The sequence below is a fragment of the Gymnoscopelus braueri genome (genome assembly GCF_963280865.1).
Source record: "Gymnoscopelus braueri genome assembly, chromosome: 11".
In the NCBI taxonomy this organism is placed as follows: domain Eukaryota; kingdom Metazoa; phylum Chordata; class Actinopteri; order Myctophiformes; family Myctophidae; genus Gymnoscopelus; species Gymnoscopelus braueri.
In genome coordinates, this window is record NC_137613.1 from 15,735,868 (window position 1) to 15,807,956 (window position 72,089).

Below are 72,089 nucleotides of genomic sequence, written 5' to 3' on the forward strand. Positions count from 1 at the left end.
CCAGAGGGGGGGACTATATGATAAAATCAGCTGGTGTAGCGTTTGATTAGAGTGAATACACTGCATACTCTTGTCTTTTAGAGTTAGGTTACAGTATGTCACAAATCCTTGCATTTGTTTTTAAAGCACTAAATGGACAAGCACCACCCTACATCGCTGAACTACTACGCCCCCCCAAACACCACCAGGCCACTGAGATCCTCTGACCAGAGGCTTCTCAAAGTGCAACACACGCAAAAGCAAAAGCCAAGGGTGACCAAGCTTTTTACGTGGTGGGTCCAAAACTGTGGAACAGCCTTCCTTCCACTGTTAGGTTTACCCCCTCCCTGGACACCTTCAAATCACACCCCTTCTCCCTAGCATTTGAATCACCCTAGACTCTTTCCATCTAGCCTTCACCCCCCCATGCTCTTAGCTTATGGTCTGTCATAGTATAATTTTGCTGTTTTAAATGTTGTTTATTGTTTGTTTACACTTGAGGTTGTTTTATCATGTTATACAGCGCTTTGGTCAAGCTGGATGTTTTTAAACGTGCGTGCTTTACAAATACAATTGACTTGACTTGACAAGATTCATTGTATAATGCTGTCACATAACCCTCAATGAGGTGTAATGACAACTTACAACCACAGGAGGGCAGTGGTGATACATAATGTAATCAAAGTCACTCCAGTTCTAGGAAACAGTGGTTCACAGAGTCAGATTACTGCCAACTGATGTCTACAAATGTTCTTAGATTTTATGCTAAATTATACCAAATGCTCATTTCAATCAATATAAGGACCACTTCACATTTAAAACCACACTCTAATCCACCTTTTCAGACTCGCATTGCCTACCTAATTCTAATCCCCCTTTTCTGCCTTTTATTTCTATATATTTTTTCTTTTGTGTTCTTAGTTTTTAAACCTAGAACCTAGTTTTAAACCTAGTTTCTCCTAAGAACGTTTTTATTTTGTTTCTGTAAAGCGATTTTGAGTATTTAGAAAAGCGCTAGCCTATATAAATTGTATGTTATTATTATTATATTATTAATTGGTCCTCACTAATGCTCATTTAAAGATGGTGTCTCAGAGGAGGGCTGTGGGCATTTCAGAAACCTGCCAACCAGTGACATCATCGGTAGGCATGTTTGGTCATTTCAAACAAGATTATTGTTCATATTTTTTATCGATGCAAGAACATTGGCTTCTATTTCAGCATGCTAACTTTCCAGGAGGAGAAAGGCTGTAGTTTCTAGCTTGGAATCCCCTTCGATGATGTCACTGGTAGGCAGGTTGCTGAACTGTCCAGAGCCCACCAATGAGACGCAGAGCAAGTAGACAGAAATTGTGCCTTCTTATGATGAACATTAGTGAGGATCAATTATATGAAGACCAGGTTGAAAATGGGTGAAGTGCTCCTATGACTTTCATGTCGGATTCAAACCCCAGTCCCCTGGGCGAGTGCGGAATTTCAACTGCTGAGCTAATACCAGTGGTGTAAAGTAACTAAGTACTGTACATTGCCTCTGAGATGTAGTGGAGTAGAAGTAAAAGTACAGTACTTGAGTAAAATATTGTACTTGTACTCCACTACAATTATTTGAAAACTTTAGTTACTAGTTACTTTGTAGATTTAGATTATTACTACAAAACAAACATACAGTAACCATTCAGCCCTATATACACATTTTGGCAATTTGAAATTAGCCGATCTACAATGCGTCTCGATGCGACGCATTGTGAGCTTGTAGATCTGCCAATTTTCTAAAGATTTATTTGAAAACTGCAATGATTTGCAGGGGGCTGCAAATCCTTGAACTGGTGGTTCTTGGGAGCCTTAGGTTTCCCCTAGGCTGGGCTGTACATACAGACACTAGAACAGCTAGAGAGAGTCAGACAGCACTGGGTTTCAAATCTGGCTTATATGTCACATGTCAAATGGACCCCTAAGTATGGACACTTAGGGGTCCATTTGACATGTGACATGACCCCTGGTCCGTCCCACACCACGGGTCGATGAAAAACAGTGATTTACTGTACATACTGTAACCCTTGTTTCTGCATATAATTTTAGTACCCAACAACGTAAAACAGCACTGGAAGACAAGATGTCAGCCTTATCAGAACAATGAGGATTTAACGTGTGTGTGTGTGTGTGTGTGTGTTTATCTATTGCATGTGCCTGTGTTTGTGTCTGTGTGTGTACACTGTGTGTAAGTGTGTGGGTACTTCATAGTACTAAGAGTACCAACGCTTAGAGTAGTACCAGAGTTGTGAGTACACAGCAAAATCCTGAGTGTGCATTTAATATCTGGTCTTATTACACGGCTGACGGTTGAATGTTTGGTCAATCACTGAATTCAGCCGTGTTATTTTTGAATAATTACCGCTAATAATTACCGCTAAGCTCAATAACAGACTGCTGTCTAATCAAAGACTCAGAGCACCTGCTGCGCTGCTTGATTTTTGCAGTATCCAACATGGCGGCCATGTAACACAAATTACAAACGTAATTTACAGCTAAACATTGCTCTCAAGAATGTTTTTCAAAACATTTCAAGCGAGAAATAGACAATGCAGTGACCGACAATTTATTCTATTTTATCAACACTTCCCGTTATTTTCCGAGGTGACACGTTGCACTGGACGCACCTGGCATAAATTAATGGACTGCTTTCATTACCGTAAACAATGAAATCCTTCGTTTTGTTCAATTTATTCATTTCTTTATTAAGTAGCCGTGTAATAAGCGGGATAATTGACGGCGAGCCGGTCATTGTTGAGAAATAAACCCCTTCGGGGTGATAAAGACCTACTAATCACCCCGGTCAGGGTTTATTTCTCAATAATAACCGGCTCGTCAATTATCCCACTATTTTAGTCTCTTTTGCAGTTTTTGAATACAGTATGTTTGAAAAAATAGGGACGCCAGCTTGAAAATTGTTAAGTTAATACTCAGGATTCTGCTGTATGTACTGTATATGCATTTGATATCAGAGGTGTGCCTACGCCTGCATGTCAACAAGGTATTGGTGGTGTGTGTGTGTGTGTGTGTGTGTGTGTTAAGGTTTCCTCCAGGGTAATGAAGGGATGTTGTTGTCACAGTAGGTATCAGAGCCCTCGCAGTCTGCAGGCAGGGCTGGCTTCATCCTCTCTCTGTCCTCACCGTCACTGTCCTCCACTGTCAGAGTGATCAGAGAACTGGACTTGCTGTTAGATACACAGACAGACAGACAGACAGACAGACAGACAGACAGACAGAATAAGCGAGTGAAGGGAGAGAGAGAGAGAGAGAGAGAGCAATAGACAGATTATTGTGTCCAATGTGTGCGCATGCATACCTGTCTCCGCTCTGTGTGATGAGTCTCCTGCAGGTCTCCATCTGAACGTCCAGTCCTCTCTTCATAGAACACATCTCCATGTACTCATGCAGGTGACGGTTCATATCACTCTTAGCTGTAGCCAGCTCCAACTGGAAGGATAATTACAATCATCATAATCAAAGAAACGTAATCTTAATTGCGTTCCTTGACCGTTGCCACATTCTGGTTTATTAATCCCTTTCAACCTGGTGTCTCTATTTTGGGGATGTAATTATAGGTGAGACAAAGTCATAGTCAAAAACAGCGAAAATCTACAGGCTCACAACGCCTCACATCACGGCGCGTTGTAGACTGTCGTAGGTTGGCTATTAAAAGAATTGCAGATATACAAGCTCACAGCGTGTCACTTCGTGCCATGCTGCGAGCTTGTAGATCTTAAATCTTAAAAGTGTGAGAACTACGGATATAGAAGGCATTTATAGAATTGGCCTCAGGTCTTAATGGGTTAAACTTATCAGTCACCACGACTGATTTCAGTATTATACTATGTCAAACTAGCAATCTTATTATACAATTGGGAATAAGGCGCATGCGCGAGGTGTGCCTCGGTAGGTTACAGTTAGGTCAAAGTTGCATCGGCAGAACTGCCCATGCGCCTGCCTGGATGCGCGCGCACGAGCAACCGCCGCTATTGAAATCTCCCCACAACAACAACACACGCGACCACTTCGCTTCAACCCGCGCCGTTGCTTTCACTTTAGTCATGTCTCTATCACACCACACTCACGGTAATATGTCCGTCATTCACGTGCTATGTACATCCCAAAGACAACCAACACCACGCAGCCGCTTTTGTAATCTCCCCACAACAACAACACACGACTCTGCATCTGGGTTGCTACGTTGGGAAAAGACAAGCAGACAGGTCAGTGTTGCCAGATGTGCGCCAGAAACAAGCAACCACCTTCATGAAAAAAAAAAAACAGCCGAAGGGGTCCGCGATGTTTCACGGGGGTCCGCGGGGGTCCCAACGGATCTTTTATTTTTTATTAAAAACTTTTTTTTTACTTTTCTGGGGAAATTTTTATCCCACGATTTTGGTACCCCAAAATAAGCACGCCCTCGCTAGAGCCCTGTGCGCAGCTAGTGGGCCGGGCGCCCTCTAGTACAATACATTGCTTAAGTTGTAAATTTAAGCATCTTCCATTATTAGACATATTCATTTGATTCAAGTTCACAAAATTAATTTAAAAAAAATTGGTAACATGACCATTGGCCTTGAAAGATAAAACACAAGGTCACTGGCTTTTGCAAAGCAGATCAACGGCCCAAAGAAATCCCACCGATGAAACTCCTCACTGTCAGGTGAAAAGAAGTACCAGGTAACGGAGGAGACATGACCGACTGTAGCATCAACAGTGACAGTATACACATAGCGGGAATTATCGATGTTCCCTCCCTCATGCACCCCTCCGGAATGACTCACGCACAACAAATCGCTGCAGCGCAGTAGGTAGATTTCTCCCGTAAAAGGCTCTATTATGTTAAATTGATAACTCAGGCTGCCACCCGCTGGTGCCTGGCAGCTTGTTTGACTCTTTTGTATTACTCTGTCGCTCCCTTGCTTTGAAGACAATAGGACCTATATTGTGTGATGATGATGATTTGACGCAGGTAAAGACCTATAGTATAGAACCTGCGTCATCACACACAGTCTAAACACAGAGCTCTTAGCACACATACTGTAGCTATCCAATGATTCATCATCACGAGTCAGCCGTCTAAAAAAACAAAGACAACAAGATATGGACAGAGACGCCTCAAGCAAAAGCAAAAAAACAAATGCAGTTCTTTCAAGCTTTGTCCTTCTTTCTTCTTCTTTCTTGAGTGAGAAAGGACTAATCTGCAAAACATGTTGCAAAGCCAGGTGTCCTTTTGGAGGGGCAATTGTGGAGCGCACGGAAACTGGACTAAATCAAGCAACTTAACCTTAGCTATAAAAGTCTTCCTTAGGCATGAAAATGTCCCTTTCCCTCAAGGGGACTTGAAGAACATCCCCACAAGTTCAGGTTTGACTGATATCACTATCCTTGTGGGGATTGTGGGTAGCCACAAGGATATACCACCCACACCCACAAACAGTGGTTGTGTCTCACCTCTATCTGGCCGATGGTGTCCTGGTAATCCCTCTCTCTGGATTTAAACAGACACTCCGTGTCATTGATCACCTTCTCTATAGACTCCTCCTGCTGTTGGTGTGTGTGTGTGTGTGTGTGTGTGTGTGTGTGTGTGTGTGTGTGTGTGTGTGTGTGTGTGTGTGTGTGTGTGTGTGTGTGTGTGTGTGTGTGTGTGTGTGTGTGTGTGTGTGTGTGTGTGTGTGTGTGTGTGTGTGTGTGTGATGTAGGAGAGAGAGAAGCAGAATATGTACAGTATTATCACATTAAGTCATTGTTATGAATTAAGTTATGAATTAGAACATGTTTAGACACCAAGACTCTGTCTATATTGTAAAATCCTTATAACTCAGATACTGTGCAAATGTAACCAAACAGGCAGCACCGTTTGGGTCCGATCGGCGAGGCGATTCTCAAGATACGCAGAGATTTGTGTAATTTATAGAAGGATTGATATCCATATTTTGAGCCCAGTTATGTACTTTGGGATATCCATATACGATTTGCAGATAAATGTTTGGAGAACTGTTGATCTGATCAACTTCACACCAGACACCGCACTCCCTCAGAAAGCATAAAATGTAAAGAAAAAAAAAGCAAACTAAATGCATTAAGTCTGAAGAGATTGCTGGCTTTCCCTTCGTCTAAAAATCTGGTTTTTATTGTGCAGGGTTTCGGTTGACCTCACGTTGTCCCAAAAGCCCAGATGAGCTTTGCCAAAAGAAAGTGATATATATTTTTTTCTTTTCTGCATTTCCCCCAAAATGAAGAGAGTTGCAAGAAATGGACTGCATTCCAACATTCATCATCAGTCAAGGTAAACAATGGAACAGCTTCGCATTGCATTGTTTTATATACATAATGTGTTTAGGAGCTTAGCAACTATGTGTGTTTGTATTACTTGTGAGGACCAAATGTAAATAGATGTTGTGAGGACCATGTTCCTGGTCTTCACAAGAAGAGGGTTAGGCTGGGGTTGGGTTTAGGATTTAGACATTTAAAAGTTGGGTTTAGGGATTAGAGTTAAGAGTTATGCCTGAATTACGCTTTACACCAAAACATACTATACTAATGTATATTATACTATACAAAAAACGTCTTTCTTAAAATGACGATGTCCTCACAAGTATAGTAATACAAACTTACGCTGTGTGTGACGTGTGTGTGTGTGTGTGTGCGTGCGCGCGCGTGTGCGTCTGTGCGTGTGTACCTCTCCCTGTGTGTCCATGCTGCTCAGTGTGTATCCAGGGAAATCCTCCCACAACAGCAATGTCTCCTCTGTCTCCTCCCACGCCAGACTGTCACAATCATCCTCAAACTCACACTCACGACTACACACACACACCCACACCCACACAAATGAGTGCACAGAAGTGGAGACATTTTAACATAGATAACAAACAAGGTACCTACAGCTTTCGTAGGAGGAAAAGTGAGGACTCAGCTCGTGATTGGCTGAGACAGAGAGAAGGGAGCGCTCGTTTTGCTTCACGAGATATGTTTAGTTTATTAGCACGTTGTACTATAAAATAGAAACAATACATATCAAAAGGAAACAAGCTATTGTGCAAGAAAAGGAAGAAACCAACAGGCTTATTTGGAATCCTTTCCTTAATGGAAGAGGTCATTAGATAGCATACATTCAAAGTTCAATAGGAACAATATACCAGCAGTGCAATAAAAAAAAAAAAAAACACATACAATTCCGTCCACCTCCATTCCATCCCCTACCGCCCCCTAGCGCTCCTATTCACTTTTCCTTCTAGAAAAAAGTGAAAAATAGCTTACAGCTGGTTTAGCATCCTCTGCATCTCCTCGTTGATCTGATTGGCTGACGTGCTGCACGAGTCCTCGTCCTTAGCTCCGCCCCCCTCGCTCTCGGACATGCTGCCCGGATCGTCGCCGTCGGCGCCCTTCACCAGCGGGCCGCTGTGCTTCCTGGGTCGACGGGTCAGAGTGGACGGGGGCGTGGCCACCTGCTGAAATAAAGAGCGAGAGTGAGAGAGAGAGACGTTCTCAAACCCCCAGCGGTCCTTGAGGGGTTCTAGGGGGTCCCCGGCAAAATTTGTTAATATAGCATCAAAATCTGTTTAACCACTTGAAAATAGGCAATGAGGACTTGGCTTTGTGATTAGCTGAGACGGGGGGAAGGGAGCGCTCGTTGTTTTGCATCAACGCCACACGTTGTGAGCCTGTAGATATGATATGCTATTTTAAAAAATCCTATATATTTTTTTTATGTTTTTAAATCATTTTAACAGCACAAATCTTGTATGTGGGGTCCCTGGCACAAAATATTTCTAAATAGGAGTCAGCGGCCAAATACATATTAATTAGAAGGTATGAGAACCACTAGACAACAAATCAGCCACAAGATTTGTCCTTTGAGTACTTAGAAAAGCACTATATACATTCCAGATATTATTATTAAATAAGGTTTGTCATTTCCCCTGGCACCTCAGGCAGAAAAAGCCTGTAATCATGAAGTCTGCAAAAAATTGAATATATTTAGGGAAAAAGGTACCTTGCCCAAATAAAATTGCATAATGACAGCTGTCCAAGAGAGGTAAACAAGCTAATCATTTATTTTGAAGTCTCAACAAAAATATAAAAATGATTATTTCACAAGTGTGGATGTCTTCTTTTCTTTTTCATTTTTATATATTTTGTATCTATATACGCATCACCCTTAAATGGCAAGGTTGATGCTTATGTCTCTGCACAGCCCTACAGACTGTGAATTTAGCATTTTGTCTGTCGAAATACTTTCACGTCTTATCGTGCAACGGGGGAAAAAAGGGTCAATTTGAGATTATCCACCTTGTCAGATGGTGCGATAGCTTGAAGGAGGAGGCTGAACTACGTCAGCTGAATGTTTTGCCTCGAGAAAACAAAAGGAGGAAGATTAGGACCTTCGCTTTGCAGGAGTGGACCACATGGGTTGTCAATTCTCCAAAGGGAGCATGAAGTAAATTATCCGCAGCCATTTTGTATTAAATTATCTGAACAAAAAAGGCAAAAAATAGCCAATCTACAAGCTTTTAGATCTGCTATTCGTCATTCCAGAGGGAGGGGGCAGCAACAGAAAAAGCCCTATCCCCCCCAGAGGGGACATAATGCGTGACACAGACAGACAGACGGTGGTGGTGGTGGTGGTGAGGACATGTGTACCTGGAAGATGTGGATCATGTCCTCACAGTTCCTCTGCTGGGCCACGTCACAGAGCCTGGCGGTGATGTCAATACGACGGCAGATGTCCATGTCCACTTTCATGGCCTTCTCTTGAATCTTACTGTCCAACTCAGACAGGTTCTGGTGGGCCACAGAGACACAATATTAGAGAGACGGACACAATCCATATTTATTGTGATTTGATATGCAGCCACACACATGCACGCCCACACACACATGCACACGCCCACACCCAGCTAAACATGCAGGCTTTATTGGTTTATTACATTACTAGTCAATAAATATGCAGGGATGCGCACACCCCAACTATGTGCAGACTTGACAAAAATGCTAATAAACAGCTTAAATTTGGGGAAACAAAACAAATCTGCTTTGTCAGTCACTGCATAGGCCAATGCCCATGTGCAATTTCAGATCGATTGGCCAAACCATTGAGGAGGAAAATGATGCAGACAGACAGAAAGACAAGAGTTTATTTAATTCAAAATGGATGGACACAGATAGACAAGCAGACAGACAGCCAGAGTTTATTTAATTCAAAATGGATGGACACAGACAGACAAGCAGACAGACAGCCAGAGTTTATTTAATTCAAAATGGATGGACACACACACGGACAGACAAACAGAGTTCTCAATTCTATAGTATGAGATAAGACAGTAGGATAGACCCTGGAACTTATGCAGCCTACACACAAACACGTTTTCCAGTACAAGTTCACAAGCTTGTGAGCTTGTAGATCTGACAGGGAAAAAGGAGGGTGCCATGCAAGGGCGCAGAGAACAATTTTGAACTGGGGAGGAAACGAGTAGCAAGAGTAGCAAGGTAAGCCTATAGTATAGCATAATGCTACACAGCATAATGCCACTGAGCCACAGAGCGTTAACTACCGTTGCTCCTTTGCGTTACTCGTTATACATTCTCATAGCAAACGGCACGAATGACTGACTAAGCCCCTCAGGCCTCATCACGGGGTAAAGCAGCGTTTTTCAGGCCAAGGACCCCCTAGCTGAGAGAGAGATGAAGCAGGGACCCCACCACTACATATTGTATAAAATTGTGTTGCAGATTAAACTTTTTCATAGATTTCATAGATAGCTGGATTCATGTTAATGTGTATTTTCAGATAGTTGTACTTGGTCTGCTCTTTTTCCCTCTACACAGACTCTCCGAAAACAGCCGATCTACAAGCTCACAACGCCTTGCAGCGCGAGGCGTTGTGTTATTTTCAGCTAATGTTCCCCAGCACACAAAGATTCGGCGGACCCCCTGTAGTAACTTTGAGGACCCCTTGGGGTCCCGGACCCCCTGTTGAAGACCCACGGGGTAAAGGAATAAGTCCTTCCTATCGGTCACTCGATTTTCAATCTCCATGTGGAGGGGGTGAGCGTGGTTGGCCCCGAAGGCCTCCGGCTTTTTCGGTACACCCCCCCCCCCCGAATAGAGTGTAAACCCATGAGAACTGTGTCCATCCATAACTGAACATGCTGTACATCGATGTAACTCAGGGGTCTCTGTATACTCACATTACTCATGAGACCCTTGAAGAGGACCAGCTCTGCCTTCAGCTGTTTGACTCTCAGAGCCAGCTCATCCTGGCACACCTCACTCTCCTGGAGGTCCTGCACATGCACACACACACACACACACACACAAATCATGAAGATATGAATTATTCATAGATGAATAGGTGTTAAATATTAAAGTGTGTCTGCATTTTATAGTATGTCTGCAGCAGTGATGCATTAGTCAGGTTATTTCCGACCTGTGACCGTCCGACCTGGGCTGGCTGGCACGAGCCCCGCCCGTTGGCGTGCACATATTTATTCGATTTTATTTCACTTTTATTTAGCCAGGTAGGTCACAGCACAAAGTTACACCATTATACGTCGAGTCAGTATACTGTAGATTGTAAGCTTCTAACAATTAAAGATTCAAAAATAAATGCCACATGAAGTTACACACAAGTCAGGGAAAGATTATTTCTCACAATATTACCACTTATTATTATTATTATTATAGTATTAGTATCAAAATGTACTTAAAGTACCAAAAGTATAAAGTACTCATTATGCAGAAGGTGCCATTTCACAAGTTTTAAAATGTATAAAAATATTTAGGAAATGGCAGATCTACAAGCTCACAATGCGTCACATTGTGAACTTGTAGATCTGCCATTTTCAAATGGCCGAAATGTATATACTGTAGGGCTGAACTAGGTAATGTATGTTTTGTAATAATAATCAAATTCTACAAAGTAACTAAAGTTTTCAAATAATTGTAGTGGAGTAAAAGTACAAATATTTGCCTCTGGAATGTAGTGGAGTAGAAGTAAATGTGTTGAAAATTTGAATTACTCAAGTAAAGTAAAAATGCCTCAAAATGTTCCTTAGTACTTGAGTAAATGTACTTAGTTACTTTACACCACTGACTGCAGGGTAATGAATGTGTTACTGTACTGCAGGGTAATGGATGTGCATGAATATGATGGCAGCTGTGTCCGTATGACCTTATAAATGAATAGATACCAGTGACTCAGCCTGTGCAAAGTTAAGGAGGGCCAGCCTGCTCCCATATAGAGGGTACAATGATGATTGAGATTCATAGTTGGTGACAAATCTGAGCACCCCGCGGTACACCGTGTCCAGCATTACGTAGTGCTGACACATGAGTGTGCGTGTATAGAAAATCGCCGTATAATACTGGCAAGAAGGGAGCAGAGACAACATATTTCTATACACGTCTTATTGAGTTTTTTCACATCAGTGTCTATGTGAGACTTAAAAGAGAGACCGTCATGATCGTCCCTTAAAAACCTAAGTACTTGTGTTGATACTCTTTCAATATTATTTTTATTTTCTTTATGTTAGTTGGTTTATCATGTATTGTGGGTGTGTTTTCAATTTAAGATTTGTTTTTATGTGTTTATATGGACCCCAGGAAGATTAGCTGGTTGCTACTGTATGGCACCAGCTAATGCGGATCCTTAATTAAATCAAAATCAAAGCGCTACAAATTTGCATTCTTGCTAAATCCGGTATATTTACATTACATAATCATGTATGTAATATTGTATTGTTCATTGTCCCGTCCAAATCAATAAAGTAAGTAAAATACCAGGTAAACATCAAACCTTAACATTTGTGGACAAGCAAACAGCATAGATGTGGTGACTAGTGACTCGGGGACGGACTAGTCCATACCCGAGCCCGGTAGTCCATACCCGGTGATGGGTGACTGAGGGCCAACTACATGCAGACTTCTAGGGATGCACGAATTGTGCACATTTGGCACAACTCTGTGCAGACTTGGCAAAAATGCTAATAAACAGTGTAAATGTATAGGAGACAATTGACAAATCAGCTTTTTTCAGTCCCTGCATGTGTGCCAATGGTCAATACCCATGTACAATGTCATGTGCAATTTCAGATCGATTGGTCAACCCACTGTGGAGAATGACGGATGAGGACGGATGAGGACGGACAGTGTTTTAATTGAGTGACAGAGTTCAACATTTTTAATCATCTTCATCAGTCTTCATCTGAGAAAATAGGCTTTGTCAGTCACTGCAGATGCCGCCGCTCAATTTTATTGCACAACGATGTGCAATACCAAATCAATTGTTCAACCCAAGGAGGAGATAGATGGACTGCGGATGGTGCGAGCTTGTAAATCATCTATTTTTGGCGAGTGACACCGGCGTATGACAGAGTATAAATTATGCATTACTAACATCTATGTCGTTACCACAGTAACCAATGGAGGTCGACGATGTCTGAATACAGTACACACACACATTCGCTCTGATCACTTGCAAATAACAGTGTGGACGCTCAGTCCTAAAGACCATATTTCAGATATAAATCAGATATGCCTGCAGTAAAAAAAAAAACGGGAAAGCATCCGTGTCATTTTAGATTTTCACGTTGGCAATTCAAAAATAGCAGATGTACAAGCTCACAGCGCTCAACTTCGTGCCGCGCTGCGAGCTTGTACATCTGCTATTTTTGAAAAATCTTGAAAGTCTAAGAAGAACTACTGATTTAGAAGGCATTCTAAATCAATTAGAGGTCTTAATGGGTTAACAAAGTCTAGGACGCTTGGAGTGACGGCCAGGGTGTTGTAGGGACGGAATGGACAGACAGACATTCTATCTGTGTTTGCTGATCGCAGTGAGTGGGAGGGGGTGTAGGCCTGGATCATTTTCTGCAGTTAACTCATTCAATGCCACATGACGTCTAAGACGTCACGAGGCCTGACGCACTGAGCGCCAAGACGTCATAAAAACAATAATAATATTATTTTTTTTGGAAAAACATGTTCAGAACCCAAGATATGATGATTTGAAGATTTGCTGCTCCATTCACTGTTTGTTTAACTTCTGACTGAAAAAGGCTGTATCTCGGCTCCTAAGCACTTTTTTTTTACAATTAATTTTGGTTGTGGCACTCAGAGCCAAAATTCCATAAATAAGCATGGCACTGGAAGAGTTAAGGGGGGGGGGGCACTTTTCATTTATTTAAGTTCTGTTGCATAAATTACTCTTTAGTTAATTCTTCAGAATTATGAACCATGTTGAACTGACTGTCCAGCACACCAAGCATTAAAATGTACATTCAATCACAACACAAGAGCAGCTTATAGACCAACAACCTGAAAAGCACAAACTAAAGATGAAACCTAGTTTAATGCAGGTGACTATGCTTTCTTCATTGTCTGCATTCTAACTTGGAGATATCATACATGCTACTAACATGTACTAGGCTATGTTTAACTGGAAATGTGCTTTTTCAGCACCATGGAGAGAACAGAAACACAATCAGTGTCAATGTGCTCTCACGAGGGCAGGGCTGTCACCATTATGACAATTTTACATGATGATTAATTGTCGCTTAATTAACGATTTAATTGCCGTTTCTGTCGTTGAACATCTGGACATTGTGAATATAAATGACATTTCTGTTGAGGCTTTTAGGCTTCTTAAATAAAAGTTGCACAGGGCCGATATGACAAATGACTTGCATAATTTAATAACTTTATCCTAAAATAAAACATGAATAGTGGAAATAGTAGATCTACAAGCTCACGCCGTTTTGAGCTTGAAGATCTGCTATTTCCAATATCTTTGAAAATGTTTGAAAATATATGAAACATTTTCAACATGAAAATGGTTATGACGAATAATTGCGATTATCTCAAATAATTGCGATTAGGCGATTATGTAATAACTGTGACAGGCCTAGGGTAGCCTGGTACCAGACGAATCTGCCATTGCAAAATTGCATTGCACTTTAGCCCTCCACGCAGTGTGTCGTGTGATATTGTCTGGCCACACGAGGCTGGGCCTAGGGTGCAATGAAAAGCACAGTTCCTATAAATTTGATAACCGAAGAGATTCTAAAGACCATTCTTGCTATATGAACTTGCAATAAAGGAACAGCTCTCTCTCTGCCGAATGGAGACAAATATAATATGCAACGTGCAGTGGAATAAGCCTGGAGAAGTTTAAATGATAATGTTAATTTATTAAACGCTGTTGTGTATAGCCCATGTGACCCCCACCCACTGGACGTGATCTCAGTGCTCTGTTCAGTTGACCTTTTAACCTGCCTTGTCCTGTGAGTATATTTGCAGAACCATCAGTACAGTACACACAAACAACCGTGTGACAGCCGTTGCACTATTGGGGTCTAGTAATATTAATTCCATTCATTTTGTAGAAAATGAATGCAATTCATTATAACTAAATGGTCAGATATATATTACTGTACAGTCCTTCTACATTACTGTCGTACAGACAAACAGGTACATTATAACACCTATTCTTTCATAATAATGAAACGTATATGTGTAGTGAAATTACTTCACAGTTCATCTTCTGTTCTGTGTTGCTGGTATGTATGTGGACAATATCGTCTCCAGTGGCGGAGCGTCCGCATAGGCCAGGTAGGCGGCCGCCTACGGGCCGTCGGATCACATGGACCTTTATTATATTAGAAATAGACGCACTTTGCGTGCTCCGCCTCTCCGCGGCCGCCTCTCAGCAACTTTACCAGAGATTCACCAGCTTACATGGAACTGCAAATATATTCGAGGCACCCCAATACACTGTTGGAAGCTCACCCTAACACCGAAATAAAGTAACACAAAAACTAACACAATCCGCCCGAAACCTGCAAATTTTCAGCGTGCATGCGTGTGTGCGCTGGGGGGGCCTGATCAGTGTGCCATGCCTACCGGCCCGGCTTTCAGTTGTTCCGCCTGTCGGGTGGAAACCTCATGTCCCAAACTGTTACTTTCTCAGGATTCAAATTCGAAAGTAGCAAAAGTAGCAGATCCGCAAGCTCAAAACGCGTTGCTTCGCGCCACATTTCGAGCTTGTGGATCTGCTACTTTTGATGCTTTTGTGTGACACTGTAGTATGATAAAGTAGGGGCGTTAATTTACAAAAAAAAACACAAAAAGGTTAGAATATGGATTGACACTCTTCTATGGGTCTGTGTCTCTGGCTGTTCTGAAATCCAGTGAGGTTCTAAAGATCTACTGTACCTCCTCCAGTTCGGCCACTTTGTCCTGTAGGTCCACTCTGGCTGTGTACTCCTCCTCCCATCTGAAACACACACACACACACACACACACACACACACACACACACACACACACACACACACACACACACACACACACACACACACACACACACACACACACACACACACACACACACACACACACACACACACACACACACACACACACACACACACACACACACACACACACACACACACACACAGTTATTATTCAAGCCCATACTCAACACGGTGGGGCGGGCAATGAATGGTCAAAACCCAAACTTTTGGAGAAAAGGTGATTCTCTGGAGATACAGTGATTCACTGGATCTGCCTGGTGCAACGTTGCAGAATATCTATCTATTTGTAGGCTTAAAGAAAATGGAAGAGAAATGTATTCAAACATTGCCTGAGGTGCAATGCACAAAGCTGACAGCTTTTGTTGACTTAACGTTCTGCATTCATCATTGTTTCACTGAGAAGTAGTTTCATGCACTGTTGCCAGATTTTGAGAGAGAAATAAGCAGCAAGCACAAAAGAAGCGACTAGGCTACATCAGCACTTTAAACCTATATACATTGGCTATTTGAAAATGGCCGCTCACCATGTTGTGAGCTTGTAGATCTGGTATTTTCAAAAAGAAGAAAAAAATGAAATATTTGTAATATATTTGAAGTATGTTCTTCAGATGGGGATCTGCAGAGAAATACATTCATTTGGGCGTTCTTGAGATACCAAATAACAAGCCCAAAACACCGCATCCCGGAACTACGAATATTTAGAGGCAACTTTACAGAAAAACAATATATGCTTCTCACTTCAACTTTCTCCAGGCTTTCTTTCTGGGAAAGAAAACCTTAGATTGCCATTTGAAGGTGACAGCTGTGTGTAAACAACAGCAGTATGGAAAACATATTGAACACAATTCACTGGACATCATGTTGGACTGCACATTGCTGCAGTTTTGGTTAGCTTAGCCTGGCTCCAACCCCTGAATCGCTAGCCACACTCAGGCGTCTGGTGACGCTGTCGAAGGCAGGGTTTTCTCGGTTGAACATCTAACCGGCCCAATGGGGATGATCCGGTATGAACCAATCGCCAAAGAGTCCCACTTTGATCACGCCCCCATCTCAGAAAGCGGCTGCACTGAGAGGGCTTTCAGACTGAATAATGGAGTTAATCTAAATGAAAATTCAGGCTGAGTGTCAGGCTAATGCAAGCTTGCACCAATAAAACACAGTGCTGCCTTGAAATCACACACACACACACACACACACACACACACACACACACACACACACACACACACACACACACACACACACACACACACACACACACACACACACACACACACACACACACACACACACACACACACACACACACACACACACACACACACACACACAGTCGTGGAAACGACGTATTGGATGGTTACCAGAGCAACCTACTTGACCTGCTGAATGCAGTGTGCAGGATAGCAGAGCTACTACTCAGCAGGAGTTATGTAAGAGAGCAGACCATGAAGTATGCATTACGTAGACATAGAGCACTACGGAGGAGAGGCCAAGTCCTGAGTCACACCCAGCGAGGTACAGTAGATATGCACCCATAGTCCTCTGGAGCAGTGGTTCTCATTCTCTTTTCGGGCCACAAGGACCCCCAAATTGATTTATTTTTGGCGGCGGACACCCATCTGAAAAGATATGCGTTCAAATAATAAATAAATAAAAACAGCAGATGTACAAGCTCGCAGCACGGCACAAAGTGACACGCTGGGAGCTTGTATATCTGCTACTTTTGAATAGCCAACGCATAAAATATGGATAAAGGGGTTAAAATGATTGTGATGCTGTTTAAACACATTTTGCTTGGGACCACCTGGAACCCCCTCAAGCGGGCCCCACTTTGAGAACTGAAAGTGTTTTGTTTTTGGTGGTTTGTTTACTCAACAGTAAACAAACCAACATACAGTAAAACGACCTGAAAGGTTTAAGAACCACTGCTCCAGAGCAGTGAGTCCCTCCCAACCGGTGGGCCATGAGGATATAGTTCAAGTTGGCTCCTAAATAATTGGCAAAACACTGAGATTTTAATGATAATAACACTAATATTCCCCCATGATACAGACAGACAGACAGACAGACAGACCCGCCCCTCAGCTCTGACACATGGGCCAACAGTGAGGTGACTGCTGCTACCGTAATATAGGGAATAACGGTGCAAGGGAAATTTGGTCCTCCAGCAGCAGCAGCCAGTAGCAGAACACAGATAAAATGGGGCTTAAAAACCAGCGGGGGTGCACTGTGCTCGATGTTCTTCAGTGCAGTATATGAATAAATAATATTACAAGTACAAATTCTGTTCCGTGACTAGCAGCATGCAAACACAGGAATATCCTCAGTGTCTGTTTAACCCATTAAGAGCTGAGGCCGATTCTACAAAATGCCTTCTAAATCAGTAGTTCTCAAACTTTTTCGTGCTAAGGACCCCCAAAAATGTATTTTTTGGCTTCTGTCCTTGGCTTCTGGTCCATGGTCCTTGGCTTCTGGCATGAGACACCCACTTTAGAAACCCACTTCACATCAGTTTGACCAATGATGTGTAAGATGGGACTATATGGAACCATCTTGATTGAATCTCAGTCAGCGTGTTGCTCCTATCTGGCTCAGCGTTTCTTATTAGTAGCATTTAAAATGTGCTCTTTTCACTTACGATATTACACCTATCAGGGCCTTAGAGTAGAGTTAAAGTGACACTCAGGATTTTGCAATGTAGTAAGTAGTGCAGATGGAGTTGTAAGTGAATGACCAAAAATGGCGACAGTCCAAATAATGCCTGAAAACCCTACTAGGACAGACTAATGGTTGAAATGGGGGGGGGGGGGCTGTATTGTGTAAATCAGTGGTTCTCAAAATGGGGTCCTTGAGTGGGCTCCCCAGCTAAATTAGTTAATATAGCATCAGAATCACTTTAACCACTTAAACCCATATGGTTGACCGAATCCCTCGTGGCTTTATAATAGTGTCTTTTCTGTTTTAGCTCTACATTAAATATTTTCGCAGAAAATAGCAGAGAGGGAGACAGATAGAGAGACCACTAGAGAGGGATACAGAGACAGAGAGAGAGATGGGTAGAGAGGGAGACAGATGGATAAATCCATAGGGTCCCCTGTGGAGTGAAGGTAACCGATGTGGGTTGTCTTGGCAATGATGATGTCAGCAGCAGCTCACTGACTCTGCATGAAGCTGACAGCTGAGACGATCGGGCGTGTATAATGGTGCTGGTGTGCGTATGTTTGCACAGTGGTGTACAGTGACTAAATATACATTTACTCAAGTACTGAGCCTAAGTACGATTTTTAGGTACATTTGCTTAAAGAAAGTGGAGCATATCACTCCAGTTCTTAAATCCTTACACTGGCTACCTGTGTGTCAAAGATTAAAAAATACTACTGTTGGTCTATAAAGCTTTGGTTTAGGGCCAAAATACATTTCTGATCTTAAGTGCGATATCATGAACCTTCCAGATCTCCCAGGACATCGGGGGAAAGGTCTGCTTTCTGTCCCTAAAACCAAAAATAAACGTGGGGAAGCAGCATTTAGTTTTTATGCACCACATGTATCTGGAACAAACTCCCAGAAAACTGCAGGTCGGCTGCCACTCTTATTTCTTTTAAAACACAACTAAAGACCTTTCCGTTTTCCGCTGCCTTTGATTGAGTTACTTCTTTTTTTCTTTTTCCTTTCTCTTCTGCACTGTAAATGTATCCGTTATCTTTTACTTATTTTGTTTTATGCCTCCAAAATGTCATTGTAGAATTATGTTTCCTTTCCTGTTGTTCTGTGTAAAGCACATTGAATTGACTCGTTGTTGAAATGTGCTATACAAATAAAATTGCCTTGCTTGAGTATTTCCATGTTTTTGGCAGAGGCAAATATTGGGCTTTTCACTGTATTTGACATCTTTAGTTACTGGTTAGTTTTTAAGCTCCATTTTATACTTTGGCTATTCCAAAATAACCAATCTACATACTGTATAAGCTTAAAATGCATCGCCATGCGTCACATTGAGAACTTAAATATATTTTAATGCTAATCCTTTTTTTACACTTTTGAACACAGGACTTATATATTGTGGTATTGCAACTTTTTCTTAAAAGGGATAGTTCACCCCCAAAATGACTTTTTTTTTTTTATCGATTGGTCACCCCATGAAGACTTGAATTCATGGATTTTTGTTTTTGACGCATTCCTAAGCCAATAATTTGATGACCAGCAGCGGTTCCTGTAGGAGACAAAAAGAGTCTCATTTGTGTCTCCTACCGGAACCACTGCCTACCGGTCTGCTGGTCATCAAATTAGTGGCTTAGTAATATCCATGAATTCAAGTCTCCATGGGGTGTCCAACCAATCGATAGAACAAAAGTAATTTTTTGGGTGAACTATTTCTTTAAGTAAAGAAAAACGACTTCTTCCACCACTGCGTGTGTGTGTGTGTGTGTGTGTGTGTGTGTGTGTATGAGTGCAGTGCATGCTGTGTGTGCACATGTGTTGTGGGGAAGGGAGGTCTAAAGTGGTTACGAACAAATAGTCTCTGTCGGGTGGAAACCCATCATGTCCAAAACCTTTCGGGATTCAAATTCAAACACAGCAAAAGTAGCAGACCCACAAGCTTGCAGATCTGCTACTTTTAATACTTTTTGTGGGACGCTGTAGTGTGATCACGTAGGGCGTTAATTTACCAAAAAAACACGAAAAGTAAAATTATGGAGGTTTCTGCCCGACAACAACAAAATGTCAGGGAATTAGGGACTGAGGGACCGAGGGAGGGAGAGAGTAAGAGAGAGAGAGAGGGAGAGAGAAAGAGAGAGGGAGGGAGAGAGAGGTAGATAATAGATTGGATAGATTAGATAAGTTGATATATGGGTGCTGGGTTTTAAATGGATGCTTTGGCGGTAGGAGAGCAGTCTTTATCGTGCCCATAAAGCTTTGGAACTGTCAGACGAGGGGCCGACAATACAGAGAGAGAGAGAGAGAGCGAGAGACAGAGACAGAGACAGACAGAGAGAGAGAGACAGTAGACATGACGTCCTGGGGGGGGCATTACACCAAACTAGCGGTCACAGCTCTCTATGCAGTGCTGCATTGCAGGTGCTGCTGGCACAAACACACACACTAGAGGGAGGGAGGGAGGGAGGGAGGGGGAGAGAGTCACAGAGAGAGACAGAGAGAGAGAGCGAGAGAGAGAGATCCAGAGAGAGCAATGTTGCCATGTCTGGGCTTGTCTCTAAAGTGTAGTTGCTTATTTGGCCATGTTTCCTAATGTTGTTTAAAACAGTGGGACCCCCCCAAATGACTATGTATTTGTCCGCAGCTTCCCCCCGCCCCCATCTGAAATTGAAAATAGCAGTAGCCTATATAGTCACTTGGGCTTGTTTTCATAGACCTGGTTGCTTATTTCTCTCGCAGAGAGAGCGAGAGCAAGAGAGCGAGAGAGAGAGAGAGCGAGAGAGCGAGAGAGCGAGAGAGCGAGAGAGAGAGATGGGTGAAGAGAGGACAGAGGGAGCAGGGAGGAGGGGTGAGATTGTAACTGTAAGGGGCGAGACAGAGAGAGAGAGAGGAATGGGTAGATGACGATGTAACAGAAAACAAATGGGACTCAGGGAGGAGGAGGAAGGTTAGGGGTTGTCACGCGATCATGAAATGTTACTTGACGATTAAATGACTTGATTAGTGTTTTTTGGCATTGGAACATAAATGAAGATGTCATTTCTGTTTGCCTTTTAGGCGTTTTAAACAAGAACAAGAATAAATAAAATATACAAAGAAATGACCAGTAACAATAATTGAGGAAGGTCCAGACGGACCGAAACGTTTGTCATTAAAAAAAGTGAGTTGCCACAGCAAGATACAGTGTGCGGGACTTCTTGTTTGATTCAGTAACAATAATTAAAATGAATAATGTACTATGGCCAAAATAGGCCTTACTTAACAATGTTAATGTTATACTTTCTCTTTTTTGAAAATGTTTGAACATTTATTCATTTTAGAACAGATGCATACATACAGATTCAGACTATTATGCAAAATAATTACAAATAATTATCTTAAATATTTGTAATGATCAGACCAGATGATTATGAAAACATTTCGACAGGCCTGGCCCTCCCAGGCCAGTCAAAATGTTTATAAATAATAAATAAACATAAGGGAATACATGTGAGAGAGATAAACAATTTTCAACCTACTGTATATTCATATAATTGGACCATGATAATGCTCATGATAAAATGGTATAATTTTTGTCTACTCAGTCTGTGTCTCAGGAGGGCTGTGGAGAGTTCAGAAACCCGCGCCTACCAGTGACATCATCGTTAGGCAGGCAGGCAGTACTTTAACTTCCACCCCAGCCTAGTTTCCAAATCTGAATTGAGAGATTCGGGAAGGCTTTGGATTTTTAATCAGCACGATTAGCCATCCGATCCATGGTGCTGTAAAGCCAGGACTACACTACATACAGTAACACACACAGGCCAAAGACTTAAGTGCTTCGTATTGGCAGCCTCGCCGTGTTTGCACTTCATATTGAATTAAGTCTTCAGGGATCGCCTGCAGAGGATGATGACGCTCAAAGCCATGCAGCACAAGGATGTGTCATCATTCTCTATTCTTACGGTCTGCTTTGCGGCTGGAGAAATTAACCACGTAAGCCCTATGTCGTCGCTGTCGGGCAGAAACCTCTCACCTCCATATTATTTTTTGTGTGTGTTTCTTCATAAATTAATGCCCTACTTGATCATACTACAGCGTCACGCAAAAGTAGCAAATACACAAACTCGAAGCTCGCTTTGAGCTTATAGATCTGCTACTTTTGATACTTTTGAATTTGAATACTGAGAAAGTAACAGTTTTGGACATATGAGGTTTCCACCCGACAGAGACGTTAAATTAACCCTAACCCCTGTCGTATGACTAACAGCAAAAATAGCAGACAACAAATAGCTCACAACACGTTATGGTGCAATACGTTGCGAGTTTGCAGATCTGCCATTTTCTCTCTTTTTATGAAAGTAGTTTACGGGTTAACGTACATCGCTCTGGATTAAGAGGTCTAATAACGGTGTGACCTCCCTGTCCGATCTTTAGCCATCGACAGCAAGTTACTTGTGATGGAAGCTGCACTAATCCTAGTGCGGTCAGTGTCCAGTGGAGATGCAGCACTATGCAGCTAAAGAAATCTGGATGCCATCGTCACTGTAAAGAGGCTAAGCGTGTGACATCATCGTACCCAGAAGTTATGTGGGAACGCCTACTGAGTGGCAAAAAACTGCTTTCTGGCCTTGACAGTCCATACATCCAAACAGACAAGTCCTATCCGATTGTATTAAACAGAGTTTAACTCACCAACATGGCAGCTGTATGGAAAGCTTGAATTATCCTCTTTATATCTTAAGTTATTGTCTCATAACAATCCCCCGTAGTAGACATGTTACAGTATGAGCTACTTTCTGTCAATGAATTCTGTGCAGGTGATTATTTTTCTAAGAATCAGAGTTTGGAAGCGCTCGTTTTCAATAACGCAATGTCCTGCTGCCTCCTGCATTATGTGACATTTAGAAACAGGTGCTACGCAGGACCGTTGACCGATTTTCAACGAGCGCTTCCAATGTTCCATGCTGCTACATGTTTTGTGAGGGGGATGTGTCCCGGTGGAAAAGTGATGCATGTGCATACTCTATATAGACATAGTGGCTGCTTGTGGGCATGTCGACAAGTGTGGTGATGATGGTCTACGATCTCCTTTGGCCAAGAGAAAAGACTAGTGAAGCAGTGCTTCACAAGAGCGACGTTAACTTAGAACAGCGGTCTTCAACAGGGGGCCGGGGACCCCTAGGGGGTCCTCAAGAGTTACTACAGGGGGGCCGCCAATTATTTGTGTGATAGGAACTTTTTTTTTCATTAACCACTCGAACCCTAGCATCCCTATTCTGGGGGGGAACATTGGCCGAAAATAGCTGATCTACAAGCTTACAACGCCTCGCGCTGGGAGGCGTTGTGAGCTTGTAGATCAGCTATTTTCAGCAAAGAGGTTTGGGGTAGGGGAAAAAAAGAGCAGACCAAGACCAAGTTTTCCAAATATTGAGGGTTTAAGTGGTTAACGTTAAAATACACAGAGCTATCTATGAAAAAGTTTAATATGCAACGCAATGTAGTGGGAGGGTCCCTGCTTCATCTCTTTCTCATTTAGGGGGTCCTTGGCCTGAAAACGTTAAAGACCCCTGACTTAGAGGTTCACATATGGTTCTTCTAGACAACCCTTTTTTTTGTCAAGGCCCTGGTTCCTCAAACAATGAAAACAAGGTTCTTTGAGGCACCTTTAACCACTAGCATCCCAATTTTGGACACGTCTTAATGGGTGAACATTCGCAGCCGATCTACAGTCGATCTACAGGCTCACAACGCATCGCGGCACGTCGTGAGCTTGTAGATCGGCTATTTTCAACAGAGATGTGATGTACAAAGACAAAAGCAGCGGGCCAAGCATACTGTAAACCCCTGGGAGACACCGGTCGATGAAGGGTTTTTAAGTGGTCATGGGTTCTTTATAGAACTACTAAAATAGTTCTTTAAAAGAACCTTGAAAGGATCTCTGAAAGGATCTTTCTGGACGCAAAATTGGTTCTTCTATCACTCTGAAGAACCAGTTTCAGTTCCAGTTGGCACCTTCCATTTTTCTGTGCGTATGGATATTATATTGAGATCGTGACATGACATTGGATATCATAATATCGATTTTTGGATAATATTGTGTTGTCTTTTGCTTGTTTTAAAAGCTGCATTCCAGTAAAGCATTAGGCATTAGCTAAGAGGTAGAGCGATACGCCTTGGATTCGGATGGTCCCCGGTTCAATTCCCGGCTCCACCTGGCCGCGTGTCCTTAAGCAAGACACTGAACCCCTAACTGCTGCAGAGGAGCAGGTTGGTGCCTTGCATGGTTTCCACCGCCATTGCTGTGTGAATGTGTGTTAGGCGCTATATAAGTGCAGTCCATTTGACATTTAAAGAGATGTTATTTGCCTTTACCCACCTGGCTATTATATAGGTATTACTGATGATATTAATCAAAAATCTAATAAAAATATTCATCAATAGTCATCCCCACAATATAGCTACAATATTGATAAAGATCAGTGGTTTTCAACCTTTTTCATAACAAGGCCCATTATTTATTCGGCATTTGAGCCCTTTGATGAGATTTAGCCTCTCAGACCCAAAACTTTGAATATTTTGTTATCATTGGATAAGATTTTGTCAAAATAACAATTCTTCTACACTTGTGTAGACTTCTTGTAAGTTAAGTAATGCAGATGTTTAACAATAATTTAACTCTTAAGAAAGTAAAATTAAGGTTTCATTTTACTCTCAATAAAGATCTATAAGGGTCCATTTGGTTACCAACTCTCCATCATTTAGCTGGGGACCACCTGGAAACTCCTCAAGGACCACTGGTGGTCCCCGGACCACTGGTTGAGAACCACTGATGTAGATCCTGGTTGTGCAGACTGTTCATACTGCATTTGCCAAGGCCCTGCCAAGGCCGTGGAGACAAATCCTGTTCTAGATGGCTTGGCCTCAGGCAGTGGTTGTAAGGTGACAGCCCACAGGTGTGACAGTGCATAAATGCATGAATAAAGACGGTGCTGAAAACCATGCATGCTCAGCAAAAATCACTCCCTGGATAAAATGGTTCAAAAGATGAAGAAATATATTTGTTGCTGAATGTCACGCTCTCAATCTGACACAACTATGACAAACTAAAATCAACAGCAACCGTGAGGCATTTCATATCATCGCTGTTGGACGGAAACCCTGTATTTCCCAAACCGAACATTTTCAGGAAATTGGAAAAAAATATGTTTCAATGGATCCAATGTACTATTTAGTCACAAGCTCTTGTTAATATCTTTCATTGGTAAAATATTTATAAAACCCACAGACCTCTATTTTTTATTTAAAAAGATTGTTAAACGATTGCTAAAATAGCCGATCTACAAGCTCAAAATGCGTCACATGGCTATGCATTGTGAGCTAGATCGTCTATTATCGCTACTTTTTGCGAGACACTGTCATACGGAAAAGTGAACATGAATTTATGAAAAAACATAAAAAGATGAAATATGGATATTGCCCAACAGCAACGATATGCAAATACTTGTTTTCCCAAAGCCCTAAAGTGATGAATCTATTTGGCATCCTTTCTCATACTCCACCAGCACGTGTAAAGTGTTGCTGTGAGTCTGTGTAGAGCAGTGCTTCTCAAACTTTTTCGTGTCAAGGTATTGGCTGCGGACCCCCCCCATCTGAAAATAATTTGTAACAGGGACCCCCAGAAGAGAAGATTTACGTTAAAAACATTAAGAACTAGAAAAAGTGCTCCTCGGAGCACAGGTCTCCGCCAGGTCAGGTAGGTTATTGTGGCCTCCTGGTGGCGCTATAATAGGCCAATGTGAAAAGGGTGCCATTTCTTCTTAGGCCTTGCACGGCAATCTGACAGTGCATTCATGATTTGATGCATTTTGTTCAAAAAAAATGTTTTGATAAATTAGACCTGCTGGCGGCGCTATAACAAGCCAATCTTAAAAGGGTGGCATTTGTTCCGCAACTTCCGCAACGTGCAAAGTTTGACCGCAATCGGGCACTGCGTTCATGATTTGCGGCATATTGTTCAAAACGAGCCACTACTGCAAACTTTAGATGTGAATCTTAGCCTTTCAGGATGGAATATGAAAAATCAAACAGATTCAACTTGATCACATGACTATAGAGATCATGTATACCGATTTGCGTGAATTTTGGATGAAATCGGAAGTAGTAATATAAAGAAATTTGTTTTACAAATGGTTTAACTCACTTTGGTTTTTCCTTGACCTCTAGGGAATGCGCATACAGAGTTTTACACAGATCGGTGCAGTTATAGGTAAAAACATGAATCGGCCTGTTATAGCGCCACCATGAGGGCGATTTGAAAAATGTCAAGTGGCATTTCTCCCTCTGCATAGTGGGAATGTGCGTGCAAAGTTTCACGGAAATTGCATGCTGTGTTCACGATTTGAGGCATTTTGTTCAAAACGGAGCATTCCTTTAAACTTTGGAAGCCATTTTTAGCCAATCAGGATGGAGTATAAAAAATCGGAAAGAGTTGTTTCGTTTAATGACTATAGAGATACTGTGTACCAATTTGCATGATGTTTGGACAAAATCTGTAGGAGTACTGTCAAAAAATGTGTTTTGCAAAAAGCGGCCTCCTGGTGGCGCTATAACAGGCCCATGTGAACATTTTGGGGCAGAGGTTCTGAATTGGCATCCAGGGAGTGTGTGTGCACAGTTTCACTGCGATCAAGCCAACGGTGCGGGAGATTAGCTGTTCACAGACGGACACACATCCGGACAGACACACACACACACACACACGGACGGACGGACAGGGGGCAAAACATACTCTCGCCATGCCTTTCGGCCTGGCGGAGACAAAAATTCAAATTCTTCCAAACATTTTAAAAGATACCAGAAGTACAAGCTCGCAGCATGTCACAAATCACAAATTTAGCTTGGGACCCCCTGGAACCCCGCCAAGGACCCCTGGGGGTCCCCAGACCCCATTTTGAGAACCACTGGTGTAGAGAAGCCAGCCTAAGGAAGAACTTCAGCACCGTGGACAGCGACTGCATCATTGTGTACATCAACTTCAGCACCATGGATAGCGACTGCAACTATAGGTAAATTGGTGCAGACTAGAGGCAGTACTTTGCCTCATCACCTTTAATCATTGGGGGAATGCTTGATCACCAGCCAGTTGCTTGGCTCTTTGCACAGTCAGTGCTGTCCTCAGTGAAACAAGCAGTGGGCAGTAAGGCCTCCACTCGCTCCACGCTGTCATTCAATTCATGCCATTATGAAGCTAGATAGAATCACATGATTTCATTCCGTTTAATTCTTGTTTTTAGGCAGCGGACAAAGCCTGGGAAACAGTGCGGTTAGAATAGGATATCAAGGATTTGTTTTGTCAGTGATGTCACAACTAGTGATGTCATCTCTAGACATGGGGGTGTTGAACCTCAAAGCCACCTCATCAGAGCCCCATAAAACTACAGGTTACACACACTTCCGGTGGTTTGTGATGTTATGGTCTTATCCTTGCTATCTTTCTAGCCCTCGTCCAAGAAGAAGCTGGCTTGTGATTCACATACCCGCCCCCATTTCTGTTAATCTCTTAGACAAGACTGTTGAATTTGACATTTTAACATTAATGGTGGAATGTTGCTGACAATAGTTTTACTAAGCAACCGGTTCTCATGTTATTTTCAGTACATAAATAATGTCCTGTAGACCTGTACACCAACACCAACTGCCATCTGACCAGAAAGAAACATTAAAGGAGCACCTCAGCCATTTTAAACCGTATCTTCGTACAACCCCTAATGCTCAATATAACATGGCACAATATCTGTCCACTCACTCTGTGTCTCAGATAAACCCGCCTACCAATGACATCATTGGGGATTCCAAGCTATTAGAAACTACAGCCTCTCTCTTCCTGGAAGGTTAGCATGCTGAAATGGAAGCCATTGTTCTTGCGACAATAATAATTAACAAATATTTTTGTAAATCTAGCTTGAAATGATCAAACCTGCCTAACCTACCTCTGGTAGGCAGGTTTCTGAAATGTCCACAGTCCTCCTCTGAGACTGAATAGACAGAAATGAGCATTAGTGAGGACCAAATAATTGTAGATGGGTTGAAAACAGGTGAAGTGGTCATTTAACAGTTAACTTAATTATTATTTAATACAATAGGAGAGTGGGCAATACACTCCCCTGATAGTAGAAAGGTTTAGTTGGAAGCAGGCAACGTAGGGTATACCCACAAGATGCTATCATGCTACTCACTATGCTCCCACAGGGACTGCTACATAGACTAGCCATGTTTTCATTGGAAATGAGCTACTAGGTAACATGATCAGGGTGATGTAAGTGTTTGTGTTAGAGAGAGTCAGACACTTTAAATCTGGCATCTCTTTGTGGCATGTCATTATAGGCTAAACTCTTCAAAAATAGCTAAAATAGTCCATCTACAAGACCATTTGGGACACGTTATGAGCGCGTAGCTATTTTCGCCATGTGACACCATTGTATGATGACATAAAATAGGTGTTTAAAGGATGACTTCACCTGTATGTATGAACTGTATGTTCAACCTATCTTCTAATGCTCTAATGCTAAGTATGGTACCATTTGTATTAACGTGAGAACAATGGCTCTCATTATAGCATGCCAACTTTTCAGGAATAGAAAGCCGGCAGTTTCTATAAGCTTGGATTCCCTTATCGATGATGTCACTGGTAGGCGGGTATCTGAAGTCTCCACAGCCCTCCTCTGAGACAAAAATGGTACCATATTATAATGAGCATTAGTGAGGAGGCAAAGATAGGTTGAAAATGGGTGAAGTCGTCCTTTAAGAAAGAACATAATAGAGAGACTATTATACAGTGAACCTAGTTGCTCATTATATCCCTATTCCCTGACTGAAATCCCAGCTTCAGCAGATAGAAAACAAGGGAATCCAGACATATCCTGTATATTATTAACAGTAAATGTGAGGTTGAGTGTGGGGCCTGCCCTGCTGTGGTCTGCTGCTCACTTTTCACAACACACCTGTAATATGAGTCTGTACACTGTAGATGGATATATTATATACACCACCGCCATGAGTCAAACTGTCCTGTCTAATACACCGCTGGCCTGTCTCTCTGACACCACCTCAACAAACCGTGTGTCATTGTTTGACTTACATCTGCATTAAGTCATGTACCAAAAATAGCAGAAGATATTCTCGAGCAGCAGTGACACAATCATGCTCATTGTCCGATGATGGGAAAACTACAGAATTGCATTGTCAACAAGTGCAGTACACATGGAATAAGAGGTAGAATGTATTGTAAAGTATCACATCTAATTGGAACTCCCCGTTGATATGCATTGAAGTTCACTGTTGTATAATCATGATAACAAACTGCTATGCTAAGCTTTAGTGAGCCGATATACGTGTATAGCCTATATATCAACAGGTGGAAACCTCATATGTTCATCACATTTTAACCACTTTAACCATATGTTATACTTTGGCTATTCAAAAATAGCAGACATACAAGCTCATAGCGTGCCACCGAGCTTGTAGATCTGCTATTTTTGAACAGTCGTGAAAATGTGTGCAAATCTTTGAATATATATTTATATATTTTTAAATGTTTAACTCAAATCTTTGCTTCTGGGGGTCACTGTCACACAATATGAGATGGGAGTCCGCAGCCAAATATGTATCATTTTGGGGGTCCTTCACATGAAAGAGTTTGAGAACCACTGGTTTAAAGCACTCCATTTTGCATTGTGCCAATAAGCTCTACAGTAGAGCTGTGATGTAGCCTAATCACGATATACCATGGCCACTTGTGTACCACTGCTTATGTACAGTATACATACAGCATATCGAGAATGTAATAATTCATCAGATGGTCAGAGGAAACCTTATTGATTAAATATAGCCTAAATCATATGTTTTCTTGCGGCAGGCCTGATGCAGCAAACTATATCATTGTGAGGCAATGCAGCAAGATATTGCTACACACATGGTAAGCAATATAAACCTATTATATATCACAATATTCCTCTTTTAAAGTTCTTCTTTGTTAGATAGAGACAAATTAGATTACAGAGATGTGAACAAAGCTGGCTTAGTTTAGATTAGTAGTAGTTCCCAAACTGTTTCATGTCAAGGAACCCTAAATTAAAGGGACACTTCACCCAAAAAAAACTTTGTTTCAATGGATTAGTCACCCCATGGAGACTTGAATTCATGGATATTTTTTTAGTTTTTTGTCTCATTCCTAAAACAATAATTTGATGACCGGCAGCGGTTCCGGTAGGAGACACAATGACTCGTTGTGTCTCCTACCGGAACCGCTGCCTACCGGTCCGCTGGTCATCAAATTATTGTCTTAGAAATGAGACAAAAACTAAAAAATATCCATGAATTCAAGTCTCCATGGGGTGACTAATCCATTGAAACAAAGTTTTTTTGGGGTGAAGTGTCCCTTTAATGTGTATTTGGCCGTGGACTCCCATCTGAAAATATTTTGTGCCAAGGACCCCATACAAGATTTGTGTTGTTAAAAATGGCAATAATTAATTTAGCTGGGGACCCCCTGCAATCCCCCTCAAGCACCCCTGGGGGTCCACAGACTTTGAGAACCATCATTTTAGATAGCCTCCTAGGCTACTCATTTTTGGTCGTAAGAAGGAAAACAAATAGACTAAATATCCCTTGTGTCTACAGTGGAGGTCGTGTCTCTCATAGACCCTTATAAACACCTAAATGCCAACTAACTCCAATCTGAAGAGTTACATAATCTTACCTCCTCTTGTACTCGTCTCTCTCCCTCTTCACTTTGGCCAGGACGTTGTACAGGGCCCTTATCTCCGGGGTGATGGTGTCGATCTGCACCCCGACGCCGTCCGGGTGATTCATGGACACCGCGGGGGCCGTCACGCGCGAGTCCCTCCCCGCGACTCCCCTCCGGGTGTGGTTGTAGGACCAGATGGCCCCGGGCAGGAACCGGGGAGGCGGGTTGTTGGCGGTGGACATGCCGGTGCCGGTGCTGACATACTTCTCGTTGATGTTGTTGGTGCTGAACGTTCTGCTCGGGTCGGTCGGGGTGAGCGCGGGGCTGACGGAGTAGCTGCACGGGTTGGAGTTCGAATCCGTGCCGATCGCGGTGGGGTTCAAATTGTTGGCGAGCAACGACGACGTCCGGTTGGGATCGAACCCCAGTGAGGGGGTGAGGGTCGGGGAGAGGAGGAGGTGGCCTCCCCCGGACAGGTAGGGGTTGTTGTTGGCGTTCTGGAGCGCGATGGAGCCGGGCCTCACCGGGATGGTCCCCACGAAGCCGGTCTGGACGCCGATGTCTCGGGTCAAGCCCTTTTTCAGGTGAACCTCCCCGCTCTCCTCGTTCTGATCATGCAGCGCCTGCTGGAGCTGCTTCTCCAGCGCCTTGTTCCGCCGCTCCAGTTCGTGCACCTTTTGATTGATTTGAATGAATACATTATTAACAGTTTGCCCCAAAAAAGCACAGAAATGTCTATACAAAAGGATGCTAAAAGGGATTAAAGGGATAGTTCACCCCCCCAAAAAAAATCTTCTATCGATTAGTCACCCCAAGGAGACTTTGTTTTGGTCGCATTCCTAAGCCCTGGCTGTATTAGCCATTGGGCCGCCATACCTGGCTGTAACTTTCACTAGCCCCCTCAAAAAATCCAAAAATTCCAAAAAAAAAATTTAGGGGGGGGACCTACAAAATTGGCGGCCCAGGGGCCTGTGCGGGAGTTAATCCGTCCCTGACTAAGCTAATAATTTGATGACCAGCGGACCGATAGGCAGCGGTTCCGGTATAGGAGACACAAAGAGTCTCCTTCCAGAACCGCTGCCGGTCATCAAATTATTGGCAAATTATTAAAATATCCATGAATTCAAGTCTCCATGGGGTGACAAATTGATAGAAAAAAAGGCATTTTGGGGGTGAACTATCCCTTTAAACCCAAGAAAGCACTATTTCCATTGGGGTCCTGTATATTCACTTCATCCAAACATTTAATGACAGACACATATACAATACTATTCAAAAAAAACACCATATAAACGAGCAGTAATCTAAACCAAAAATATGTACAGTAAACAGTGGGGGGGGGGGATTTCTGGTAATAGGCTTGGAGTTTTTATACGGGCCAGTTCCGAATTGCAGCCACCTGTAAAAAGTGCTCTTTTAGAGCAGTTTTGAAGGAGAGTAAGAATTCACACTTTTTTATGACTGTTGGTAAGGCTGGCATTCCACATTTTGGTGGCATAGCAGTAGAAGGAATTTAACCCCTTGTTTGAGCCAAATCTGGGTTGAACGTGATTTGTGGCGCTCCCTCTGCATGGTGTTGTGTTTGTGGAGGTCTTTGACGTTGTTTAAGTAGTTTGACAGGTACATGGGTGTCTTTGTGATGTAGTAGTATATCTTGCTTTACCTTGGCCAGAAAGCAGCGGAACCGCAGGTTGAGCGTCTTCAGGACGCTGATGTTGGAGCCCAGGTCGTTGCGCAGGGCCATGGCGGCCGGCGGAGGCGGCGGCGGCGGGGCCCGGTGGTGCAGGAACGGGTTGTTCAGGTGCAGGTAGGAGGGCAGGGAGCCCACCAGGTCCAGGCCGGAGAACCCGTCGTTGTCCCCGATGAAGGAGGAACCCGGGTCCGATGAGCCGCCGTACGACAACGAGTCCGGGCCAGAGTCCTCCGCCGGGCCCGTTATCTGGTGCTGGGCCAGGTATGCGCTCTGGTTCTGGGCCAGATAGGCGCTCTGGTGCTGGGCCAGATATGCGCTCTCCCCCAGGAACGGATTCATGCTCGAGTAAGAAAATCTGAAATGCTCGAAATCCGGCATGAACACTTCTTTAATTCCTCCTAATGCAGTCTATCAGGTTAAAAATAAAAAGAAAAGAAAAGAAAATAAAGGCAACACAAGCCTGCGTGTACCTCCTCCTCCTGCGATTAAAAACCTGCTGCGCACCTGCGGTGTGATCGGGCGGTGGGCTTTAGTAAATAGTGCTATCAGAATATAGACAGGCCGCGACGATGTTACAATAACGAACCTAACAGCAGCTGTACACCAGCTACTGAACTGCGTCCTAGAGGAGGAGAGGGGCAACCTGCCAGTGTTGCCAGATGCTGTGAGAGAAACAAGCAACCAGGTCTATGAAAGCAAGCCCAAGAGAGGCATTACTAGGGCACTAGGCCATTATGAGCACTTTAAACCTCACATGACGCTCATGATATGACAGTCATGTTTCAGGGCTATTTAAACCTATATATATTGGATATTTGAAAATAGCAGATATATGCTCACAACGCGTCGCGGTGCGACGCGTTGTGAGCTTGTAGATCTGCTATTTTCAAAAGAATCTTGGAAAAAAATGGACAAAATGTGGAATATTTTAACAACACAAATCTATCTCACAAAAAAATATTTTCAGTCCACAGACAAATATATATTAATTTGGGGGGTCCATGACATGAAAATGTTTGAGAACCACTGGTTTAAAACAACATTAGGAAACGAGCCCAAACCCAGCCAAAAGTGGCTTATAATAAGCGGACATGGCAACACTGCAGCCTGCACAGCGCAGCACTAATAAACAAGTGAATGACTGCGGCTTTTGGCTACCGTAAAGGCTGGAATAGAGGCGCAGTGGAAAGTCTTTGTGGTGGGAGGGAGGGAGTGCTGAGAGATGCAATACACAAGTTCATAAACTTGGCTCCAGTTTTTTTGAAAATATGCATTTTCATGTACAGCAATCTTTTTCTATTTCATAGTGTGCAAGATTGTTAAGACAAAGTCCCAGGAACAGGATATCTATAAATATAACCCATTACTGCATTCAAGCTGATCAATAACTTTCAATGACATATCACAAACTTGACTCACTTTGCATAGTGAGTCACTTATGTGACTCATAAGGCTTTTCCCGTTGTAAAAGAAGAAATATGTATTTTTTATCATTGGGGTGATATAGTAGGCTATGATCTTCAGTTATTCCAAACAATTATCTGTGCCTGTGTCTGGGCCTCAAAGGTTTGATCCCCTATATTACAGGCCAAGTGGCTTTAATCACTATTTAAACCCGTTTAAAACCGTTTTTCAAGCCAAGGACCCCTTAGCTGAGAGAGATGAAGCAGGGACCCCCACTACATAATGTTTAAAATTGTGTTAAAGATAAAACTTTTTCATAGATTTCATAGATAGCTTCATCGACTTGTTTGACATGCAGCATTATCATCGTGTTGTGTAAACTAATATATTTTGTTTGTTTACACATTATCTTGTTAATGTTTAACCACTTAAACCCTCAATACTTAGTAAACTTGACCTTTGGCTTTGTACTTGCTCAGCTCTTCTTTCCCCTCTACACCAAACCTCTTTGCCGAAAATAGCCGATCTACAAGCTGACAACGCCTTGCAGCGCGAGGCATTGTGCTTGTAGCATGTAGATCTGCTAGTTTTGGCTAATGTCCCCCCCCCCCTCTACGGACCCCCTGTCGAAGACCCCTGCTCTGGAGAATAAGAGTCGCCTTAATGCAGTGGTTCTTAAAGGTGGGGTCCATCCAGGGACCCTCAGGGTTCAATGAAGGTGTACAAGTCGGCAACTCTCAGAGTTATGGGGGTCCTTGAAATTTAAATGTTTGAGAACCACTGCCTTAATGCATTAAATGCAAACCCTCACCACTGAATATGTTAATTTCTTACACGGTGGTATATCCATCATGCCCCACTTTCAGCCACACCATTTCTTTCATTACACAGAACAGAGAAAAGCAGATATGGTACAAATGGAGGACTTTTATTGTTGTTCAAGACCATCCATTAGGCAATACAGTTCAGTGATGGAAAAACTGTAATAATTGTGTAGATAGGTAATATACCCATAGTAATATACCCATGATTAGTCCACAGATGGAACAGAGGTTAGTTTATTGTACAAAAAGGAAATGTAAACTAAGCGTTCTCCTATAGAGGGAAAAGGAAAGGGGGGTTTACTCCCATGAGGATGAACAGAAAGATGACAAGTCCAGTTAAAGAGGGTCCAGGAACATCTATCTGACTTCCTTGTTCTGCATGTGCAGGAGCAGGTCGATCACACGGTGGCTGTAGGCGTACTCGTTGTCGTACCTATAGTTAGAGAGAGAGAGACACAGGGAGAGAGCGTGGAGAGAGAGATAATTTTAGATTTTTAGAAGCACTTAATTAAAACCAAATCTTTCCAATTCAGCCCGTATTATTGGAACAATCAACCCATAGGACAGTTAATCAACTCAGATGATCACAAAACCAACCAAGACCATACAACTACGGTACACAAAACAAAAATATAAAATATAAGTATAACTTTCCATTAGAAGCAAAGCATCAACTCCCCCTCTTCCTGTGGCAAGCACCCCCCCAGCAGCCCAGATGGAAAAAATAAAAACTCTTAAATTGTTAGTTAACGTGCAGTAGTCATGCTCAACTCAAGTCAGGCAGCTGCCAGCCCTGTTAAAAGCCTGCACTGGACCCAGACCCTTTTATCTTATATTCTTTCTTGTGATCCAGATTGCAAGCTTAGCCCTCCCAGACATAAAATTGAGCAGCACATCAGGAGCACATCACCCATTTTCAACCTTATTTTCATATAATTGGTCCTTACTAATGCTCCTTGCTGTACATGTGCAGGATGAGGTCGCACACACGGTGGCTGTAGCCGTACTCATTGTCGTACCTAGAGTTAGTGAGAGAGGGAGAGAGAGGGAGAAGTTTGGGGCGGGCCTTGTGTGTAGAAGGAAGAAGTCTTCCCTCCAGCTTTTCTGACAGAAAGAGGTCCTTTCAGACATATCAGACGGTAAGGAGGTTCAAATAGCAGCAAAAACAGCAAACTTGGTGGTCTAGTGGATAAGGATGCTAGGTCCACAATCCCAACATTATGGGTTCAGATATCTGCAGGTATGCCTTTTTTGTGTGTGTTTGTTAAACGCTTTCTGACAGAAAGGCTTTCTGAAAGAAAGGCTTTCTTTTTTATGATGTTATTAAGGTTAGGTTTACCCCGACAGGTGTCTGTCAGGTTATGGTTAGGATTAAGATTAGGTTTAGGCGTAGTTCTTTTGTGAGGTTAAGGTTAGGTTCAGGCATAGTTTTTGTGAGGTTAAGTTAGGAAGCCTGATTCCCTGAATAGTTACAGTTTATGTAGCTATTTACAGGGAAGCAGGTAATGCTTGTGAGGTTAGGTTTAAGGTTAGGTTTTGGTTAGAGGATTAGACTTGCACCAATAGACTTGGGCACAACAGAAGAACAAGGAAGGACATTCTTCAGTAGAGCAGGAAAAGGCCCTGGATGGCGTCTACGCATGAATGCTGCGAATGGCACTAGGTGTCACATGGGAGGACCACATCAGAAACGTGGACCTCCTCTACGGGTCACAGACAATGTCAGAGAGAGAAGGATTAGGCTGACTGGGCACTGCGTCACGGACCGGTGCGTCAGGCACCCGGAACTGGTAGCAAGCAAACTGACACTGTGGGAGCCAACCCAAGGCACAGCTAGGAAGGGAAAGAGGCCCACCACCGTAGACAAACTGCGGTGCGACAGCGGAGCTAACAACACTTCAGAGCTCAAGACCCTGATGCTAGATAGGAGAGTGTGGAGGGCAGCCATTCGGGAGTTGGTGTTGGCTAGTCCGTACTCTCACATCGTAAATGAGGCAAGCAGACTAAGGTAGTGTAAGGAAGGCGTTCAGGAGAACAGAAAGGTCTCACTGTCAGCTGGTGTTGCAGGAAAACTCTCATCTCATAGAATCTACAGTATTATTGCGGTAGTAGTTCTATAAATAAGATGTCGGCCACTGGGTCTGTCAATTGTTCTGTCAAATAATATATAGGCTAAAATATAGGCTACCCCAAATGTTTTGGACCTTCCACAATGTTTGCCCTTCACCCCGAATATATATATTTTTTCAGTGTATCATGATTTGCAACATGAAGTTTCCAACCTTAGAGTGAATTTTCAAACCTCACTAGAGAGTGACCTGCCAAAATACTGTAAACTCCAATACACCAGCTAAAAGCAACACCTTGGCCTACTTTTGATTATTAACCACTTAAGCTCTATATACTGAAAACAAGCTCACAACGCACCACATAGCAACATTTTTATAATTAGATATTAAATATTTAGACATTTTAAGCAATTGTCACCTATAATGACATACCCAAAATAGGGATGCAAGGCTGAAAGTGGTTAATGACCAACGATTTAAGCGCATGACTCATGAGAGGTTGAGCAAGATGCTGCTTAATATGGGTTAATATATCAAAGCCACAGGAGCTGAGAGCAGCTATAAGCCAGACTCCCTCTGAGCGTGTAAAAGTTTACATACCAGGACACCAGCTTGACGAAGTGATCGTTCAGGGCAATGCAAGCGTTGGCATCAAAGATGCTGGAGCGGGTATCGCTGTTGAAGTCTGTGGACACAACCTGAGGAGATGGACAAGGGAAAGATGGTTAAATCGTTGTCGCCTCAATGTTACCGTTATTACTGGTCAGGGTTTGGCACCGATATGACAACATTTCAGTGGTTCAGTTACATTTTTTTTTAGCAGACGCTCTTATCCAGAGCGACTTAGAATCAGCAAGGTAAATAATCACATACAGGTAATAGGCAACATAGAATGCAGAGAGAACAGTATGGTGCCTCAAGAAACTAGGATGCCAGTTAAATAACCTGGCATCTGTCTAAACATCTAAATTGAATTATTATGTGTGGTCAAGAAAAAAACTAAGCTAAGAAACAAAACAAATACACTTCTGGGGCCACTCTGTGCCAACTGATGTAAAATATCCGCTCATATCTAAAACTGAACATATTCAACTTATAGGATCTCCTGAGTCCTAAGCCAACAGTAACCAGAGATGTGTTACCATCTAGTGGCTACACGTGTACACTACATCTTGAGCATGACAACATGGGTCAAAGTTTGGTCTTTTTGAAAGTAATCAATGCTTGGGTCTTTCTTTCTGGATATACTGAATTTCAAGTAATTCATTCCAAATGGAGACACATTCAGGCCTGCTGGAGGAGATGTCTGCATGTTTGAACAGGTGTTTTATTTTTATACCTGGTCCTCTGTGTATCCCAGAATTCCATGCATGGGTCCATCAGCTGCAGCCTTGATAAGCCTCCTGATGTCCTCCATCTTGGCCTGGAGGGGGAAGTAAAATTAAGCTTTAAGTTGGAGTAGAGGGAAATCTTGGAAAAAATAATTAAACCCATCAGGAATGAAATTCTGTTAAAAACAGAACTTGGAACTTTTCTTTAGAACCTCCCCTTTATTACAGGCCTATTCGTTTCTTAATAAAATCTCACCAGCATAACTGTGACTTTTTGGCTGTGGATGGGTTTTATTATTTTTGCAAGTAAACTGAACTAGCCACTGTACTTACGGGCTTCTCCAGGCGGACAGTCAGGTCAACAACAGAGACATTGGGAGTGGGGACACGGAAAGCCATACCAGTCAGCTTGCTGCGAGGCAATGAGAGACAGAGACAAGTTAAACCAAAGACAGATCAGGGGGGAAGAAAAAAATATGTTGCCTTGATTGCATCTATTGTATACGTATGTTAAGTTACCTCACATTTTGATCAAATCAGGACGTCTATATAATTGACTGACTGATACATTTTGTTGGTGCGTCTTACCCGTTGAGCTCGGGACACACTTTGCCCACAGCCTTGGCGGCTCCGGTGGAGGCAGGGATAATGTTCTGGGCAGCGCCACGTCCATCCCTCCACAGCTTGCCGGAGGGACCATCAACAGTCTTCTGGGTGGCAGTCACAGCATGGACGGTGGTCTGGTGGTAAACATGACACAAGATGGACGGACAGGTAGGAAGATGGAAAAATCATTTTTTTTTAATCAACAAAGACCTTCCCTCCTTACACATTTACTGAGGAATATACTTAATACTCTTAACCACTTAAACCCTGGCTTCCCTATTATTGGCAACTTCAAGGCATTATAGGCGGAAAGCCTAGGTTCCTTACCATGAGACCCTCAATGATGCCGAAGTTGTCGTTGACGATCTTGGCCAGAGGAGCCAGGCAGTTGGTGGTGCAGGAAGCGTTGCTATAGATCAGAAGAACAAAAAAACATTGAGTTCACTTTTTTCTTCTTTAACATTTTTACTCCCAATTCAATCGTTATACAAGCCGGATGCACCGCAGTGGATTTGAACCAAAAAAAATGACTTGGGTGGTGGATAGATACTTTACCCCTGCGCCACCCGAGCATAGTTTACTTTCTAATATCTACTAATACAGAATGTAAAAAAAAGCCACAATAAACAGTTTTTTCGTACCTGACAACGGTCATGGATGGGTCGTACTTGTCGTGGTTGACTCCCATAACGAACATGGGGGCGTCGGCACTGGGGGCGGAGATCAGCACCCTCTTGGCACCACCCTTGAAGTGAGCCTATTGGTACAGCCAAGGTTCAAATTGTCAGACGTCACAGTGCTTTAGTAGTCAACAAACTCTTGAAATGTGATCACTTTTGTCTCCAAGCAGCTTGCAGTACACACTGCCAAGATGTAAGCTCAGATTTACCATTAAAGAAAAAATATGTAACAAATTTATATTTCAGCACATGAAAAAATACAAATGAAAAATGTGACAGTATAGGGATAAGAGTTTGAGTTGTTTTCAATGCAGTCTGAATTTTTCCTTCAACCATTTGATGCTGTCTGAATATATTCCACTGCTATCAACAGGTTGCATTAACGTTTTTTTACACTTACTGCGCACTTCTCGATGGTTGTGAACACACCAGTAGACTCAACAACGTAGAAGGCTCCAGCCTGCTCCCATGGGATGTCAGCGGGGTTCCTCCTGTATAACAAAGTATGGAAGGTGATTAGAGCATAGACATAATAAACATTGCATAGCATATTACATTACATAACTCCACTGCAAGAAATATGCCTGACAAGTACCTATAGGGACTAAAACATATTTTTCTGTTTTCTAATTGTACTGTTACTATAAGTAAGTTTTCATTTTAACAACATGAATCAATATGGGGGTGCTTGGCACAAAATATTTTCAGATGGGGGTCCGTGGGCCAAATACATATCAATTTGGGGGTCCCTGAACATGAAAAAAATTTGCATAGAAAAACAAACGTGTTCCCTTAATTGCACAGGGATGAATACAAAATAAAGAAAATGAGAAGGACGCACTCGTGGAAGACCTGAATCTTCATGTTGCCAATGCACAGCTTGCCATCCTCGGCCCTCACATCACCGTGCTTCCACACGCCGTGGGTGGAATCATACTTGAACATGTACACCTGCAGAGAAACAGCTTCAGTCAGTCTGTATGTCGTTGCTGTCAGTATTTTTACTTTTTGCGTTTCTTTCGTAAATGAATGTCCTACTAATCTCCACTACATCTCAGTTTTATACATTGTCTATTTGAAAATAGCTTATCTACAAGCTCACAACGCGTTGCATCGCAATTTGTGAGCTTGTACATCAGATCTTTTTGGATTTTGACACATGTTGACAAATTTGGAAAACACATGTGCATGAGTAATACCCATACACTTTTATAATTTGATTCAAGTACAATCTTAAATGCATGTATTTTACTTGTTACAGAGTATTCCTACATTGTGGTCTTGCTACTTTTGCTAAGTAATGCATCTGAGTAATTCTTCCACCACTGACTAGTTGACAAGCGGTCCTCTCACCATGTAGTCCACATCAATGAATGGGTCATTGATGGCCACAATCTCGACCTTGCCACCTCCATTGAGGGCGGCGCGGGTCACCAGGCGACCGATGCGTCCAAATCTGAAACACACAACAAGCACACCGTTCAGTTCACTTGGTTCAGCGTCACAAGCACATATTGTTGGTCAAGTTATGTCTTTAAACACGGGTCTAGAGAGAATTCCCTGTACAACTTAATCTCTGCATTACAGAGGAATTACTGCCAAAATGACATTTTGGCAGCTGTGGTGCAGTACTCCTTACATCCAAGAGGGGTCAGTACAACCCCATCAAAAGGGCCTTATCAGACAACTGGGACCAGATGAGATAACTAAAGCTTCTGTTGACACCTAATAAGACCATTGTCAATGCAAAAGGAGGCACCTACAGTTGTAACACAGCCCCTTCATTGAGGTTTGCATGAAGTCTGAGCACAAAGAGAAGTGTTGTGGTGAACAGACATTGAAGAAAGGGAAGAGATTATGGGAATCCCTCAATCAAAATTCCCATTAACAAAATCCACATGCCTGACACTCAGAATCATTAAAGCCTAATTTATAGTGTGTAAGACAACTCCTGTGAGCAATAGGTTTTGGCTCGTGGACATCATTTTGGAACATCACACAGACTGTGAGCCACTTGGCTCTTACCTCCTGGAATTTCTAGAGGCTCACACACCACGTTATTAATGTCTCACAGCTTTGACTGGTTGACAGGCGTTCTGGCCATGGACACAGGACAATTGTCAGTGAGCTGATGTAGTGAATATAAATGCCCAGAGCCACGAGCCATAGCTTTTTTTTTTTTCAAATAAAAATTTGGCAAAAGTAGCAGATGGACAAGCTCAAGCTTGTATCTGCTAATTTTGATGCTTTTGTGTGATGCTGTAGAATGATTAGGTGCCATTAATACCATGCCCAGAGACACTGTTGCCATGTCTTGCATTATAGGCATTGCTAAGATTTAGACTTACAATGTGTGGCACAGCCCGTTATGTAACTGTGTTTGCTTTCAGTATAGACAGGTGTCATATTACATGGTTATGCACCCAGTGGTGCCATGTGTCCGTTTAAAGCAGTGTCCAGAGGGACACACCCACCCTGCACTAAAATAAGAGAGCCATTCTATACGTAAAGGTCAAGTGCACAGATAAGCACAGGGGCAAAAAAAAAATGCATCAGTAATTCAGAGACACAGCAGCTTTGTTATCAAGTTTAACATTTACAAGCAGAATGTCTTTACTTTTAGGGGTGTAAGGATTAACACAAATAATTGGCTAATCCATCAACAGACAATTAATATAATTTAGTTTTAGTAATTTAATAGTCCGTTTAGTGATGTGTCAGGTCAAAATGTCTAATATGCGCCATGTACAACTTCACAAAAACAAAAGCATAAAGTTATGTTTTTTACTGATGGTTAAACATACATTATTAAACAATTTCACAATGGCTGTTTGGGTTCAGATAAATTGTGAACAGCTTTTACCCTCATTTTCTACTTCATTACCTTATTTCATGGCATAAATATTAACCGAATAATGAAAGAAAATAATTGAAACTAATTAATTACAGCCCTAATCACTTCCATTAGGATAATAACTACAATGTTGGCTGTATGCTGCTGTGTCTTAGTCAAGTCAAGACAAGACAAGACAAGATATGAAAGCAGCTATCCATTAAATAGCCCAATACAGTATTATGCCTTCTGAAATTCTCTTCCCCAAAATACCTTGTGGTACCATGACAACTTATATTGGAGGGGGAAAAATATGAAAGGGAGTGGTCTACCAACTCTTTATGAGAGAGAAAGGTAAAAAACACATGAGGTGGACGATATATTGGTCTTGTCTGGCTCTCAGACCTGACAGTCGGTCTGGGTGTTGGATGTTGTCTAAAATGTATAGGGGGATAAAAATAGACAAAGGGAGAATAGAGGAATGTGACAGCTGTGAGGAGAGGAGTGATACAACGGAGAGAAGGGCTGGGAGTGACAGAGGAGTGATACGGCAGAGATACGGGCTGGCAGGGCTCCAGACTAAATGTTTAGTTGGTTGCACCTGTGTGCCTCACTTTTTCCATATAGATGGATCAGCATATCATTTAGGTGCACCTTGTATACTGTATGTGTCATACAGTATACAAGCGACTTTGAGTACTTAGAAAAGTGCTATATAAATTTGAGGTATTATTAAACACACACACATAGACAGACCTGCTAATTGCTAAATGTAAGGTGCAACAAATATATATATTTTTGTTTCACTTCAAATGGGGGAACTCTGGCTGGGAGTGAAGAGGAGACACTAGCCTATTGGGTTTTAAATTATCAAAGCAAGCAGGCCTTTCCTCACACAGATTTCAAGGCATGGAGTCTTGGTAAAGCAGAAATGCTTAATTTATGGCGACAGTGTTGACACAGGGAAAGGAAGTCGAGGGCTAGCATCGTTGTTTACCCTCCTTACTTTCTCTGTAGCCGTCGGCCATCTGCCGTGGCAGTTAGTCAACCTGCCACTGTGTGACTGCCACTTTTAAAGTAATGCTGGGGATTACTGCTATGCAGAACACTCGCCAGTTCAAAAGGCTCTGGCTGACTGACTTGGAACAGACAGAGTTTCCTCTGGGTTAAGGGTTTTGGTTCTGCGCCCCAATGGAGTGATTCAGGTGCCATCTCTCCATATAGTATATATACCCCGTTAACACCCATCAAAGAGGCATTCCCTCAATCAAATGTTAAGCCCCTGAGCATTTATGATAGAAGGCACAGTGTCAACCGAGGCAGATACAATGCTACACTCTGAAAGGATTTTAAACAATAATAACCAGTATATAGTTTTTTAAATAACTATGGATGTGGATCTTGGAATTCATACTAACAGCATGGCCAGCCTGTTACATCAGTCTTTTATGACACGTCTATGATGTATGACTTCAGTGTCATTAAACTGTACACTACTCCACTGCACTACTCCAAAGGCAAGAAATAACCAGGTTCTCAGAAAATGTAGAGTTTGTTCTAAACTAAACCTATATGCCTACTCCACCATGCATAATATCACCCTTTTGTACAAATAGCTGTATTCAAATTGGTAATTTTAGCGTTTCAAATGGTTGCTAGAACACTTTACAACCTTCTGTGGACATCACACTTCAAAGTTTAATTTACATGAGACCAATGCAGTGGTGGAAAGTGACTAAATTGCATTTACTTCTACTCCACCAGATCTCAGAGGCAAATGTTGTACTTTTTACTCCACTGCAATTATTTAGCAGCTTTATTTACTACTAGTTATGTTGTAGATTGTTAATTCATTTGTTGACAAATTATGACGTTTACTACCCAGCAGCACACACAGTAATCAAAACCACCCCCACATTATTGCTACAGTCCAATAATATGACTGTGAAATAGGACATCCAGCATAATGATTACTTTAATATTTATTACTGGAGTATATTTTGAAGCCAATACTTTTGTGCTTGCACTTTTTTCTAACATTTCTATATTGTGGTATTGCTCCTTTACTCAAGTAAAAAACACATTCTTAGTATTTCTTCCACCACTGGAACAAAGAATTAAGTGACAGAAGAAGGCAGAAGTCAAATCAAACTCACCCGTTGATTCCAATCTTAACCATTTTGCCAGAATAAGTCAGTTCCTCACTGGAAGGGAAAAACAATGAGTTGATTAACATTTGATCACATTGTTGCCACACAGAGAAAACAGTGTTGCAGAACACCAAGCAATGGAAGTGACAATTACGGTACACCCCCCCCCCCAACCCATGAACCTACAAGTACCATACCACACTGAAGCAAGTTAGCTATAGTCCAGGATTCTGCAGGTTAGTCTATATAAAAGCATTAAACTTAAACTTCCCCAAAATGACCAAACAAATAGTTGGTCATGTTGTGTTCTACCACTCCTTTAGCCATGCTTCAATAGCTGCGCGTAAAATGCGCAACAAGGCAACATCTCTGCACCATAGAGGCTAAATCGCAACTCCAAGCCATCAGAGATAGAAGTAGGCTAGTACCGGTTGTGTGGAAGTCCTCAGTCTTTGAAGAAGCTAGTGAGGGGTGACGAGCAAAGGTGCCACAGCAATTTATCCTGTCCGAGGCCTGCCGGACACGCCCACGTGTGGGCGTGTCTGTGACTTGGACACACCCACGTGTGGGCACCCTGCGACACGGACACGCCCCCCTGAGAATGTCAAGGTCATTGTGGCTGTCAGTCCAGACAGGCTAGTTTATGGGACAGGCAGGCCTACAGTTGTATCTGTTACATGCATGAAAATGTACAGTTAATGCATGTAGTTTAGGCCAGGTAGACTATTATACTGCATCTATTTCAAGTTGAGTGCTGACATACATAATCTACATAATAAAATACATAATGTATATGTAATTGTTTATATACAGTACATAAAGTACATAATGTACCTAGTGTTGTAGTATTGTCTGACCAGCTGGTCATAATGTTTTCTCTATTGAAACATATTCCCGCATTACGTTTGCTCATGTGGCCTACTGTGCAGCACCAGCTTGATTAAAAAGAATAAAAGAAAAAAGGTGCTGTAAGTGATTTTTGTTTTGTTAATATTTAGTCAGTAATTATTGCTACTGTATAATCAGAAAAGACATTTTCGGGTTGGAATACCAATTTCATCCAATCAGTAGAGAGAACTTATACAGGACACAACATAAACAAGTGAAATTGGTATTGATGAAACACAACAATAGCGGACAAAGTTGGAACTGTAATACTGTAAAATTGAAGCTGATAAATATTGGTTCTTTCTCCTGATTGGATGAAATTGGTGACCCACCTGAAAATATATTTTCTGCTTATTAAAGAGCTGGAGAGACGGGGAGGCCCCTGTTACTGAAAAGACACTCTATAGAGAGTATTACTATACGAATATAGAGCTTTAACTTTATAACTCAAATTGTTTGTTTTAACCAAACAATATGCATTTTGATGCAGTATTAATGATAACCAGAAACAGCACAACAGTAACTACTCATTTCTGTTCACCTTGTAGGCTACAATACATTTAGAGTGTATTTAATCCTTTTATGTAAAAGTTATTGGTAAATTTTCCTCACCAAAAATCATTTGTCTTGGTGGCCAGATATTGGCAAGTTGCTTTGAAACTCAATACTTTCAAAGAAAAGAAGAAAGTTCAGGCGGGGGGGGGGGGGGGAGGCTTAAGAAACGTTTTCTATTTTCCTTTTAAACTTTCCTCGATATAGGTAGAGTATTTAGTTCCAGTTGATCCCCAGACCAGAGTCTAACATACAGAGTCTGTGACGTACGGAGCCTGAAACGTATATCATCTATGAGTGGATACTAGCAGCACATTACCATATTCACGGTTGCCATTTTGCTCTTATGTCATACACAGAGAGAGTGGGAAATCCGCCCTCCCCCACCCCCCAAGTATGATGTACTGTAAGAGCTGTAATAGCTGCCCTATGAATAATATTATAGTCAAATGTTTAGTGAAGAGGTCCGGGGACCCCCAAGGGTCCTTGAGCGTGTTCCAGGGGGTCCCTAACAAATGTATCAATGTTAAGCAGTTTAACCACTTTAAGCCTATGTTATACTTCAGCTATTTTTGAAAAAGTTTAACACCAATCTACTCTTATGGGGATTCCCAGGACTAAATATTTTGAAATGGGGGTCCGCGACCAAACACATATACATTTGGTGATCCTTGACATGAATAATGTTTGAGAACCACTGGTTTAGAGTGATTTATCTACTTTAACATCATTTATTTTAGTCGGTTTCTGATTTGCTTAGATAGAATAGTAGGAAAGACTGGAAGGACAGAGAGGGAATGACATGCGTGCAACACAGGCCTCCAGACAGAATCAAACTGGGGACATTGTGAAGATTTCCTGTCACCTACTATACTGGCAGGCTACAACCTCATCACTTTGTTGAGATGAAAAGGAAGCCTGGGTGCTGCCAGTACCTCTCACCTTGGTAGCATCAGCACCCTGCACTAATTTGTGAAAAGACAGGGTGAGAGAATGACTCCAGTGTTAATGGACTATTTGGTATTCCGAATCACATTCAGACTCAAAATCACGTTTATCTTTCACGTTCAAATTTGCTCATGCAAGTCGTTTCACCTTTCGGAGATTGAGAATCACACAAGGCACATGAAACATAACAGAACACGAAGTAAAAGTTAATGAAACATTGTATCTCTGCTACACTGTAGCCACCTGGTCTCTGTAACAGCCAGACTACTACAGGTAGGATTTAAGTATACTAATAATACAAATAAAATAAATGTTTGTCAGTTGTCAGTACATTTCTGCAACTCAAATTCTGCTTTTTAATTTGATTCAGGGGCAGAATTGGCTTCCATAGTAATGCATTTTTCAGTTGTTTTTTTTGTTTATATGAAATCTAGACCGTAGTGATGACCTTTGACATTTAAAACACACACACACAAAGTTCCTGCAGTGGTCACATGGTCTGTCTCATGTTCACTGAATGTCTGTGCATGTGATATCATACGTGAACCATAGCATGGAACAGAGAAGGGAGAAGGGCAGCAGCCACCGGAATTAGAACGTACTGTACGTGTGTGTGTGTGTGTGTGTGTGTGTGTGTGTGTGTGTGTGTGTGTGTGTGTGTGTGTGTGTGTGTGTGTGTGTGTGTGTGTTAGAGGAGGGGTGGAAAGGGGTGATCCTGGTGTCCTGCTTTTCAGGATCAAAGACTTAACTCATGCAATTCACACAATGTGAAGTATAGCACGTACAGTATAGCAAGGGTTGTGCTAAACCATACTGGCTTGTAATCCAACTATCTAGTTTGCCACACAGCACCTACAGTATAGCATTCACACCTGCAGCAGACTGATGCCAATATTTATGTTGTCATCAAAAGCACGTCCCCTCTCCTTGGCTCTGTCTTAGAATTTAGCGCCATATAGAAAACACTGTTAAGCAGTTCTGTATTTTGTAGGCACACCCCTGCAGTGCAACCAGGGAAAATGTTTTGGTAGCCGTGGTGATGGTGGTGTCCCATCTATCAGACTATTTCTAGTTGGTCCAGTGTTGACCCTGCCTCAAGCACAACTCTGCAGATCACAACTCAGGATAGTTTATACTGTCAGCACATTAGTAAGCCACTCATTAGCAACATTCATTGAGCCCGATGAGGTTACAGTTACACTGAGCAAGCCTTTTATATGCACGAGAACAGTTTCTTTAACCCAATGGTACCTGTCATCAAACAGCTTATTGAACCCATTATATGGCATCATACTGGCTACAGTATGCACCAGACCGGCAGCAAGTCACAGCCAAAGCCGCAGCCCTTTTCCAGTGATGGACAGTAATGAAGTATACTCAAGTATACTGTACTTAAGTACATTTTGTTTGTAGGCCTACAGTATCTGTACTTTACTTGAGTGTTTGTATTTTTGGATACTTATTACTTTCACTCCACTACATTTCAAAAACAAATATTGTACTACCGACTCCACTGCATTTCCAGGAAGGGAAAAAGTACTTTATGAATTAATCACTTAAGCCCAATTTCAAATATAAGGAAAATAACCGATCTACAAGCTCACAATGTGTTGCGATGCGACATGTGAGCTACTTTCACTATATTGATAATATATTGTTTTGAATTTATGGAAAATCTTCTTTTTTTTTCCAGGAAATAAATTGTATACAGAAATATATTAAATATATATTAATATATATATATTTATATATATTATATAATATATATTATATATTAAAAAAGAAAATGTACACAATGTACGATTGTGTCACAATGGTAACAGGCCCACGAAGGATGAGAGAGAGTAAGCTCCACAGCGCCACAGAGCTTTTGCAGGCTTGTCCACAGCTGTTCTCCATGGTCCGTCAATGCCTCTGCAGCCACTCGCCGCTCTCGGCTGGCACTCCTGCGATGGAGACACGGATCACACAGAGAAGACACCAGCCAGACAGCAAAGTACAGATAATGACCAGGGCAAAACTAGAGGTGGCATGTTTGAGATAGAGCTGGAAGCATGTTTGAGATATAGAGCTGGAAGAACCGATTAACCACTTGAACACTTGAGGTGTTCCTTGAAGTGTCCCTATTCTGGGCATGTCGAACGTGTTCACCTTTTAACCCATTAAAACCGGGTATGCATCTGTGTCATTTTAGATTTTAGCTATATATCGTGTCCAAAACTGTTACTTTTCAGGGTTCATATTCAAAAGCATCAAAAGTAGCAGATCTACAAGCTCAAAACGAGCTTGTGGATCTGCTACTTTTGACACTTTTGTGTGATGCTGTATGATCAAGTAGGGCGTTAATTTACGATAAAACACAAAAAGTTAGAATATGGAGATGAAAGGTTTCTGCCCGACAGCAACGATAGTTTTTCAGAAAACAGCTAGGATTTAGAAGGAATTTTGTAGAATTGGCCTCAGGTCTTAATGGGTTAAACATAACTTGCTTTCATTACGTATTCATCCTGCCTGTACAGTATGTTCTCAATGTGCTATCAGTCCAACTTGTCATCACAAAATCTGTTATCCTGTAACTCTAACATAGTTTACTCCCACATGTAACGCCATTGTAATAACTTTGTTAAAGTTATTTAACCACTTTGAACCTGGCATCCATATTTTGTGCATCTTATTATATGTAATTTCCCCCTCTATGATATGTGCAATGTTGCTAATCGTTTAACGAGAAGTTTATAGGGCTTAAAAGTGGTTGACAGAAACAGGAGATAGGCTCCTGCCCTATGGGCCTCATGGCTCGGCAAGGCTTACTTACTTACTTACTTACTTACTTACTTACTTACTTACGAGGGGGGTTCCCAGGAAAAAAAGGTTGGGAACAACTGCCTTAAGGTCCCCATGCCCCTAGGGTACGTTCACACATGCACGACTATTCCCCATCGGGTCCCGTTCTATGCGAGCGAGGGGGTGGAGCTTCCAGCTGCAAAGCATCGTCACGTTAATAACGTGACATCGTGTGTTGACGTGTCCTTTAGCCACTCCCCTGCCATCACGCATGTGTGCTTATGCCACTGGTCCAATCACAGATCAGCTGCTTTGGAGAGGTCGGAGGCATAGGTCGTTCAGTGTTTCCTCAGATATTCTCAGATTCCACTGATCAATGGAAACCTCAACAGCTGGGCCGTGAGGATATTGTAATTGGGCCCCCAAATAATTGGCAAAACACAATAATATTTTTAAAATAATGTCATGGTATTGTTTTTTTTTTAAATAAACATGCTGAAAATGCACGCAGCCCACCCATCTGACCACTTATCACGTGTTAAGTGGTCAGATGGGTGGGCCACGAATGCTTTTGAGATTTCCAAGTGGGCCCTGATCCAGAAAAGGTTGGTAACCTCTAGCGAAACACAGAATGTAACAGACCATATTATCGTCTCTGTCGGGTGGAAACCCCCAAACATACTGTTTGTCCAAAACTGTTACTTTACAGAATTCAAATTCCAAAATAGCAAAAGTAGCAGATCGACAAGCTCATAACGCGTCACTTGACACGCTTCGCGCTGCGTTTCGAGCTTGTAGATCTGCTACTTTTGATGCTTTTGTGAAAAACACAAAAAACACAAAAAGTTAATGGAGGTTTCTGCCCGACAGCAACAATATGTTTGCAATGTACCCAGCATAGCCCGGGTTAACTACTTAAACCCCAGTATCAGTATTGTGGGGAAAGCTTTCGCTGAAAATAGCTCAAGCTCACAACGCAACGTGCCGATCGGCTATTTTCAGCGAAAGCTTTCCCCACAATAACAGAAAACAGAAAATACACTAGTAATGAGCCCTGAGGGACTCCGGTTACCCATATGGGGTTTAAGTGGTTAAATAAACACAAAGCAATATTTTTGTTTACATGTAGTCTGGGAGATGGCGCTATTCAAATTGTCATTCGTTCATCTCATGCAGTGGCCTCGGCATGTAGCTGACATGCCATGTTTGGGCTGTTTTGGCACGGGCCTAGACATGGCGTTTGGGGGCGAGCGAGGCCTGGGTTTTGGTGTAGGCTTGGCATGCCGTTTTAGGGGGTCTGTGCGTGGCGCTTTAAGGGTGTGTGGCCCTGCTGTTTCATTGAAACAGTATCTAAATGTCATTTTCAGGTATTTATCTGACAACCTTTGGGAGAAAGAGCAGGGAGATCCTGTTATATGACACATGTGACATGTATGGCTGAACCTGTAACCTTTTCATCAAGATAACCACTACACAACATAAAACACTAACTCAGCTCACAACTTGGCCTGTAAAACTTCAACGTTTTACAGGCCAAGGACCCCTTTCCTGAGAGAGAAAGATGATGCAGGCACCCCGACTACATATTGTATACAATTATGTTGCAGATTAAACCTTTTCATTGATAGCTTCATAGACTTGCTTGACAGCACTATCATCAGAGAATGTGTATGTTCAGACATTTAACGGTAACCGGAAGACTCGCCCCAAAACACCCTCACTCCCATTTCTTTCGCGGACCAGTGGTTCTTGTATTATTGTATTTGTTTTACTGAGGATAAGGTTAGAAATAAGTTTAGGGTTAGGCATAGTTTGACTGAGGTTAAGTTTAGGAATAAGGTTAGGTTTTGGCACCGTTTTACTGAGGTTAAGTTTAGGAATAAGGTTAGGTTTTGGCATAGTTTTACTGAAGTTACGTTTAGGAATACCAGGTGAATACCTCCAGAATTGCCCCGGGGCGACTGTGTTTTGAGGCGAGCGATTTGGTATTCCATTTAACCACTTAAATAAACTTAGTAAACTTGACCTTTGGCTCTGAACTTGGTCTTCCCCCGTCTGAAACCAAGAGGGTTTCGACAAATAGGGATGAATAGGGATGCTATAGGGTTCTTATGGTTCTTAAGTGGTTCTTATCCCAAAACGTTCCTATCCCAAAACGATTTGTCAGCCCCCCTGTTACTATAGTAACTCTGAGGATCCCTACAGGTCCTGGACCCCCTGTTAAAGACCCATACCCACCCTTCACTGGACAACAACAAGAGACCTGGAAAAAGCAGCCAAAAAGCAGAGAGGGGACAACATGCCACCAGGTCATGAGAGGGGTTCAGTGTACCTGGTATGTGACCCTCCCTGACCCACAAAGCCACCAGGCTGTCCCAACATAAAGTCAGAGATTCAAGCAGGGATAGGGATAGGGTAAAGTAAAGGTCAAACTAAAAATATGATGGGTGACCTTCTCCCAATCTGTTACAAGCCCGGCTGTACATACAGCGTACATACATGTATACATACAGTACACACCGGGATGGTCAGAGAGCTTCCAATGTACGTATGTCCAATATGCCAAAGGCTGTGACATTTTGTTTGGGGGCTGTGGAGAGACTGTGGACTGACGTGACACTTGGGACACTGAAGCGAACACACAGAAACACGTTGACATCTAGGAAATATATAGTAGGCTATACACAGCAAGTCATAGTTTAGATTTTTAGATTTTTAGTTTTATTTCATTTTGACTTTGTTTTAAATTCGAGTTGAGCTTTAATTCGTTTTTAAAGTGGATTTGCTAGTTTAGTTTTTGAAAAGGTTTTAGTTTAGTTTTGATTAGTTCTAGTGTTAGTTTTAGTTATCACCAGGGGCCCCTGTTATGACTATTGTCATGGCAGACTCCTGAACAGTGTTTGTGCCAAGTTTGGTGCTGTGTGGATTGGATCAACGGTGTGCCTTGCAATTCCAGATGTTACGTTTGTGACGTCCACGGTTGACCCACCCTCTAGGCAATTTATATGTAAGGATTACGTGGCCGTTCTCATGCATTTTTCTCCTCCTGAAAATACTTTTTGCCACAGGGTATAGGATCTGTCGTGCCAGTGCAAATCTCACGTCTGCACATAGTTTGGGTGCGCGCACCCCAGTGTATAGTGTTATTAAATACATAATACTCAACACAATATTCAGTGCCAGTGTGGAACCTTGATGCTTCTGTCCCACTGGTTGAGAGATGCTCGTAGAAGTGGAGCTGATGAGGAGAAGACATAGTATAGCTACACACATAATGATTAAGTGACATTTGGCTGTGACTTATGACGTTCATGTGGACAGATAGTGGCGTGACTGGAACCCACAGCTGACCACAGACAGACACTAACCTCAGGCCTGAGAAACACTATATGCAGCTGGCGTTTGTACCACTAGGGTGAGACCCAGAAACTGTACTCATAGAGTAGACGTTCATACTCAAGGGACAGATGGGGTCCAAACAATGCCAATTTTGCACTTGGTTAGATGTCTATATTTTGGCATAACCTGGCCACACAGACAGACAACTTTAACTTCATAGTAGATACCTTCACACCTTCCCCATGCTGGGGCAACATAAAAACTGGTAATACCACACAAGATACCACACGACTAATTTGGGAAGCATTACCTGAAGTTTGTGGTTGCTACAAATGCAAAGCTATAGCTTTATATAATATGTAACTAAACTACCGATATATGAATAATTAAAGCATAATAAAGCAATGAATGATAATTTAAGAGTAGGCTATACGTGTTGATTGGATCACACGATGAAAGGTTACAAAATGACAGAAAGACCAAGGCTTAAAAAATACATCTCACCTCCCAACAAACCGAATGACAGAAATGAATACAAACAAGAACTTGTCTTAGACTTATACATTCTCTTTTCATACACTGCAAAATCCTGAGTGTCAATTCAACTTTTAGTCTCTTTTAGAATCTACTTTTTGCAAAAGTTTAAATTGAACTTTTACTCACTCATTACTACAATGCTGCCAAGAAATGCTGTCTTTTGATTAGGTATAATTAAGTACAAGGTCATTTTCAGTAGTCATTCATTACTAATTGGCCACATTCATTACTGAAACCACAGGTCCCCCGTTGTCAGCAGATCAAATCAAATCATCAGATTCTCTTCTGTGTCTCGCCTGCTGTCTCCCACTCAGCATTCTGTCTTGCACAAGGAACCTGTCATGTCATAATAGGAGAACATTAGGCAAAAATGGATGATCTACAAGCTCAAAACGCGTCACAAAAGGAGGAGATCAAGTACAGACTCCTCGGGTCTGTACTTGAAAAGTAAATAGGGATTAAGTAAGCTAACATTAGCAAGTGGCTGCTGGGTATGGTAGCCACCTGCTGAGCCACCAGGGATTGATATGTGTTTACAATCTAATCTAGGAAAAGTAGTGATCTATGAACATCTGATACTGACTGAGAGTTACAGTACATGCGTGTGCAACTGACTGACTGACTGACTGACTGACTGACAGACATACTGACAGTGAGTGAGTGTTAAGACTAGTGTTGAGACTAGTGTCTAAAATTGTGCTGTCATTAGTAAGGTGAATATTTCAGTAACAACCCCAAACTGGGAACCCATTCGGTAAAAAAAAACACCTTTTTGTGTAAAACAGGAACTCGCCTTTCTTAGTCCACTTCCTCCCGGATGCTTCTGTGTTTATTCCTAGTAACAACAACATAACATGTTTAAGGCAGTGGTACAGACAGATTCTGCTGTTCGTAGAAATTCTGAACACAACGCAATGAGCTTGTACGCGTTGCGTTGTTCACCAAAAGCTTTCCCCACAATAACAGAAAAGACACTAGTATTGAGCCCTGAGGGACTCCAGTTACCCAGATGTGGTTTAAGTGGTTTAGGGGTTGATTGTCAAGCCAGAATGGACACAGATATGAAGATGTCCCATCAGCCAATACAACTATGAAGGATTCATATGATGCTGCACTGCTGCCCTCTAGTGACAACTCTCAATAACTGTAAGAATTGTGTTCCAAGTCCCATGCACCCGAGTGTGTACTGTACTGCAAGTCCTCTCCGTAACACACACACACACACACACACACACACACACACACACACACACACACACACACACACACACACACACACACACACACACACACACACACACAGTTAAGTCATTTATTTGATATAAAATGTTGATGTCCTCACAACTATAGTAATACAAAGGTGTGTGTGTGTGTGTGTGTGTGTGTGTGTGTGTGTGTGTGTGTGTGTGTGTGTGTGTGTGTGTGCTCGTGCGTGCGTGCGTGCGCACATGGGTGCGTGCACACTCCTGCTATAACGGTCAGAACAGAACAGAACAAGGAGGATCTTTTTCCCACACTATATATTTGAACGCACAAACGGCTACACTCATACAAATGCACACTATACATACATTCCTTAACTTTCATACAAATAGTATTGTTTTTTTGTATTTGTTTTTTACTTTTGTTAATATAAAAAAGGATATATTATAAGTACTTTGTATGCTGTGGTATATTGTTATAATTGTTGGGCTAGGTCTAGGTGTTTAATAGCATGCACCTTTTATTGTTGTTGTTGTTGTACACCCAACCTATTAGTTGTAGTATTGGCAAATCATTCTGTGTTAGTTTTACACAGCTTAAAGGGATACTTCACTTTCACATAAAATAAACATTTAAAAAATATATTAAAAATAAATGAAAAAAGTAATGGAAAAATCACGGCCCCCTCACGCATTAGAGAGTGTCCTACTAATGTGTGAGGGGGCCTTTATTTTGCCATAACTTCTTTCATTTTTTTTTAATATATTTTTTTAATGTTTATTTTATGTGAAAGTGAAGTATCCCTTTAACCACTTTAACCCCAGTGTCCGTATTGTGGGGAAAGCTTTAGCAGAAAATAGCAGTTCGACAAGCGTTGAGAGCTTGTCGATCTGCTATTTTCTGCAAAAGCTTTCCCCACAATAACAGAAAACAGAAAATACTCTGCTCAACCATACAGGTTTAAGTGGTTAAAGGGGTATTTCACTTTCAAACATGTTTGGGGTCATTTTAAGGTCTACTCTGGCTTTTGTGAACACCCCAGACAGTTTTTAAGTTTGATTCAGTATTTAGAAATTTGACATTCATTTTAACAGAGACGCCCCCTTCTTATACAAACCCATAGTAACATCAAACTACATTTTAGCCATGTTTAGACTCCTTTAAAACACCCGTCCTTGGTTCTGGTGAATGATATTGTCTGTCTAATGCGTGAGGAGTCTGTGTTTTTTCAATTACTTTTTTCATTTATTTAAGTTTTTTGGGAGGGGGGAAATGAAAAAAAAGTTTGAAAGTGAAATATTCCTAAGAATCCATAAGAAGAGCACCAGATGGGTGGGGTTTACCACAATCAGTATAGTTTAGATCACTGGTTCTCAAAAGAGGGGTCCGGGAAACCCCAGGGGTCATCAAAGGGGTTCCAGGGGGGTCCCCAGCGAAATTAGTTAATTTAGCATTACATTTCTTTTTTTAACCCTATATGAATTGGCTATTTTCAAAACAAATCTTGAAAAGAATGTGGAATATGTGGAAAATGCGGAAAAAAACTAGATCACACATCTTGTTTTTTGGGGTCCCTACTAGTACAAAATATTTTCAGATGGGGGGTCCGCAGCCAAATACATATTAATGATGGGGGTCCTTGACATGAAAAAGTTTGAGAACCACTGCATTAGATCACTGGTTCTCAACGTGATGATCCGCCAACACCACCAGGATTGCTTTCTTCTTTTTTTTATTGCAAATACTATTTGACATTACAGCTGTACCATGTAACTTTTTGTGTGTGAATACAATGTTATTTTTGTCCAATCTGTGTCATGGTAGAGTATGTTAATACAATATAACGTCATACAATTGGGGTGGTTGTATTTGGTCTCCCTACTCTTCTATTGAGACATGTTATACAGTATATCCTGTGTCTGATTTGACACAATTGGTTGACAAGTGGTAGTAGTGACTGAAGGTCAAAATTCTGTCAATTTTACCCATTGAGCAAGCAGGCAGGCTCTATTAGATCAGATGGTAAAAATGTCCGCACTTGCGCAGGAGACCAGCTATAGGGTTCGAATCCGGGGGTAGAACTTGAAAGTTACAGAGTGCAGCTTTAAGTGCGGTTGTCTCCAGGTTATTTGTGTTGCACTGAATCTTTCTCCCGGCAGCCATGGTGTTAAAGGAACACTCCACCTATTTTCAACCTCATCTTTCATATCGTTGCTGTCGGGGCAGAAACCTCTTATCTCCATATTCTTTTTTTTTCTTTCTCCGTAAATTAACGCCCCTACTCGATCATACTACAGCGTCACACAAAAGTATCAAAAGTAGCAGAAACCGCTGAAAACGCGTCGCTTCGCACCGCGTTTCGAGCTTGTAGATCTGTTACTTTTGCTATTTTTTTTATTTGACTCCTGAAAAGTAACAGCTTTGGACATATAAGGTTTCCCTCCGAAAGAGACAATATACAATAATTGGTCCTCCTCACTAATGCTCATTATAAGATGCCACCATTTCCGTCTCCAGTTCGTCGTCTGTGTCTCAGAGGTGTGGATATTTTGGAACTTTGCCTACAAAACGAATGACATTGGTGGGGATTCCAAAGGCTACTGTATACTACAGTGCTGGAAAATTAAAGCGACAGTATGTAACTTTTTTTTTTTTAACTAAATTTTTATCCCACGATTTTGTAACCCTATTTTTTACACCCAGTGCCAATTGTCTATGTAATCCTGGGCACTACCTTCCCTCTGCCAACCTAGGGGAGGCCAGGGCCGAGCTCATGCCTCCTTCAATGCATGAGAGCCAACTGACCTTCTTGTCACCCGACAGGGGAGAGTTTCCCTGGTTGGACGTAGCGCGTGGAAGGAACACGTTATTCCAACCAGTTCCCTTCCCCTCCATCAGGCGCCCCGGCTGGCCAGGGGGAGGCAGTATAGTGACCAGGATTACTGCATGTTTTTGTGAGGGTACCTACCCTAGGAGACACGGGGAGAACATGCAAACTCCAAGTATGTAACCTTTTTAATTAATTACATGTCATTTTGTCCAATCTGTATGGTAGAGTATGTTAATAACTTATACAATTGGGGTGGTTGTATTTTGTCTCCGTGCTCTTCTATTGAGACATTTAGATCGTCTCAAAGGTCATGTCTCACCTAGACACAGGATCTGACACGAATTTTGACCTGATGGTCAAGATTAAATTTATGCCCTGAGCAAGCGGGCAGGCGTTATTAGCTCAATGGTAAAAAAAAAATTAACCGGGTTCAAATCCGGGGTGGAAGAGGACAGTTACATAGTGCAGCTTTAACACACTGAAATAGAACACACTGTTGTTGCATCAAACAATTTATTGAAACGTTTTGAAATCATGTGAAGTCTTCAATTACCATGTACTGTTCTTTGTCCAAAAAAATGCTGAAAATAAACTAAACTGAATCTGTCTGGAAATACTCACAGTCCACCTTTGAGACACAGAGCACATACTGTAGACAGAAATGGCTTTTGGTGAGCACTAGTGAAGACCCATAGAGAAGATGTTGGAAAAAAATGAGAAATGTTCTTTTAAATGCCCATTTAACCAGAAGAGAACGAAGCGACCCGAACCTCTAGACCACAACCTCCATCGTAGTTTTCCTTTCAGTGTGACAGTGACATGATGGGTAATTGAGTGTGATTGGTCCGAACCTTGTGAACATCATAGCTTTTCAGCAGTCAGTGAGCAATTTAAGTTTCGTGAGTCTGTGCCCTTGTATTTGATTGTTCCATTGTCACATAATAGCATGTAATTAGCCTGGGATCAACTCCTTTTTGCAGCTTCATGATTCGGTGCAGAGTGGCTGCCGGCACTGCCATTCTCCTCCAAAATGATTCCTCTCGGCCAGAAACAGTAATTTGATGAATCCGACAAGTTTCTTCAAGTACCTCTTGGAATACGTTGTCTGGTATAAACATGTTTTATTCCACCTCGTTAGCGACTGGCAAAGCCTAGACAAGGTACTCGTTTCAGCGTTCAGGTGGGGAAACAAAAACAAAGCAGCGGCAACCCGAAAACCACAACCGGAAAACCACTTTGTACAATTCTGTAGAGTAGGCATGGTGGCCTAGACCGGATCAAACTGGTCAGTTATTGGAATGAAAACCAGGCTTTGTTTCCACCATGTGGAAAGCCTGGTGACATGAGGTTTAGTATGTCAATATCCCATGATGTCTTCTTTCAGTCTTTCATGGGCATTATTACCTCCTGCTGCCATTGGTCCTCTGTGAGGCTACATAATGTCCACGTTTTCTGATTGGTCCTCTCGTGAGCTCACGTAATGTCCACGTTTTCTGATTGGTCCTCTCGTGAGCACACGCAATGTCCACGTTTTCTGATTGGTCCTCTCGTTAGGTCACGTAATGTCCACGTTTTCTGATTGGTCCTCTCGTGAGCTCACGTAATGTCCACGTTTTCTGATTGGTAATCTGTGAGCTCACATAATGTCCACGTTTTCTAATTGGTCCTCTCGTGACCTCCCGTAATGTCCACGTTTTCTGATTGGTCCTCTGTTAGCTCACATTAAGTCTACGTTTTCTGAGAAAGTCTTCCCTCAACTCCTTCATCTCAAAGTGACTAAATAGTAGGGGCTGACCTAGGGCTGGGCAATTAACTGAAAATATATCAAAACCCACATTTAGAACCAATAAGCGACTTAATCTTGCTCATGTAGGTTAATCGCATAATCGAGAAGCAGTTTTTTTTAAATATATATCGTTGCTGTCGGGCAGAAACTTCTTATCTCCATATTATAACTTTTCTTGTTTTATCGTAAATTAACGTCCTACTTGATCATACTACAGCGTCACACAAATGCATTAAAAGTAGCAGATCTAGTGGCGCGAAGAGATATGTTTCGAGCTGGTAGATCTGCTACTTTTGCAATTTTGAATTTGAATCCTGAAAAGTAACAGTTTTGGGCATATGAGGTTTCTACCCAACAGGGACGTTATATATTTTTAAATTCCTTGTATATCAATGAATCGACATGATTTTTTTAAAATAGATTTATTTATTAAATAATTGACTAAATCGATTAACCACTTAATCCTGTATAGTACTTAGTTGTACTGTAATGGTGGTGTATGAAAATAGCCGATCTACGAGCTCACAACGTGTCACAATGCTGTTGTGAGCTTCTAGATCTGCTATTTTCACTATATATATATATATATATATATATAATCGTTCATTAATCGCAATTGAGGCAAACGTTTGAAAAATAATGGTGAATCTTGATTTGAAGTCATATGGCCCAGCCCTAGGCGGAGCTGGCTGTGGGGGTTGGGAGGGTATAGGGATTATAAGATCTTTGATTGGTTGATTATTGGGAGCATTTAATTCCTGGTTTTCCGTGACTTTAGGCCCCGCCCCGAAGGGTCAACAGAACACCAACCCACCCCGCCCTCCCCCTCTCAGTTGGTTGCCATGACAACGACCGAACCATCCTCTGCTGCCGCCATCATTCCCGTCACTGCCGCCGCAGTCGTCGCTTCCGCCTCCTCACCCTTCTTCTTCTCCTCCGTCGATTGGACGATGTAGCACGTGACGTCACTCGACGTCCGCTCGCCGATGAGTTCCGCGGACGTCTGCTGCGGCTGCCCCGCCCCTCCGGCCGTTGCCACGGTGCCCTCCTCCCTCAGGGGGGACGGGGTTAAAGAGCAGCGCTCGGGCTCCAGCGTTAACGTCACCTCATCCAGCTGTCGAAGAGAAACAGGAAGTCAGAATGAGCAGGATAGAAAGGGGTGCAACAATTCATCAAACGTATGCATCGGTCGGATCGGCGGTTCTCGACAAAGCGCCTTTTCCGACCAACTTGACGCCGGGAACCACACTCCCTAAGGTCCTCAGCGACTCACACGGCAAGTTTGAGGTCGATCGGTCAGACGGTTCTCGAGATATGTGAACGACAGATACACTCACTCACTTGCACGGAGAGATTTCGCATAATTTATAGTTAGATACAGTAGAATACATAAACACCCTGTTCTATGGTTTGACCTACAGCCACGCCGTAAAAAAAAGCCCTCTCTTCAAAAAAACGACCGTAGCAGTATATCCCTCTCTGCTCCAATCAGATCTTCCACATCATTTCTTCCTCCTCTGGTAACTCTAATTGAGTCTTGTGTGGATGAAAAGAAACCCCCTCCACCTCTTCTCTCAGCTCCTGTCCCTATTACTGCCACTTCCAGCTTATCTGATCCTCTGAGATCACAGGAACATCTCCTGAGCACTCTTGCTTGTGACCTTGTACACCACTTGTTCTCGGATGCTTGCAATATCGACAGTCTAGGAAACAGGACACATCCTAATTCTACATTTCACTTGGTCATCATTTGGTATTACGAGCACCTGCTAAATTAATGGTCAAAACAATTTGTACACTTTGTAAAGTCATGGAAATGCATCTCTTCGTATATTCCATGCATCTGAGACCCAAGCAAAAATAATGTAATGCAATTTATGTTAAGTAGACAGATGCCATGGTCATTTGCTGACCTGGCAGAGTTTCTATAGTTTTAATGTACAAATTATTTATTTTTTGATATTATACAGTTTAGACTAATGATAGGTTCTTGGTTTACCTATGACCCTAGATGACTATTTCTATGCATTTGATTACCTCGTGTTTACCTTGCTTACTGTAAAGGCCTTTGCACACAGGGTGCGATTAGTCAATCAGTTTTTACCGCATGCGAAAAGACGCACGAATCAAACGATTGAACGCATCGCATTGCTGCATCGCATCGCCGCACGGGGTGTGCATGAGGTCATTGAGAACCATGTGTTCATTTAAAAAATGATATTGTCCGTTTTTTTCGTGCGGAAAATCGCACCCTGTCTTAAGTGTCGCTCTGGATTAAGAGCGTCTGCTAAATGCCTAAATTGTAATTGTAAAGTTAGATTCTCTTAGATAAGTCTAAAGATGTGTCCAGAGCCAACAGCTGTTGGAACTGTTAACTCAAACTCATCTCAAGTTTTTGTCATTTAGGGTTGTTTTAGTTTATTTTCACCATAACACCACACCACATGGATTAGTGAAGTGCAGGCCCCAAAAGTACAAATCGATTAAGAGAAAAATTCACTATTTATAGAGTTTACTGATATGGATGTTCCATATAGCCCTATCACACCTTTAAAAGGCGATGGACCGCATTGTCTAATTGTTCAACAATAAATATTCAATCAGCCGGTTCGCAGGTAAACACAAGGCATGCTGGAAATGTCTTTATCATTTATTGGTGCTTTTATTGCATTGTCCATGTCAACACTGCAAGCTTCACTCTACCCCAGGGGTCGTCAACGTTTTTCAGCCCAAGGACCCCCTAGCTGAGAGAGAGATGAAGCAGGGACCCCCTCACTACATATTGTATGAAATTGTGTTGCAAATTAAACTTTTTCATAGATTTTATAGATAGCTTCATAGACTTGTTTGACAGCACTGTCATCAGTATTATATTGGATTCATGTTAATGTGTATTTTCAGACATTTAACCACTTAAACCGTCAATACTTAGTAAACTTGACCTTTCACTCTGTACTTAGTCTGCTCTTTTTCCCTCTACACCAAACGTCTTTGCCGGAAATAGCCGATCTCCAAGCTCACAACTCGTATTCTCGTAGATCTGCTATTTTTGTTTAAAGTTCTCCTCAGAGTAGGGATGCTAGGGTTCAAGTGGTTAATGTAAAAACATTATCCTACCACACAAAGATCTGTAGTAACTCGGAGGACCCCTTAGGGGTCCCGGGCCCCCTGTTGAAGACCCGTTCTCTACACAAGCCAATGAGCTCATAAACAATGCTGCCGTTCACAACTTTGTAATCAACAAAACCACTTTGCAATCCACTTGTTTCAGACGTGCTGATCAGACACATGATAACACGCGATTTCCATAAACAACTGTAATTAATCAAACCATGGCTGATTCTTATTTCATGGCTTCATCATAGCCTCTATCGAGCATATCTTACCTGTTAATTCTGCGAACACTCACACTCATATTTTCTCGCACATGCACAGAGTAGGCGTAAACAGCCTATTTTTAATTTTCAAATGTTAAGCACCAGGTGCAGTTGGCGATTAGCCTTGCCTGAACACAGCACTGCGGCTTCACATCAATCAGGCACTTTCACCACAAAACCAGACCTGAAGTAGAAAGAAATGTGTAGCTAAGACACAGTCATTTCTGCACTTGAAGTTGCACTTGAAGTTGTGCTTCCTCTCCAGCAGATGAATGAATAGTGTATGTATTATTATAATACTGTATATATTGCTACAGTATATACACATATTCTAATACAGTACATACTGCTATTACATACTATAATACTGTATACTGCTATTACATACTAATAATAGGTCAGATTTATATAGCACTTTTCTAAGTACCCAAAGTCGCTTTACATAAAAGACGAAGAAGGAAAAAAAACTATAATACTGTATGTGTATACTGCTATTACAAAAAAATATCAAAAGTAGCAGATCTCACACACACACAGTGTATTTGATTGCATACTTTATTAACAGTTGTTGAAGAACGAGAGAGAGAGAGAGAGAGAGAGAGAGAGAGAGAGAGAGAGAGAGAGAGAGAGAGAGAGAGAGAGAGAGAGAGAGAGAGAGAGAGAGACCATTGGTTCTCAAAGTGGGGTCCGGGGACCCCCAGGGGTGTAACTCTGAGAGTGTACAACATTTGTACACTCTCAGAGTTACATTAACATTGATTTAACGATATAAATTCAAAAATAGCAATTACACTTCTTCACAGCATGGGATTCGAACGCGGGCCCTAAAATCAGTAATCGTCAGCTTCCACCACTACACTGTCTGCGCATTTTCAAAAAAGTAGAAACAAGTAAGATAAATACTACACAGCAAATGATGCAAGAAAAAAAAAAAAAGCCAATCTACAAGTAGGTCTACACGACGTGTATAGTAGTATATAATAGTATATTATATTAATTATAATTATAATCACACACACATGCCAGGCAATGTGAGCTTGTAGATCTGCTATTTTTTTATGACTCCCAGGTCAGGACTCAGATCTCATCTGTCTGTCTGTCTGTCTGTCTGTCTGTCTGTCTGTCTGTCTGTCTGTCTGTCTGTCTGTCTGTCTGTCTGTCTGTCTGTCTGTCTGTCTGTCTGTCTGTCTGTCTGTCTGTCTGAAACAAAAAAAAAGTGACTCCAAAGCGCCACCTCGTGGTAGTATTTGGAACTACATTTACTGCACGAGTGAGTGAGGCAAATGAGGAGTGTGATGTCAACATGACAAACGACAAAGTCAATAGGCACCGACTGTACTACCTCAAAATGCGTCACTTCGCGCAGCTTTTCGAGCTTGTGGATCTTCTACTGTTGACAATACTGAGTCTTGTGTCACAGAACTTTGTGTAGCTCAATAATTCTCTGGAACCCCCCCCCCACAGACCCCTGGGGGTCCCCGGGCCGCACTTTGAGAACCCCTGCCGTAGCTCACCCTCGTCTGCTCCTCCTCTTCCTCCTCGGGCTGCTCTGAGGTTCCTTCAGACTCTAGCTCTGGCTCCTCACCCACCGTCTCCACCATCACGCCCCCTACCATGTCGGCCATCAGCCCACCCAGCTGTCCCGCTAGCTCCACCTGGTGGCAGTGGGGGGAAGAAGTTTCTCAGAAGGTGGCATAACCCATTTCTGTTCCAGTTAATTTCCCCATAGCTTTGCTTAGGACGTTCGCGAGATCTGCCGTCATTTGTAGGATTTGTGTACCATTTTGCCTCTAGTGGCTCCAATTGGAATGGTCTATCTTTCTAAATCAACCATCTTTGATTATGTGTTTCGGGTTTCAAACCTGCGTCAGAGCCAATCAAATGAAGCTGTGGGAAGATGAACCGGAACAGGTTAACAGGTAACCTGGGACTACAGTTATGCACAGTCTATTGAAGATGCTGTCTTTGGCTGTATTTATCTGTCTGTGCTTTTCTGCTGTGTACCTGGTGGGCTTCCATCTGGGCGGACCCCCACAGGTCAGCCAGGCGCGGGTGAGTGGGAGGACCCAGGCTGTGGATGGTGCTGTTGGGTGTGGCCTGGAGGGAGTGAGACGCACTGTGGAGCCTGTGTTCCATTGGCTGAGGAGAGGAGGGGAGGGGAGGGGAGGAGAGGAGAGGAGAGGAGAGGAGAGGAGAGGAGAGGAGAGGAGAGGAGAGGAGAGGAGAGGAGAGGAGAGGAGAGGAAAAATAAGTGAAGAAAAGAAAAGAGAAATGGGAGAGGACAGCAGGGTTATTAGAGTTAACTGAAACTAACAAATGAAACGAGAATTGAAAAAAAAGAAAACATTTTAATTAACTGAAATAAATATCCAACTGAAACTCTATTATTGTGTGTTGACAAAACTACTAAAACTAACTAAAATCATAGAGAAAATTTCCTTAGTTTTAGTCTTTGTCAATATTTGTGATGTATAGAGAGAATCGAGATGATTGGAAACGCAGATGGAGGGCTCGTGATATGAAATCTTATCTTCCAATATGTTTTATCTGTGCCAGTTTTAAGCCCTGTTGTGAAAATTGTCAAACATCTAGATCAAGATCTATACAGATCTACAAGCTTGCGGATAACAAAATTGAATAACCCATCACAAAAAAATCATTAAAACTTAAACTGAAATTGAAAACAAAAATCAAAACTATACTATAACCTTGATGGACAGAGGAGAAGAACGAAGAAAGAGGAGTAGAGAGAGGAGGAGAGGAGAGTGCAAACGGATACAGAGCAGTTAGATTAGAAGTGATAAAGCAGAGTCTATCTGCTCCTCAGATCAGCCCACTCTGCTCTCAGACACTCCACCGACACAACCCCTGACATCCATGACTTCCTCTGGTTTCCACAAGTACAGTAAGTCAAGTAAGTAGCCTTTGGGGACCAACGGTCCCCGAGCCACGTGGCCCATAGGGGCAGGGGGTCTTCAACTTGGGGTCCGGGACCCCTAGGGGGTCCTCAGAGCTACTCTTGGGGGTCCGCTAAATGTTTGTGTGATAAGAACTTTTTTTTGAACCCTAGAATTCCTTTTCTGAGGGGAACATCAGCCGAAAATAGCAGATCTACAAGCTCACAACGCCTCGGCTATTTTCGGCAAAGAGGTATAGGTGTAGAGGGAAAAAAGAGCAGACCAAGTATTCCAACCATTGATGCGGCGTGCCAAGCAGAGAGGCATTGGGTACCAGTTTTGATAGTATTTGGTATGACTCAACCAGGGAATTGAACCCCCGACCTCCCAGTCTCAGGGCGGACACTCTAACCACTGAGCTGATTGTTTCCATAACCCTGACTTTAATTAGTTCAGAGAGCTGCAGGGTCGAGAGCTGCAGGGTCAAGAGCACCAACCGAAGCAGAGAAAGTGTGTTTAGACTCATCTGCATAAATCCTCCTCCTCCCTGTGACACACAATCTCCCTCCAGTTTTGTTGCACTCCCTCATGGAGCTACTTGCGGATTATACTACTAGGGTCAGTCCACCATAGGTGGACACGCACTGACCTTTTGCACCTTAATCCCATGTATAACACACTGACTTTTTTTTTTTTTTTTTTTGTGCTCTTTTTTCTCTAAGCACCTTAACGTCCATATGTATATCATGCACAGTATAAGTATAACATGCACAGTATACATACATTGCTGCTATGCTCAGGCACCTTAGTTTTTTATTATCTCAGGTACTTTGTAAATATGTAGATAACTTGTCTGGTCTTCTGTTGCTCTCTTGTTTTGATCTCCTTCCCACTTGCCCCCCACCCCTCTTCTTCTCCCCCCCCCCCCCTCTTCTTTCTATGGAAATTAACGTTGCGATGGGAACGATGTACAAAAACGAATTTCACCCACTTTTCTACCTTGTAAACTGTGATGTATAAAACTGATTCTGATTCTGATTCTGATTCTGAATCTGATGGCATCACTCAAAACCTTATATCTTAAAACCGTGACGTTCCAGGAAATGGAAGTTCCAATGGAAACAGAGTAGTTATTATTTAGTCACATTATTTAGGGTTCGTGTAGAGAGAAAAAAGAGCAGACCAAGTACCGAGCCAAAGGTCACGTTTACAAAGTATTGAGGGTATCGTTAAATGTCTGAAAATACTCATTTAACATGAATCCAATATATAGTGGGGGTCCCTGCTTTATCTCTCTCTCAGCTAAGGGGTCCTTGGCCTGAAAAACGTTGAAGACCACTGAAGTAGGACATAAAATTACACAAAAAAACATAAAATGTTGAAATATGGAGATACTGTACACAGTTTCTGCCCGACAGCAACGCTAGCCAACAGGTGAGTCATACTCACACAAATCCAAGCCGATGTTCACACTAAAGTTGTTAGTCACACTCACAAATTAATCATTTTTATACGGACAGATAGATTACCTGCACTGTGATTAATGGATACAATTATGTGCACCGTCAATTAATTATTGTACAATTAAGCTGTCAACTTCTGCCTGATTTATGACACGCCGCACTATTTGGAGGTTTTGGAAAGTGCTTTTCATTTCCTTTTAGATTACTCACGTTCGCATAATGAATATGACAAGCAGTGAAGGTTTTATTATTTTTTTTGCTTACTTTTTTGCTTACTTCGCTTACTCCACTACATCTCAGAGGCAAATATTGTACTTTTACTCCACTACAATTATTTGAAAACTTTAGTTACTAGTTACTTTATAGATTTTGATTATTAATACAAAACATAAGGGTATTTTAAGAACACTTTGATACCAATACTTTTGAACTTTTACTCAAGTACATTTTTATTTCCGTACTTTTACTTGTTTACAGAGTATTTCTACATTGCAGTATTGATACTTAAGTAAAACATTTGATTACTTTTTCCACCACCGGTTGTGATTTCAGTTGTTTTTATGGCTGCTATCTTGGCCATGTCAGGACTCTCTTGTAAATTTGAGATTTGTGAACTCAATGAGACCTCCTAGTAAAAAATAAAGGTCAAATTAAATAAACTGAACTAACCGTCTGGAACTGCATGAGCTGCTGATACTGTTGTATTTGCTGGAGTTGCTGGAGTTGGTTTTGATGCTGGAGGACCAGCTGTGCAGCCTGGTGCTGCTGGAGGTAGCCCCCCACGGTGCCCTCGAAGCCCTCTCCTCCTGGGGTTCCTCCCGCACCACTGCTACCGCCTGCAAACAGTCACACATAGGGGTGCAACACTTCATCCAACTAATAGGTTCAGTCGATTATTTAAAAAATATTTGCTGCTATTTTCCAAAAAGGTTTGTACTTTTACTTTGGTACAATAAATACATTTTGAGGCCAATACTTTTGTACTTTTTACTCAAGTAAAAGTTTCATTGCAAGCCTTTTACTTGTAACAGGCTGTGTTTCAGTGGCATCCCCAGGATTTACATTTAGGGCAGGAGAGACTTTTCGCCCCCCCCCCCCTCCCCCCTCTGTTACCCCCAAAAAAGAAATTTCAACTAAATCTGCGATCGGAAACCGCCGAAAGTGGCCGTTTTCAAGATGTTTTGGTCATTACCCCCTACCCCCCCTCCTTTTCTTCTCTTGTACATATTTTTCACTCTTCATACCGGTAACCTGTAAGCTGATTGTATGTAGTGTGTATATCTGTCTGTCATATGTCATCATGATTTGTGTGCATGGGGATCTCATCTTAAACAAGCTCAGTGCTTAATGAGTCTTCCAGTTTAGTAGACCTTGTATTGTGAATTTGTACTTCCATGTACTGTTGTTCTCATGTCTTACTAAATAAAGTACATCAATCAATCAATCAAATTATCTCTGGAACGGAAGGTCCAATCTGCTCAGTTCAAAGCTTGTTGGATGCGTGACTTTGAGGACATTAAGCACGCAATGACACCTTTTCGGGTTATTTGTTTTTTTTAGGAGAGGCGAGATCTTAGTTCGGCAGGCGACCGCCAATTTTGACCAAACGTCAACATGTGACGTGGAGGGGGGGGGGGGGGGGGGGCAAAAAAGTAAGAATATGACTTTCGGGGAATATATGATTTATGATTCTGTGCCTATCATAACTCGGACGGCGCTGAGTCGGCTCAAAGTGGACTCGCTTGGCGGTGCCTCCCGTGGCTCAAGTCTGCATGAGACGGCGGGCCTCTGACGTTTTAACCGTTTTTTTTTTACGGATCGTCAAAAACGCTGAGAACTGGAGTACCGAAAAGTCAAAATATGCCTTATTTGCGCCCCCCCCCCCCCCCCCCTTCAGGTTAGCGTTTGGGGAATGAGACAGTGTTGATTTGTTCCACCATTGGATAGGCAGCAGTTTCCAGCCTCATCAGTAGTGTTGATTTTGACAGCGAATTTTGATTTAGTTTTAGTCATAGTCTTTTGAATAAAATTCCATTTAGTTTTAGTCATATTTTAGTCATCTGAAAAGTTTTTGTCTACTTTTAGTTGACTAAATATCATAAGATTTTAGTCTACTAAATCTACAGCTGATTTAGTTGACTAAAATGTATTGTGGCGTTCCTTGGTGGCGTCTTAATGCCTGATTTTACACTTGGTTGCATGCTGAAAATAGCCAATCTACAAGCTCACAACGTGTCGCGCTGAGCTTGTAGATCTGCTATTTTCAACACCCGAGCGCAACCAAACATAAAATGACATGTATCTTAGTTCTACTGGATCTCTTCTACACTAGTCCCTCCCTAACATTTTAGTCTAGTTTTTATTTGTTGACAACATCGTCAGTATATTTAGTCATAGTTTTGGTCATCATAGCTTAGTTTTTATTTAGTTTTCGTCGGTGAAAAAAGGTTTGTCGACGAACATTTTTCGCCATAGTTGTAGTCGACGAAATCAACACTGCTCACCAGTGGCCATGATGTATGACCCAGCGGCGGGCGAGGCCATGCCAGAGGGTTGGCTGGTGATGGGGTCCCAGGCGTCAGACGACGACAGGCAGTACAGACCCTGGGAGACGTAGGTGTGGGGCCACACGTCTGCAGAGGACTGGTGCAGCATCTGGTCTGAATAGACAGAGATATAGATAGACCTTTATTGCAGGAGTTCTCAAACTTTTTCCTGCCATGGGCTACAACCCCCAAATTGATATATATTTGGCCGCGGACCCCCCATCTGAAAATGTTTTGTGCCAGGGACCCCCAGAAGAGAAGAGTTGTGTTAACTTTGTGTTGTGTTAGATTTTAATTTTTTTTTCAAAAATAGCAGAATAAAAACTAAATAAAAACTAAGCAATGATGACAAAAAACTATGACTAAATATATTGGCAAATAAAAACTAGATGAAGATGTTAGGGAGGGACTCGTGGAGAAGAGACCCAGGAGTTCATTCAAAGGTAAGCACACAAAGCTATAAGTTATTTACTTAATTTATCGGGTAAGCTGGTTGCATTTATGCTAAACTTGAAATACAATGCAAGCTAAAGACACCACCTGTACTGATTAGAGAATTGACCCACAGTTGCTTATCTTGGTTCGTAAATTGACTGACATGCTGAATGAGTGCAAAGTTTCACCGTCCTCGAATTGAAACTGATACTACAAAATAAGTAAATAAGCACTAAAAAGAAGAATGCACGTTTGAGAATCATTTAAAACAGAACTTCAGAACGCAAGTGTTATTATATTATTGGCCCATTAAAAACTAGAAGAAAACGTCCTTTTGCACACCTACGGAGACGGACAGGTGTGTCGGATTAATGAACTTGAAGAGGCATTCATCATTGCCAGATGAAGGTCTGACTCAGAGTGACTGAAATATTGTTTCCCTATTAATAAATTTTTGTAAGTGAAGACGGTGTGCGGAACTCCCTTTTTTTGGAGCTTGGAGAGCTCATTTCTGGCCACTGAACTAACACAGTGCTGAACTATCCAGTGTTGTAATGACATAACCTTACATATCATTGGTAGAGGTCTCTGCTGAGTGCAATCTTTCTAGTTGTATACGTCAGGCGTTTTCAAACTTTTTCATCTGAGACCCAAATTGATAATTTGGTGTAAAGGAATCTTTACAAAAGTACACAATGAATTGATAACATAAGCCCTGTACCTACAGGCTCACAACGGGTCGCATTGCAATGTGTTGTGAGCTTGTAGATCTGCTATACAGAATGTTGTATGTAAATGGATACAGATACCGTACATGTCTTCACACTCGTGTGTGTGTGTGTGTGTGTGTGTGTGTGTGTGTGTGTGTGTGTGTGTGTGTGTGCAGTTCCCATATGTCGCGGTTAATGAGAGTCCTTGCATTAACCTACAGGATCCCTCAGGGGGTTTGAACACGTTTGTGCTTTGCTCAACACCAGCCAGAGCAGAGAAAACATGGCAGTCTGCTGAACTGCACAACACAGCTGAGTCTAATCACTATCAAAACACAACATGCAGTCTGCTGAACTGCACAACACAGCTGAGTAATCAAAAGTTAAAGGGCATGTCTTTAAAATAACTGTGCTTTTTTTCCCGTTTATGTCAAAAGGTTAAAGCTCTATGTTCTGAGAGTAACAATTGCTATAGAGTTACAGAGGTCTCCCTCTCTCTCCAGCTCTTTTAATAAACAGAACATGTATTTTCAGGTGGGTCGCCGATTTCAGCCAATCAATACATTGTATTTATAATTCATTTTAAAAACTAGGTAAACTCAGAGCTTAGAAAAAAAGGAACCAAGAAGAAAATCAGGAGAGAGTACCCATTTAACAGTTCCAGTTGCAATTTTGTCTACTCATTTCTTTGTGTCATCACTTTCAATTTCACTGGTTTAATCTGTATGCCGTGTGAGTTTGATGAAATTGGAATGCCGACCTGAAAATGCCTTTTCTGTTTACTAAAGAGCTGCAGAGACAAATAACACTCATGGTTTAACATTGTCCAAAAGTCCAAAACTGTTACTTTTCAGGATTCAAATTCTAAAATAGCAAAAGTATTGACAAGCAGATCTGCTTTTGATCCTCTTGCGTGACGCTGAGGTAGGATCAATAGGATCGATAATTTACGAAAAAAAAACACAAAAAGTTAAAATATGGAGATTAGAGGTTTCTGCCCGACAGCAACGACAGACGACAGTACAGTACAGCGGCCATGTTTGTAGTCCAGTATTAGTACCTCTGCTGGTGATGCTCTCCTGGTTGACCTCACTGAGGTGCGCCACGCTGCCCTGGTTGGACCCCGCCCCCATGCTGTCCCCATCCAGGGAGTTCCAGCCAAACAGGGTGGCCTCCGAGATGGCAAACTGCTGCATGATGCCTGCCAGGATGCACAGAAAGAGTACTGTAGTGAAGTTGTACAGTAATCTGGGGACCCATTCGTTTAATTATAACCCATTCAATCCCGGAACCCATCTCTGTCATTTTCAGATTTCTTTGGCTGTTCAAAAATAGCAGATCTACAAGTTTGAGCTTGACCTCACTTTGAGAACCACTACAATATACTGTATGTACTGTAGGATCCCAACCGTAGTAGTAATACAGTAGAGCTACAAGTAGTAGGAATGGTGTACAGTAAGTATTAAAGGCTGTGGTAGTAGTTTGTCTGTATCCTT

At 42.1% G+C, this 72,089-nt stretch overlaps 3 protein-coding genes across 4 annotated transcripts in view; all 3 read right to left on the reverse strand.

Moving 5' to 3' along the window:
• Positions 1-3,046: 3,046 nt before the first annotated feature.
• iffo1a (intermediate filament family orphan 1a) lies at positions 3,047-32,779 on the reverse strand (the record flags this gene model as incomplete). Its single annotated transcript, XM_080442528.1, has 10 exons — positions 3,047-3,194; positions 3,326-3,456; positions 5,464-5,553; positions 6,692-6,812; positions 7,270-7,460; positions 8,653-8,793; positions 10,200-10,295; positions 15,223-15,283; positions 30,721-31,382; positions 32,372-32,779. 10 exons carry the CDS (start codon positions 32,777-32,779, stop codon positions 3,047-3,049), a joined length of 2,049 nt encoding a protein of 682 aa, XP_080298654.1.
• Positions 32,780-34,765: 1,986 nt separating this feature from the next.
• Positions 34,766-44,753, reverse strand: LOC308094593 (glyceraldehyde-3-phosphate dehydrogenase-like). 2 transcript variants are annotated; one of them, XM_080441346.1, is made up of 13 exons: positions 44,727-44,753; positions 44,305-44,352; positions 40,669-40,771; positions 40,157-40,266; positions 39,716-39,806; positions 39,277-39,392; positions 38,963-39,044; positions 38,618-38,769; positions 38,363-38,441; positions 38,038-38,121; positions 37,299-37,396; positions 35,577-35,648; positions 34,766-35,062 (listed from the first exon to the last, which is right to left on the reverse strand). In XM_080441346.1, coding segments are annotated over exons 2-13 (1,011 nt in total). In that variant the 5' UTR covers positions 44,328-44,352; positions 44,727-44,753; the 3' UTR covers positions 34,766-35,061. The 2 variants fall into 2 exon arrangements, with proteins under 2 accessions (XP_080297472.1, XP_080297471.1); XM_080441345.1 differs by lacking the exon at positions 35,577-35,648.
• Positions 44,754-59,994: 15,241 nt separating this feature from the next.
• The window catches only part of LOC308095471 (uncharacterized protein), a gene marked incomplete at its 3' end in the record, with an annotated part of 53,679 nt that continues 41,584 nt past the window's right edge, over positions 59,995-72,089 (reverse strand). The window contains exons 5-10 of the mRNA XM_080442529.1: positions 71,654-71,794; positions 69,407-69,562; positions 67,572-67,738; positions 64,547-64,681; positions 64,057-64,197; positions 59,995-60,279 (exon numbers count right to left, since the gene is read on the reverse strand). Coding sequence (XP_080298655.1) covers positions 59,995-60,279; positions 64,057-64,197; positions 64,547-64,681; positions 67,572-67,738; positions 69,407-69,562; positions 71,654-71,794 — 1,025 coding nt within the window. The remainder of the gene's footprint in view (positions 60,280-64,056; positions 64,198-64,546; positions 64,682-67,571; positions 67,739-69,406; positions 69,563-71,653; positions 71,795-72,089) is intronic.

Excerpts from the sequence above, each read along its gene's own strand:
- LOC308094593 (XM_080441345.1), bottom strand. The coding sequence starts at position 44,327 with ATGGTTAAGATTGGAATCAACGG. Across the intron at positions 39,807-40,156 it reads AAGATTCAGGTCTTCCACGA|GAGGAACCCCGCTGACATCC; the intron begins GTGCGTCCTTCT and ends TTTGTTATACAG. Across the intron at positions 39,045-39,276 it reads CCATCCATGACCGTTGTCAG|CAACGCTTCCTGCACCACCA; the intron begins GTACGAAAAAAC and ends TCTGATCTATAG.